This window comes from Perca fluviatilis, chromosome 16 (genome assembly GCF_010015445.1).
Source record: "Perca fluviatilis chromosome 16, GENO_Pfluv_1.0, whole genome shotgun sequence".
NCBI lineage: Eukaryota > Metazoa > Chordata > Actinopteri > Perciformes > Percidae > Perca > Perca fluviatilis.
The window spans coordinates 3,227,406-3,282,563 of NC_053127.1; the positions used below are offsets into that span (position 1 = coordinate 3,227,406).

Sequence of the window (55,158 nt, forward strand, 5' to 3'; positions counted from 1 at the left end):
GGGGAGACCCCACCTATCTACAGCTAGAGGAGACCCCACCTATCTACAGCTAGGGGAGACCCCACCTATCTACAGGTAGAGGAGACCCCACCTATCTACAGGTAGGGGAGACACCACCTATCTACAGCTAGAGGAGACCCCATCTATCTACAGCTAGGGGAGACCTCACCTATCTACAGCTAGAGGAGACCTCACCTATCTACAGCTAGAGGAGACCCCACCTATCTACAGCTAGGGGAGACCCCACCTATCTACAGCTAGAGGAGACCGTGATAAGCCCTATTTCAACACACGGTGGCGTATCCCTTTAACGCCTGATGGACGCCGCACAGACAGGAAGAACCCAAAAACAGACTCAGAGACAGGAAGATTCAGGGAAGACATTTTAATAGTGAAAAATAATCAGATCGTGACACTGTTGACACTTAATTTAGCTATTCATCTTTCTCCAGTGGTGACGGATGGCCAGGCCACAATTCATTAACAAGCTCCTCAGCTGTTGGGAATGTGGCACCATGTAGTCCAGGATATCCTTCACTGCAGAACTTGAGGTTCTCTCTCAGTCGGCCGGCATCAAAGTGCAGCACCTAAAAAAAAACAACAGAAAAACAACAGAAGAAGATGAGGCGCAGAACAAGTGCAGGGTCTCTGAATGAAAGGGTTAAAAAGGTGGTGAGGATATACGTAGTATCCAGTGGTGTAGTCTATGTGATACGCAGGTATATGCAGTATACCCACTAAGAAAGCACCAGGATAGGATAAATAAAGGGATTTCCACCAAATGTGTCAGAATGCATTAAATGAAATATTTGATGCTCAATTTTCTTGGGGGAGGACACCCAGACCCCCAAACTATGATATATACAGTACAGTATACCCACTACAATACACTAGACTACACTGGTGGTATGCATTTTATAAACATATAAACACAAGTGTGGGCTGGGTAGGGCTGGCAGCAGGAATAAAAAGACTGTCCTCTCCTAAAAAGTACTCCCATAGGTACTATATCTTCATATGGTTTGGAGGACTTGTTGGTAATAAAATACTGAAGTTCAGATGGACTTTTTACTTAACAGCAACACTTTAGAGACGTGGTTCACCTGAGAGACAGCTCTAATGTATCTGAGTTGTCCTAAATATCTGAACCTGCCCAGAACCTGCAGATCCACTTTGGATCCTCCTGACCTCTTTATCTCTAGAATATGGACAGAAAAGACTAAAAAACAAGACTGAAAGGAAACAGGGGTGTCTGTAGAGAGTGAGAAGAACGAGCAGTAAAGGTACCTGTTTATTCGGCACATGCAGGGCGATGGAGACATTATCCCAAACATATAACTCCGTTTGGCTACGACTCAGCTCCTTCACTTCCATCTGATCAGGTCCCACGATCAACTCATATCTGAGAAATAACAGAGACAAAGATAACGTTGAATGCTTTCACTCATTACTATTACTAAAGAAATGGCAGCTACAGAGAGACAACTGGAAACTACAAGTTCTAGGTCAGTTCAGTGTCTGTAATAACAGCAGGATAGATGAGTGTCTGTGGTCAGTTCAGTGTCTGTAAAAACAGCAGGATAGATGAGTGTCTTTGGTGAGTTCAGTGTCTGTAATAACAGCAGGATAGATGAGTGTCTGTGGTGAGTTCAGTGTCTGTAATAACAGCAGAACAGATGATTGTCTGTGGTCAGTTCAGTGTCTGTAATAACAGCAGGACAGATGAGTGTCTGTGGTGAGTTCAGTGTCTGTAATAACAGCAGGATAGATGAGTGTCTGTGGTGAGTTCAGTGTCTGTAATAACAGCAGGACAGATGAGTGTCTGTGGTCAGTTCACTGTCTGTAATAACAGCAGGACAGATGAGTGTCTGTGGTCAGTTCACTGTCTGTAATAACAGCAGGACAGATGAGTGTCTGTGGTCAGTTCAGTGTCTGTAATGGCATCAGGATATATGAGTGTCTGTGGTCAGTTCAGTGTCTGTAATGACATCAGGATAGATGAGTGTCTGTGGTGAGTTCAGTGTCTGTAATAACAGCAGGACAGATGAGTGTCTGTGGTTAGTTCAGTGTCTGTAATAACAGCAGGACAGATGAGTGTCTGTGGTCAGTTCAGTGTCTGTAATAACAGCAGGACATATGAGTGTCTGTGGTCAGTTCAGTGTCTGTGATAACAGCAGGACAGATGAGTGTCTGTGGTCAGTTCAGTGTCTGTAATAATAGCAGGATAGATGAGTGTCTGTGGTCAGTTCAGTGTCTGTAATAACAGCAGGATAGATGAGTGTCTGTGGTCAGTTCAGTGTCTGTAATGACATCAGGATAGATGAGTGTCTGTGGTCAGTTCAGTGTCTGTAATAACAGCAGGACATATGAGTGTCTGTGGTCAGTTCAGTGTCTGTAATAACAGCAGGACAGATGAGTGTCTGTGGTCAGTTCAGTGTCTGTAATGACATCAGGATAGATGAGTGTCTGTGGTCAGTTCAGTGTCTGTAAAAACAGCAGGACAGATGAGCGTCTGTGGTCAGTTCAGTGTCTGTAATAACAGCAGGATAGATGAGTGTCTGTGGTCAGTTCAGTGTCTGTAAAAACAGCAGGACAGATGAGCGTCTGTAGTTAGTTCAGTGTCTGTAATAACAGCAGGACAGATGAGTGTCTGTGGTTCTTACCTGTGTGTCTCACTCATGGCCTCAGGCCTCCAGATGAAGCAGCCGTCTCTGTAAGTGCAGACAGTGTCTGGCTGGTCTTTCAGCAAAGGATAGTCAGAGAACTGGTCCTGGTCTGGACTGTGGACCAGCACAACGTAATTCACTTCCTGTATATACAGGCTTGTCTTAAACACCTTCATGACGGGCTTATCGCCGGAGCAAAACTAGAAAAAAAAGAAGAGGTTTTAATGGACGACTGTACAATACATGAACATTACTTCTGGTTTGAGGCACATCCAGCTGGGAGGAGGTCTCGAGGAAGACCCAGGACTAGGTGTAGGGACATCCAGCTGGGAGGAGGTCTCGAGGAAGACCCAGGACTAGGTGGAGGGACGTCCAGCTGGGAGGAGGCCTCGGGGAAGACCCAGGACTAGGTGTAGGGACATCCAGCTGGGAGGAGGCCTGGAGGAAGACCCAGGACTAGGTGGAGGGATGTCCAGCTGGGAGGAGGCCTTGGGGAAGACCCAGGACTAGGTGTAGGGACATCCAGCTGGGAGGAGGCCTGGAGGAAGACCCAGGACTAGGTGGAGGGACGTCCAGCTGGGAGGAGGCCTTGGGGAAGACCCAGGACTAGGTGTAGGGATGTCCAGCTGGGAGGAGGCCATGGGAAGACCCAGTGGACTAGGGGGGACGTCCAGCTGGGAGGAGGCCTGGAGGAAGAACCAGGACTAGGTGTAGGGACGTCCAGCTGGGAGGAGGCCTCGGGGAAGACCCAGGACTAGGTGTAGGGACATCCAGCTGGGAGGAGGCCTGGAGGAAGACCCAGGACTAGGTGGAGGGACGTCCAGCTGGGAGGAGGCCTCGGGGAAGACCCAGGACTAGGTGTAGGGATGTCCAGCTGGGAGGAGGCCTCGGGGAAGACCCAGGACTAGGTGTAGGGACATCCAGCTGGGAGGAGGCCTCGGGGAAGACCCAGGACTAGGTGTAGGGACATCCAGCTGGGAGGAGGCATCGGGGAAGACCCAGGACTAGGTGGAGGGATTATATCTCCAACCTGGCCTGGGATCGCCTCGGGGAAGACCCAGGAGTAGGTGGAGGCATGTCCAGCTGGGAGGAGGCCTCAGGGAAGACCCAGGACTAGGTGGAGGGACGTCCAGCTGGGAGGAGGCCTCGGGGAAGACACAGGACTAGGTGGAGGGATTATATCTCCAACCTGGCCTGGGATCGCCTCGGGGAAGACCCAGGACTAGGTGGAGGGACGTCCAGCTGGAAGGAGGCCTCCAGGAAGACCCAGGACTAGGTGGAGGGACGTCCAGCTGGGAGGAGGCCTCCAGGAAGACCCAGGACTAGGTGGAGGCACGTCCAGCTGGGAGGAGGCCTCAGGGAAGACCCAGGACTAGGTGGAGGGATTATATCTCCACCCTGGCCTGGGATCGCCTCAGGATCCCCCAGTCGGAGCTGATTAATCTGGTTCGGGAAAGGGAAGTTTGGGGTCCCCTGCAGGAGCTGCTGACCCCGCGAACTGACCCCGGATAAGTGGACGAAGATGGATGGAATAATAATAATAATTAAAGCTGCAAGCAGCAATAGACGTGCCCTTGCATCTTTCCTGCTAAGAGTTCAGAGTTGCGGGAACAAGAACGACCTGACGTCTATCCCTCTATTGACTGTTTTTACTTCTGCCAACACAACGTACAAACTGACGGAGCTTAACTCTAACCCTGTACCTGTTTGCTGTAGGCCTCCAGCAGTTCCTCCAGGGGGAAGGTGAAGCGGTACGAGCCCAGCCTGGAGGTCTTCAGGAAGGCTGGAGAGGTGGTGAACTTCTCCAGGAATCCCTGCTGCATCTGGAGCTGCTCCTCCATCTGATCTGGGTAGGTTTTCTCCAGGAGTCTCCTCTCAGCTGACTTTATCTCATCAGGTCCCACAGACAGACTCCACCACAGCAGACCCAACCCAGAGGACCAGTCCTCGAAGCCATGGGAGATGTACAACAAAATCTCATATCACGATATTGTTGACCAAATACCTCAATGTCAATATTGCGATGATAATTGGTGGTTTAACAAAATCGCTGCACAATTTTTGATACATAATCATCAATGATTGTGAATACTAGAGGTGTGACAAGTGTCTTGCGATATCAATATAGTGTGCAGAGCAGCAGCCTTGAATTATGCATAGAAAAATTATATGGTGTGTGTATCTGTATCTATCCTCCCATTTTCTCCTCCTCCATCCTGCATCTGCCGTTTTTGACCATCCTTTATGATATTGATAACAAAAGAGAAATGTTCTACTTTGTCCTATAATGGTCATAAATCGAAACTAGAGCAGCCTACTTCCTTGTTCAGTGCTGCAATTAATGAAATACAGAGGAGAAAAGAGCATCTGTTGAGTTTTTGATGCTAATCAATTTGTTATTTAGAACGTAATCACTGTGAAACAATAGTAAAATACGTTTTATTTCCCTTGGTCTAGTGTACAATGACAAATTAAAGAACAAAACATTTGGTCTCAACCACTGCCAGAAAACGCTTGGTTATGTTGTAACCTTGGTTCTCTGAGTGAAGAGACTCTCTCTCCTCCGTACATAAGGAATAAGTAATGGTGTAACTGTTAATTATTCAGGAGAGAAGACAGTTATCTGAGTTTATGGCAAAACCTTTCAGTGTTCAGTTTTCATTTTGTGACTTTTGATGGAATAAAATTCTTATTTCTTCATTGAAGTTTTCTGTAAGATAGTGTTAAAATCTCGTCTCATCTCGTGAGCTGGGTGTCTCGTCACACCCCCAGTGAATACTATGACTCAGTGGTTAAAGACAAATAATAGAACAGCTACAACTGTCTGGTAAGTTCAGAAAATCATACCACTTTACTGTAAAGCAGCCTTTTAAACCAGGAAGATACACCATTTAAAACGTATCATGATATCCAAAATCTAAGACATTTTTTAGTCTCATATATCACAGTATTGATATAATAGTGACATATCGCCCAGTCCTACCTTAAAGCCATTATACTTCCTGATGCCACACAATCCCTCTCCATCTGTGTCGTGTCTCACATGAGATACGACAAACTCTGGGTGAGGAGATTTAGGGATGTTGTCTTTGAAGAGATATTTATTTTTCAAACCATGAGCTTCAGCTTCCTCTTTTAAATCATTCAGCCTTAAGTGCCGACTTATCCAAAAATGTTCTTTATATCCTCTCCTGTTTCTTACCATCTTCATGTTTAGATGAGGAATGATGTAGATTAAAAAGACAAAATAAAAGTCTCTCTCTCTGAGTCTGTATCTGAGGAGTGAAGAGATCTCAGAAGTAATATAGCCTTCTTATAAACCACTCCTGTGTTTTATTTACATACCTCACATACCCAGAGGAGGGTGAAGTAATGTCCTGCCCTACCCTTTCTGATTGTCACGATTTGCCTAGTGCTGGAACCGAAAAACAGACCAGGACAAGGTAAGTTGGAATAACAAGGTGAGTATTTATTTGGAATAAGAATATTGAAGTGGGTAAATCCAGATGGTTGGCAGTGGGTGAAGCAGGAAGGCTGGGGTGTATGTGCAGATTCAAGAATGCAACTGTGAAGTTGACAGACAGGCAGGTGTGAGTGACAATCCAGGTGATTAATGGTTTCCTAAAAACTTCCTTGACCAGGATGTTGGCAGTCTCGGTGGCAGACGGGAGCTTGGGGAGGGGCAGAAAGTGAGGAATTTGCTGAATCTGTCCACGACCGTCAACACAACAGTGTTCCCCTCAGACAATGGCAACCCAGACACGAAATCTAGAGCCAGATGCGACCAAGGTCGCAGAGGAATGGGCAGCAAATGCAGTAGTCCAGCACTGGGTCGATTGGTTCCCTTATTCTGAGCGCACACTGGAAGTGCAGTGACGAAACTCAGAGTGTGTTCTCGCATGGCAGGCCACCAAAACCGTCTGCACAGTAAAGCCATAGTTTGAGCCACACCCGGGTGACAAGCCATCTTGCTGGCGTGGGCCCACTGAAGCACTGCAGAACGGACTGAGTCGGGCACAAACAGAAGACCTGGCGGACCAGTACCAGGACCGGTTGAGTCCCAAGGGCTGTTAAACCTTCTTCCTCGATCCTCCAGGTGACAGCTCCCACGACTGTGTTCTGTGGCAGAATAGTCTCTGGTTTATTGTCATTTCAACCATATACACAAAACAGTGTTTCACAATGGCTCAAGTGGTGTTACACATTTAAAATATATAAAAACGACATACGAAACAGGCTACATTTAGTGCACACACATTATAGGCTCCATAAAGTTCAGCTAACTCATACTAGCATTAGCACTTGGTGGGCTGTAAACACAGAGTATAAACACAGCCGTAAATGTGCGTGTAATGTAGCTAATGGTCGGCATTTAACAGTCACAAACTCCACCAGCAGTTAATAATTAATAATAATTCATTACATTTATACAGCGCTTTATCATAGACACTCAAAGCACTTCAGGGGGGGGGGGGGGGTGGACTCTCTAACACCACCAATGTGTAGCACCCACCTGGGTGATGCACGGCAGCGGTAGTTTAAATGCAGTTTTCTGCTAAAAAGCTACGTTTGTTTAGCGTAGCTTCAAGATGGCAGATGCTCATTTTGCTTCAGCGATGTTCAGATAAAGACGTCAGTCCAACCCCCTATGGGCGGGTTGGAAACATGCGGAAGTAGCTCCTACTACTGACTGTAGTCCATTGCCTCTGGCCAGAAAGTAGCCTTGGTAAACCCTGACGAACTTCCGGCAAATTTGAGATTTGCTCTGCAAGTCAGTCTGGCGAAGAGCCTATTCAAACCCATTTCCAATTCCAATTTCCAAACCCCAAAATCGAGGCACCAATCACAACCATTGAGCGGCGTCTGAACCTTTCCCAGACCCTTCTCAGTTACACCTGAGAAGGGTCTGGGGTCACCCAGGCTAGGCAGAAATGCCTCCGATGACGGAAAACGAAAATTTTTGCGTCATCAGAGGTCTTTTTCCAGACCCACAATACAGAGATCTCTGGTCTCAGGGGGACATGAGGGAGGGAAGCACGGTCATTCAAAAATACTACCGGGTTTCTGCTGATACAAAGCTCAATGCTAAATCGGTGAAGTATCCCTTTTATCTCTGAGTGAACCTACTCTGAGTTGATTGAACCAACTCAGCTGTTCTGGAACCGAAAACTCAGAGTTTACCATGTCAGGGTAAATCAACTCAGAGATCAGGGTTAGACTCAGAGTTTGTTAAACCTTCTTTCCTGAAACGGAGCCCAGCCAGACAGGCTTATGTCAAATGATAAAGTAACACACTAAAAAAATAACCTACAACATTACAGTATCCAATACAGAAAACAAGTAAGTAAGTAAGTAAGTAAAATTTATTTGTATAGCACATTTCACAGATAAAAATCACAAAGTGCTTCACAACGAAATGCAATTCAACACAAGAAGTCACAATACGAGCACATTGAAATACAAACAGAAAATATAACAAACAACCATAGAAAACCCATCAACTAAGCAAAAGCCTGCTTGAACAGCAGAGTCTTCAGCTGCCCCTTAAAAGATTCGACAGAATCCAACAATAACGTAAGCGAGAGGCAAGTCATTCCACAGCCTAGGAGCCACTGCTTGGAATGACCGATCACCTCTAGTTTTAAAATTAGTGCGGGGAACCATTAATAGCATCTGACCTAATGATCTCAGACTACGGGTGGGGGTATGTAGCTGTATCAAATCAGAGATGTATGAAGGAACCTGACCGTGCAAGGCTCTGAAAGTAATGACCAGGATTTTAAATTGAATTCTATACTGGACTGGTAACCAGTGAAGAGCTGCTAAAACAGGCGTGATGTGTGCTCTTTTGTTAATGTGCATTAAAAGCCTTGCAGCAGAGTTCTGAACAGTCTGGAGATGATAAAGCTGATTCTTACTCAGACAAGTAAAAAGACTGTTGCAGTAATCTAAGCGTTGAAGAAATAAAAGGCATGAATGATCATCTCTAATTCATCCTTAGTGACAAGTGGTCTTAACTTAGAGATATTTCTCAGGTGGAAGAAACAGTTCCTAACTAATAGTTTAGAGTGGTGATCCAACGACATAGCGCGAGTCAAACCAAAACCTAAGCTCCTGAGACTCGCCGCTGGACAGACAAGCCTAAGTCCCCCAATATGATGCTTTATCTCAGGGATACGACTTTCAGGGGCAATAATTAGAGTTTCTGTTTTTCTGAGTTCAAAAGCAGAAAGTTGTCACATAACCACTGTTTGATACTAGACAAACAGCTTATTAAAGATGACAGTTTGGAGAACTCAGTTTCCTTAAAAGAACAGTAAAGTTGGATATCATCCGCATAGAGATGGTACGATATGTCTCCAAATTGACTAATTATCTGTCCTAAAGGAAAAATATACAAGAGGAACAGAATAGGTCCCAAGACAGACCCCTGAGGTACCCTACACGACAACTCTGCAGTTTCAGACAATATCTGATTAACCTGAACACTAAAACTTCTACCAGAAGTGTAGGATGAGAACCATTTAAAAACTGATCCAGACATACCAACCAAATCACGAAGTCTATTTATCATAATGGTATGATCTATAGTGTCAAACGCAGAAGAAAGGTCCAATAGGACCAAAACTGTAAAATCCTTTGAATCAGCTGACATCATAATATCACTAGAGATTTTTAAAAGTGCAGTTTCCGTAGAATGCCTTTTACGGAAACCAGACTGGAATTTATCAAACAGCTCGTGCTTCTCTAAGAAAAGGGTGAGTTGCTCTGCTACAACTTTTTCAAAAAGTTTTGACATGAAAGGTAGTTTTGATATTGGCCTGTAGTTCTTAGGTTGAAGTGGGTCCAATGTGGGCTTTTTAAGTACAGGCTTAACAACAGCATGTTTAAAAAAACTAGGAACGACACCAGTTAAAAGTGAAGTATTTAGCATCTCAACAATGCAGGGGCCAATGGAGTCAAAAGCTTGAACAAATAGCACAGTAGGGACAACATCCATAGGACAAGATGAGGGTTTCAAAGTCTGTAGCAGAGAAATGATGTCATTCAGTGTCACAGGTTTAAAAGTGGACCAAAAATGAGCGGGAGGCAAGTGACATGCAGAGTTTTGAGGAAGTGATGGTAAGATGTTGGTCCTAACATCTCTGATCTTATTCACAAAGAAGTGGAGGAATTCATCACAGTCCGATTTAGAAGACACACTTGCTTGTGGGCCAGAAGGAGACACTAAAGCATTAATGGTGTCAAATAAAATTCTGGGGTTATGCTTATTTGAGGATATAAGCTGAGAAAAGAAACAAGTTCTGGCCTTTCTCAGCATCTCGTTTAAAGTAACCCTTAGTTCCTTAAGGTGAATCCTATGAACCACAAGTTTAGTAGTTTTCCAGAGACGTTCAACTTTTCTACAATTTCTCCTAAAACTTTGGATTGTTTCATCAATCCAAGGACAGGATTTTTTATGAGGGATAATGCTTGATTTAACAGGTGCTATTTTATCTAAAATTGTTAAACACTGAGTATGAAAAGACTGGATAAAAACATCTGCATCACTGCATCCCATCAGAGAACATGGGTCGAACAAGGCAGAGAACTTCTCAGCAGCATCATGATTCATAATCCGCCTTTGGGCCCTAATTCTCAGGGGCGGAGGATCCAGAGGAAAGTTAATCTCAAAAAACACACAACTATGATCACTCACAAGAACATCTTCCACACGTGCATTTGCTATATCTAGACCAAGAGAGAAGACAAGGTCCAGGGTGTGACCCTTAATGTGTGTAGGTCCAGTAACGTGTTGAGTAAAATTAAAAGAGTCTGTGATAGAAAGGAGATCAGCAGCTGTGTTACATGTATCCATCCATCCATCCATCTTCGTCCGCTTATCCGGTGTCGGGTCGCGGGGGGAGCAGCTCCAGCAGGGGACCCCAAACTTCCCTTTCCCGAGCAACAATAACCAGCTCCGACTGGGGGATCCCGAGGCGTTCCCAGGCCAAGTTGGAAATATAATCCCTCCACCTAGTCCTGGGTCTTCCCCGAGGCCTCCTCCCAGCTGGACGTGCCTGGAACACCTCCCTAGGGAGGCGCCCAGGGGGCATCCTCACCAGATGCCCGAACCACCTCAATTGGCTCCTTTCGACGCAAAGGAGCAGTGGCTCTACTCCGAGCTCCTCACGGATGACTGAGTTTCTCACCCTATCTCTAAGGGAGATGCCAGCCACCCTCCTGAGGAAACCCATTTCGGCCGCTTGCACCCTGGATCTCGTTCTTTCGGTCATGACCCAGCCTTCATGACCATAGGTGAGGGTAGGAACGAAAACTGACCGGTAGATCGAGAGCTTTGCCTTCTGGCTCAGCTCTCTTTTCGTCACAACGGTGCGATAGATGGAATGTAATACCGCACCCGCTGCGCCGATTCTCCGACCAATCTCCCGCTCCATTGTCCCCTCACTTCGCGAACAAAACCCCCAAGGTACTTGAACCGGCTTCACTTGGGGTAAGGACTCATTCCCTACCTGGAGAAGGCATTCCATCGGTTTCCTGCTGAGAACCATGGCCTCCGATTTAGAGATGCTGATCCTCATCCCAACCGCTTCACACTCGGCTGCGAACCGATCCAGTGAGTGCTGAAGGTCGCAGGCCGATGATGCCATCAGGACCACATCATCTGCAAAAGCAGCGATGAGATCCCCAGCCCGCGAACTGCAACACCTCCCCACCCGCTTCGCCTCGATATCCTGTCTATAAATATCACAAACAGGATTGGTGACAAAGCGCGCAGCCCTGGCGGGGCCAACCCTCACCTGAAACGAGTCCGACTTACTGCGAGAACCCGGACACAGCTCTCACTTTGGTCGTACAGAGATTGGATGGCCCTGAGTAGAGCCCCTCACCCCATACTCCCGCAGCACCTCCCACAGTATCTCCCGGGGGACCCAGTCATACGCCTTCTCCAAATCCACAAAACACATGTAGACCGGTTGGGCATACTCCCAGGCCCCCTCCAGGATCCTTGCGAGTGAAGAGCTGGTCCGTTGTTCCCACGACCAGGGACGGAATCTGCATTGTTCCTCCTCAACCTGAGGTTCGACTATCGGCCGAACCCTCCTTTCCAGCACCTTGGAGTAGACTTTACCAGGGAGGCTGAGAAGTATGATACCCCTGTAATTGGCACACACCCTCTGGTCCCCCTTTTTAAAAAGGGGAACCACCACCACTCCTCTGCCACTCCTTTGGCACTGTTCCAGACTTCCACGCAATGTTGAAGAGACGTGTCAACCAAGACAGCCCCTCCACACCCAGAGCCTTGAGCATTTCTGGACGGATCTCATCAATCCCCGGGGCTTTGCCACTGTGGAGTTGTTTGACTACATCAGTGACTTCCGCCCGGAAATCAACGCCAATCCCCGTCATCCTCCAGCTCTGCCTCTAACATAGAGGCGTGTAGTCGGATTCAGGAGTTCCTCAAAATGCTCCTTCCACCGCCCTATTACCTCCTCAGTTGAGGTCAACAGTGTCCCATCCTTACTGTACACAGCTTGGATGGTTCCCGCTTCCCCCTCCTGAGGTGGCGAACAGTTTTCCGGAAGCACTTTGGTGCCGACCGAAGTCCCTTCTCCATGTCTTCTCCAAACTTCTCCCACACCCGCTGCTTTGCCTCTTTCACGGCAGAGGCTGCAGCCCTTCGGGGCCCTCCGTTACCCTGCAACTGCCTCCGAGTCCTCTGGGATAACATATCCCGGAAAGACTCCTTCTTCAGTCGGACGGCTTCCCTGACCACCGGTGTGTCCCCACCCGGTGTTCGTGGGTTACCGCCCTTGAGGCACCTAAGACCCTAAGACCACAGCTCCTGCGCCGCAGCTTCAGCAATGGAAACTTTGAACATTGTCCACTCTGGTTCAATGCCCCCAGCCTCCACAGGGATGCACGAAAAGCTCCGCCCGGAGGTGCGAGTTGAAAGTCCGTTGGACAGGGGCCTCCTCCAGACGTTCCCAATTTACCCGCACTACACGTTTGGCGCTTACCAGGTCTGTCCAGAGTCTTCCCCCACCCCTGACCCAACTCACCACCAGATGGTGATCGGTTGACAGCTCTGCCCCTCTCTTCACCCGAGTGTTCCAAAACATACGGCCTCAGATCAGATGAAACGATTATAAAATCGATCATTGACCCTTCTGGCCTAGGGTGCTCTGGTACCAGGTACACTTATGAGCATCCCTATGTTCGAACATGGTGTGTCGTTTATAGACAATCCATGACTAGCACAGAAGTCCAACAACAAACAACCACTCTGGTTTAGATCAGGGAGGCCGTTCCTCCCAATCCGCCTCCAGGTGTCTCCATCATTGCCCGCGTGCGTTGAAGTCCCCAGCAGAACAATGGAGTCCCCACTGCGCCCCATGCAGGACTCCACTCAAGGTCTCCAAGAAGGCCGGATAACCGAACTCCTGTTTGGTGCATATGCACAAACAACAGTCAGATTTTTCCCCCACAACCCGCGGCGTAGGGAGGCGACCCTCTCGTCCACCGGGGTAAACTCCAACGTAGCGCGCTAGCCGGGGGCTTGTTAGTATCCCCACACCCGCCCGGCGCCCGCACACCCTGAGCAACTCCGGAGAAGAAAAGAGTCCAACCCCTATCCAGGAGTACGGTTCCAGAACCGAGACCGTGCGTAGAGGTAAGCCCCACCAGATCCAACCGGTAGCGCCACCTCCCGCCCAGTTCCGCCTCCTTCCCCACAGAGAGGTGACGTTCCACGTCCCCAGAGCCAGCGTCTGCTGCCCGGGTCTGGTCCGTCGGGGCCCCTGACCTTCACTGCCACCCATGTGGGCGCGCCGCGCACCCCAGCGGTTCCTCCCACAGGTGGTGGGCCCATGGGCTGGAGAGATGGGAGCCACGTAGCTTGTTCGGGCTGTGCCCGGCCGGGCTCCGTGGCAAACCCGGCAACAGGCTGCGCCGACGAGCCCGCCCGTCTGGGCCTGGCTCCAGACGGGGGCCCGGGCTTCCTCTCCCGGGCAGGGTCACTCCATTTCTACCTTGTTTTTCCATTGGGGTTTTTGAACCATTCTTTGTCTGGCCCCTCACCTGAGACCACTTTGCCTTGGGAGACCCTACCAGGAGCACAAAGCTCCAGACAACACAGCCCTCAGGTTCACAGAGACACACAAACCTCTCCACCACGATAAGGTGATGGTTCACGGAGAAGAAGTTACATGTAGAATCATCAATATGCAGGTTAAAGTCTCCAAAAAAAAAAGTCTCTTGTGCTGCCGATTGTATAATATTTTCTCCAGTGTGACCTTATGTGTCTTATTGTCCTCCTTACTGTGGCCTGGGCTTTCTTGTACTGTATCATATGTTCAACATTACCAGTTATTTTGACTATTTTTACTGTGTGGGTCTGTCTGTGTGTATGTGTTTGTGTGTGTGTGTGTGTGATTATGTGTCTGTGTGTGTGTGTGTGTGTGTGTGTGTCCTTTTCCATAAAGAACCAGTTGGTTCAGTGTTTTCGTGCGACAGCATCACCTGATATGTTCCTCATATCAATCATATCAAGTTTAATTGTATAGAAACAAATTCCACAATTATTCTCCCACTCTTCTCAGATTCCGGCTGCTGCCACTCAGCAGTTAGGTGACTTTTCTAAGAGTTTGATCTCGGCCCAGTGGGGGCGAGAGAAGCTGCAAAGTCACATTCAGTTCTTCACCTGCTTTGTCTGACAGAAGGGTGTAACTTACATTGAGATCTCCAACTATGTAGAGAGGTCCTGGAACATGTCAGCCCAATTAGACAGTTTCACATTCATCCGCTGATGGGTCTGACATTCTGTTACCTTATACTTCTGCCTCTGTGCCAGCTTCCTCTTAGAGACACTTAATCACATGTTGTTATGTGTTTTGATGTTTAGAAAAGTCAACTTGTGATGAAACTATGCTTTGTGTAGTCTACTTTATTCGCTCTAAACCAGTTGATCGAAACACTTCTAATTCACATTTTCTATTTTTTTTATTATGCGACATTTTCAAAGTTCGCTTAAAATTCACTTGACAATTAGATGGAAACATGACTAATATCATAATCAAACAGGACTCTGCCGCTTTCTTCTGACTTCTGGTACTGCCATGACGCCAGGCAAGGGGCACGGACTGTGTACAACATTGAATGTCTGAATTTCTGACTTCCCAGTAGGAAACTATATGTATATACTGTATATATATTTTATTTTAGTTAGTTTTGCAAACAGACATTACAGTTTTACTTACTGTAGTTATCAGTTTTTTGTAATGCCTCGTTTTTATTTTTATTTCAGTTAACGTTTTTTTCCTCCTAGTTTTTGTTATTTTGTTAGTTTTCGTTAACGTTATAACCTTGGTCAACATACAAACACATGGGAAGATAAGGCCAAGTTTAAAGGTACCCTTTAACAATGTAACCATAGATCATCAATGTGTTCATCTTCTCTAGGAAATCTTCTGTGATACGGGGAAGAAGTGGTTACATCCTTCTTCCTCAAAGTGATGTTGACACATCATGTGAAATATGATTGATTTGTGTTTTGGGGAATGAGGAAAAAAGAACAATTCAACAGCTGTGACCTCCTTTTTACTGTAAGCTTCTATATAAAGCTCACACAGGTTTACAGACAGCACTGTTCTATATATCTCAGACTCCGGCTACTCAGCAGTTATTTTCTTTCAGAGAGAGAGAGAGAGAGACACCACCTTATCCTCGTGCAGCTGCAGTTTCCTCACACACAAACGATCCATCAATCAGCGGAGCAAGACAGCAGAGACAGAAATTAATGTTTTGACATTTTAAAGTTCGTCATACAACTGAAGGTAAGTTCAGATTCTGAACCAGACTTCACTGAATACAACAAAGCATTTAAGAAGTAGTCGAGACTTTTAGGAATCAATGTTTCGTGGGACATTGTTTAATAACTTATTTATATTATTTTACGTTTTTGCTTAATTTAGTAACAGCTGTTTCACGTAAAGTCCACATTTCTTTGAATCGGTATCAGTGCAGCTGTTAATGTTTAAACCCGTACGTTAGATGACATCAGGGAAAACTTCTAAAGGTGTAAATATCTTTAAAATCCACACGGTCTGGTGAATTTTATGTTAGCCAAATGAAAGAGTGGAAACTTTGTCTTTTTAAAATATAATGAATCTTATTTTTCTTCGGTGGTAATTCTTACTGGTGTGCCTGAAAACACTAAAATGAGAGATTCATAGACAGAGTCTGGCATTGAGCTGCGAACTCAACTCTGTAGAAGAGTTGACTAATATTTCTGTATTGTAAATAGTTTCTAATGGTTTAGTTTATAATAACTTTTAATAATAATGTCCTGTAGCACCAGTTACCCCCTTAAATACTTATTTTTTTCAGTTTCAAAGTTAAACTTTAAAACAGTAAATTAATACATTCATTTATTTACACACACACAGGAGGAGGGTACGATAGGAAGAGGAGAAGAAAATGAGAGGAGAAGAGGATAGGAAAAAAGGAGGTCACTCAAAGTGACTTTAAAGTGAGGCCATGACAGTAATGCCTTCAATTTAAGGATGTACATATATTCCAGGATGTGGTGCATGCCTGAGAACAATAACTTCGGATCTGAAATAAATTGTTTCAGAAATATAGCTTTGGGAAAAAAGTGGTCTTGTGGCACAACTTGCTCCTGATGCGGGGTAAGTTGTGCCTTTGGGGAATATGTTGGTGTAAATTGTGCCACAAATTGTGTCATTTCTGAAATAAAACAGAACATTTTAATGTTATGAACTGTAATGCTATATGAAATCAAGACAAATTCAATACAAATTACTAATTTTAGGTTTATTTAGATATTGTCGCCCTATTAAACTGTTGGAATAACTTATATTTTGTAGTTTTTGGGAAAACACAAAAAACTTAAATACACAATATATATTTGTGAATCATTTCAGGCAAAAAGGGTTCAGCAATAGATACCTTCTGACATACATAGAACACTGTCTGTCAATTATGTAACATATAAGAATAAATATATATATATACATTTCCAAGATGGCCAACACAGCAGCAGTGCTTGAGTGAAGCTCCTCAAATCTCAGTCTGCTAAATGCGCTAATTAACTAACCTTCGTGCATCTCTATCCCACGTCAAGTTCGAGTGTTACTAGAGCCACTTTTGACTTTTTGTGACTTGTTGGACGGACACTGCTACAACTTGTTCACTTGATCATCTCACCTGTGCTCCGCCATGGAACAAAACGTGACCAACGCATTTATTCTGAGTGCTCTCCAATTTAAGCAAGAGATGTTCACGTATTTTGACCCGAAACTTGACAACCTGCAAACAGCTGCCATTGAGTTGCAGTCTTCTCTTAAATCTCTTGGGGATCAAGTAGGCGAGCTCGAATTTAGAGTCAGTTCAAACCAGGATAACATAAATGATCTAGAGCAACGTTGAGATGCTGGAGAAGCTAAATGCTGTCCTGCTACAGAAAACTGAAGACGCAGAAAATCGGAGCAGAGCCCTAAATCTTCGATTCATTCACGTTCCTGAGCGAGCTGAAGGTACAGATACAATCGGCTATTGTACGTCTACTCACCACTCTCCTCGGCGAAGCCAGCTTTTCCACTCCACCGGTGATCGAGCGCGCTCATCGCACTCCTGGATATAACAGGCGATATATAACTTTATAACTTCATAATTTTAAATAGTCGAAGTGTAGGGTCTTTTGGAGCTAAAAGCTAACAGTTGCCCCTTTCTGCTGGTGTTTCCTTTGTCTTCTTCGCCCTTACCCTTAAGGTTTTGCATCCAGCCTAGAAGTCCAGAGTTTTTCGGGTCTTTGTGAAATTAATCCATACTGTTACATCCAAGATTGATACACTGCGGGTAAGAAATGTTAAGTTTGTCCATTATGAGTTATAATATTCAATATGTTTATATTTGCCCTGGATGACTCAAAATATATAGAACTGTAGATGTGTTGCTCGTTGGGCATGCCGCTCTGAGGATTTGTACCAAATTTGGCAAAGATCAGCCATTAGTGGGCGCTATAATCAACATAAAAGTGTTTTGCCCTGTTAATCAATGTTAATGGAATATTTGCAATGGGAATGTATCAAAGAGCTTGCAGCTCACACTTCTCAATATTTACTGATGTTTACCTCCTAACCGTTACGTTTTGTTACGCGTGCTCCCCTGGTGTTCTACAATAAACAAACTTCTTAACCCACCTGACAAAGTTTCTACAACCTTCAGAGTGGATAAATGTAACTCTTTTCTCCCACTTTTTCAACCCAAAATCAACACCATTCAAAGGCGCCAATACCGTGCAATTAAACATTGCAGTTGGTGCTAAGTGGAGAGTCTGTCATAGTGTGATTGGTTATGTCGGTGGCATTGATTCTTAATTTCCCACGAAGCTGATCACGGTTACATGCCAGTTAATCTTTTCATCTCCAATCCTATCTGTATTTGTGAGAAGTGGATCTGTCCTGAGTTGAAAGCCTACTTTACTGCTTTATTATCGAGTTCATAGGCGCGTGTCTTCGTGTCGGCCGCTGTACATTTCCTAAGGTTCCGAAATGCAAACAACTTTTGACTACTTCTTTTTTTTTAAACGACGTGTGCCGTTGAGCACCCTCGGAGGAAACCATAAATCGGCGCCTATGACACCATTTACAACAACCTGACCACCTCCCCTGCTCTTTCAACCACCACACCTGCCGGTACCTCCCCCCTCTAAGATACTCTCTCATTTCTCTCTGCTGTCCCCTGTGGTCAGGGGGGTTAAGAAGTTTGTTTATAGTAGAGAATTGTTAAAGGTAGTCTGTACATGCATGGAGATGAACTGTTAACCACTACATTTGCAACGGCAGAGTAACCCAGACCTTGTGCATCAAACCTCTTGATATTCACCAACGTTTGCCCCCCTACATAATGCTTCAGGTCCTGCATTGGTGCAGCTTCCTGGGTCATCGGGGACGACTGGCATCGGAAGCTTGTCCCCGTCATAACTGCTTGCAGTTCTTGTCATGTTATTGCTTTACCTGTCTGTTTTTTTTAGAGTGTTTGTGTGTATATGGTTTTGTGTGTGTGATAACTCCCATGGCACTCACCCACCTTCTTTTTTATTTTTATTATTTTATGTACTCACATAGATCTGTTCACTAGTCACTGTATTTTAATTTATTTTTTTCTGTGATAAATATGGGTAAAGGTCTTTACATTATGCACCTGAATATTAGAAGTCTACTCCCCAAAATTGACCAACTACGAGCGTGGCTTGTTAGGTGTAGCAGGGAGGAGTAGGGAATGGTGGACCCAAAATGCAGAGACAAGGAAGGTAAGCAGGCAGCAGGTTAGTGGTGGAGGATTTATTTAAACCATGAGTCCAAACAACAAAAAGGAGTCCAAAAATCCAGCAGGCAAAAACAAAAGACCGAAGTGAGCAACAAAAAACAAAAAAAAAAAAAAAAAAAAAAAAAACCCCCCCAGAGAACTGAATAACGGTTGGGTAAACATACAAACACACAAAATGATCAGAGGCCTGTACTACGAAGCAAGATCAACATGTCCTGGATTTCTTTCAGTAATCCAGCTTCACCTAACCTAACAACCACGGTCCCGCATAACCTGAACTACGACGCTGGTTATCAACTAGTTCAGTCAACTCAGGGTTTCCCAATCCAGCGGCGCGCGCGTTCACATAAAAGAGGCGGTGTTTGAACACCACGACCAATCGCTAACATCTACCAGAGCAGCATATTTTAAACAAGAAGAGCAAATTATAATTCTACATAAATATGAAGAACACAGACACGGTTTTACAGGGAAAACGCAATACAGTCGCTGCTTCCTAAAACAGGAAGGAAAGCTGGCAAAAAAATAAATAAATAGCCGACGCTGTAGATGTTTAAATCACAACGCTTATTAATATCACTTCCTCATCAGTCAGGACCAAGATCTGACCATAATTACACTTGTGCTTTCCATAAACTGTCGTTGCTTTAGCCTATTATTTCAGTTGAAACCCTGGCAGTGGGAAGCGACCGTGAGAGCAAATAAAAAATATAAAAACATAATTAAAACCGATGTGTACACTGGCGACACACGGCTCAAGACGCAAATATGTAGGCTAATTCCCTCCCATTAAAATATATAGGCTATATTTCATAAAAATACCCATGTTAACGGGGTTGTTGGTCTCTCAATGTTTTAACTTTTATGAGCTCCTCTCTCTCTCTCTCTCTCTCTCTCTCTCTCTCTCTCTCTCTCTCTCTCTCTCTGCACCGAGCTCCGCCTGATCTTCTTTAACAACGGTGACGCCGTTATCAATCGAGTATTGATTGGTCAGTAGGCGGTGCTTTAACACCGGTTGATCTCTGATCTCCAACTTAACCTGCTCCCGACCAGGTTAGGTGTTCAGCATGAGTTACCACGGTGATTGAACCTGATAACAACTAATCCACCTTCGTAGTACAGAAAATCCTGGGTTGAGCCTGAAGTTAGCTCGTTAACGCCAAATCCTGCTTCGTAGTACAGGCCTCTGACAAAGGACAAGGGAAACACAAAGACTAAATACAGAGGGTAATGAGATAACACAAGACAGGTGACACAAGGTCTGGGAAACAGGTGAATCACATTAGGCTGGGCAGAGTAATCAAAAAAGGAGGGAAAACACAAGACCGGAAGTAAAATAAACAAGACAAGACAGAAAACCAGAGACTTCAAAATTAAACAGGAAACCGAACAAAACACAGAAAACAGACCACCAAAATAAGACAAAACCCCAAAACCATAACATGGTTGGCCTATAATAATCCAAATATTATTACGTTATCCGAAACTTGGCTTACCAGCAACATCTCTGACGCCGATATTAGTATAGACAACTATAAACTGTTTAGATCGGACAGAAGCACAAGGGGAGGCAGAGTAGCCACTTATGTATTATCAAATGTAAATTCTCAACTTATGGTTCCTAATGAGACTCCTGTACATTTTGAAGGACTATTCATTGAAATCACTCTTCATGAAAACAAGCAGTTAATTATTGGAAATATTTATAGACCGTCTAACTCTCGTAAACTCGAATCAATTAAAAATATTTTTCTACTGCATCTTCCTTAGTTTATAATAAGGAAATGATACTTATGGGTGACTTTAAAATCAATTGGCTTCATTCATCAGTACTTACTGAAGGAAATATGATTAAATAGCTTAAACTTGACTCAACTTATAACTGAGCCCACAAGACTTACTCTTAACTCTAAATCTCTTTTGGATTGGGCCCTAGTTTCTCACCCTGAACGGATAATTAAATCTGGGGTTTTACCAGACTGTTTTAGTGATCACCACATGATTTATTGTATTTGGAAAATTATGAAGCCACGTCTCCCTCCTAAATTTATTAAGATAAGGCAAACCAAATTCTTCAATAGTGACCAATTTATTGATGATTTGCAAAAAATTAATTGGTACAGGCTCAATCTAATTCCATTTATTGATAAAGCATGGAATTTACTGAGCTTCAGAATGTTTTAAACAAGCATTCTCCTTGGACCACAGTTAAAGTTAAAGGTAGTCACTTACCGTGGGTAAATGGAGACCTTATTAATCTCTTTAAACAGAGGCATAGGGCTTGGTAAAAAAAATTCCTAGCATCACAAGTACAGACTTCTAATTTTCAACCTGATCTGGTCCCTTGTTTCCAGCCCAGCTGATGTGCAAAGGGCCTTAAGTGAACTGTCCTCTATCAGTGGTGCTGGTCCAGATGGCATCGAGAATAAGTTTATTAAAATATGTTCTAATGTACTAGCAGTGCCATTGGCCTCACTTTTCAACTTGTCGTTCTCTTCTTGTAAATTTCCTTTAGCCTGGAAATGTGCCAAAGTTATCCCACTTCACAAGGGTGGCGATCATAAAAATATTAATAACTACAGACCTATCTCAATCATCAATAGTGTTGTAAATGTTTTTCAGAAAATAATCTTTTTCCAATTATCAAATTATTTATCTGACAATAACCTATTATCTCAATGCCAATATGGATTCAGAACACATTTTTCTACTACTACAGCACTTCTAAAATTTACCAATGATGTGTTTTCAAGTTTTGATAATCGTATGTGTACAGTTGCATTATTTTTAGATCTCACTAAAGCATTTGACTTAGTTGATCATTATCAACTCAAAGACAAACTGTACTCTGTTGGTCTGTCTACTTCTTCTTTGCTTTGGTTCAATTCTTATTTACACAATCGTTGTCAGTGTGTTTCCTTTGGGGGCAGCTTTTCTAATTTCAATGGCACTGACAGAGGAATTCCTCAAGGTTCCTCTCTCGGGCCTTTACTTTTGTCAATATTTATCAAAGATCTTCCGCGTAGCTGCACTGAATGCAATATCCAACTTTATGCTGATGACATGGTCATTTATTGTTCCAAACCTAATATTTATGACATCAGCACTACATTACAAAATGGTTTTGATTCCGTCCAGCGTGGCTATTGTCCAACAAGCTTCTACTTAATAAATCAAAATCGTATTTAATGTTTTTTCAAAAAAAGCTGAATCTTTCATTTGAAAATTCACAAAAAATTACATTTCTTGATCAAACTCCCATAAAACCTACTAGGCAGGTCAAGTATCTTGGCCTTTGGCTTGACTCTGATCTTTCTTTTAGCACTCATGTACATAATATCACTAATAAGCTCAACTGTTCACTTAGAAGTTTATACCAATCAATTAACTGTTTTAATTTTCCTGTCAGAATAAGAATTGTTTCTCAACTTTTATTGCCAATTCTGGATTTCGTCGATATCGTATATCAAAATACTACAGCTTCCTGTCTTCAGTCTCTTAACACTGCCTACAATAGCCTGTGTAGATTTATTCTCCGCTGCCCCTAAAGAACACACCATTGTGAAATGTACCATCAACTGTCCTGGCGAACACTACCAGATAGAAGGCGTTTTCATTGGTTACAATTTATTTTTAAATGTATTTATATGGACTAGCCTTCTTATTTAAAACAATATCTAATCTTATTTAGCTCATTGCATAACTTGCAACACAATAACCAAATTTATTTTTTCATTCCTTAAATCCAGGGCCGGTTCTAGCCCTTTGGTTGCCCTAGGCGAGATTGAGTTTTGCGCCCCCCCCCCTCCCCACTAGTCTTGCATTGCCAGATCTCCACAGCACTGTGTCAGCGATAGAGTAGCAATGTATGTTCATTTTAGTTTCTAGCTTCCATGTAAGTTAGATGGCACCAACATTTGGTCTAATCATAACTGGTCTGGCAACCCAAAGGCCAGTGTTTTGTTTCCAGATTTTGTGCATGGTGACTTATGTGACAACCTAACCCAGGCCCTTTGGCACAAATCACCCCAGACCCACAAGTTTGAAAAACTAGCATGATTCAGCAGTTAAGAGCTAACATCATGCTAACTCTATAGACTCATTGTATAGCCTGCTAAAGCACTAAAACATGTGTGAAATGTTTTCAAACTTATAATTGTTCAGACACTAGAATAAAAAAACAGTTTTTTTGGCTAAAATGTGCTTACCTCTCATGCCATGTGTCTCTTCTCTTTGGAGGATGAGTAAAATGGATGGCTTTTCAAAATGATGTTGTCACATGACCAATTTCTTCTTGGTTTTCGAGAAACAAGGGGTAGATCTACTTCCTCCCTGGCACAAATCACCCCACTCTCCCCTATTGCAAGGTAAAGAGAATTTTTGCTAAACATCCTGCCTCTTTCCACTCTGTCAGTTGGGCCGTGCCCTCTGAGTCCTAACAGTCCATCCCATACACACCAATGTAAACATTTTTTTCACACAGGGTTTCACATCTATATTCTTCTGCACTTAATATTTTATACAAAGCCTGATGGACTGAATGTTCAAAGTTGACACATTTTCATACATTTTCAACTGCTCGACTCGAGGGGAGGACCTCAGCTGAAGAGCCACATATTCAAAAGAAGCAAAGTTTCCATAAGATATTTGAGTGCATTGGAATGAGTCATTAAACAAAATGGCGACACCACCTCCTTTCTTATTCACTCTATTCTCAATCATAAACTGAAGTTAGGGGGAGCTGACTCTATAAGAACAGCATCACTGTTATTATGGAAAAATCATACATAAGATTGTGCTTGATAATAAAATCATTGATTAAAAATGATTTTCCTGCCAAAGACCGGACATTTAGTAAGGCCAGTGTTAGTGTGTTTTAATTTTTTGGGACAGGCTGTGGCTGACGAGGAATGGATGCTAAATTTGCTAAGTTGGCAGTTAAGTGCTTCTTTTTCTTACTTAGCAGATTCACCATTCTTTTTCTATTACCAATCACAACATAGATTAAGGAAGAATTGAATACACAGGGCCCAGGCTTGTCATGGAAAGAGTCCTGAGTGCCACTTGGCGTGCAGCCTGGACCCAGCACATATTGGTTCAAGCTTGTTGCATTTTGTACACAAGCATACTTATCAGTCTGGGGAGAAGGAGTTAGCTGCTGTCCTTGAGGAGGCAGAGGTGCCTGGCGTTTTACTTTCAGTGGTTGAGTCAAAACAGAGTCAGTTTGATGCTGGGGGTGAATGTTGGGAGAAGGAAGTGGGGCAAACTTGATTCCAGCATCTACCAGCTGCTCCATCCGGTCAGTGAACCCCAACATGTGGCAGGGGGAAATAGGGGAAAGGGTGAGTGGGGAGAGCGATGGATCCTCAAAGGCATCAGGGTTGGTAAGGGGGTTTGAGGAGTGTTGGATGGATGAAAAAGGGGGTTGAGATTTCTCGTCTCTGCTCTGTGGTCTCCCATGGTCAAATCTTTGCTCAGGTGGGGGCTGTGGTGGATCACTGCCGTGCTTTGTTGTGTCTTCCTCTTGTTTTGATTCATCTTGTCTCGTGTACTTGGCCGAGGGAGCAGATGTGTGGCGCAGAAAGTAAAGTAGGCTAGAGGTGAACAGCTTTACTCCTGGCTTGTTAAGGAATAATCCATCTGCTTTAAAAAGATGTCTGCAGTCACAGAAAATTTTAAAATTGTCAATGAACTGCAGAGAATGGACGGTACATGCAGATGAAAGCCATTTGTTCAGTGGCAACAGTCTGCTGAATCTCTCAGCTCCTCTTCTGACTGGCGGTATAGGGCCACTGATAAACACCTTTGCGTTTAGGGTCCATAAAGTTACGATTCAGCACTTCAGACAGTTTTTCACAGTTGGGTGTGCTGCTACGAGATCCAGGATTCTTTGGGCTAAGTCAGACACCATGTCTTTCGGAAAAAAACAGAGTATTTTGGTGTTTTTACTGCTTGTTACATCTTTTACAACCGAGTCACACACAATCAGAGTTTGAGGCCCAGTCGTTAGCTTTCCCTGTAGCTTTTTACTTTTTAGATTGCTCTCAGTCCTTACTGTGCTGTGTGATGATGAGACACAACCCAGGTCATCAGATGGAGGTCCAGGGTCCTGCAGCAGAGGAGCAAGTTATCCACCTGCACACTGTTGGGGAGGCATTTTGTAGCTAATTCTCCCTTTTGCAGCTGTCCACGGCTGTGTCCTACTAAGCATAGGGGTTAAAGAGGTGCTCTGCCTGGATGATAATGCAGCCCAGCCATTCCTATCACAAATCTCAGGGCACTATGCCCTGCCCGTTAGTCGTCCTCCCATTTCCCAAGAAAATGATTTACTCTTGGGCTTTGCACCAATAATGTTCCAGGGAGGACTACCCTTGTTGATTTATTACCGTTCCATAGCCCTCCTGTTTCTTTGCAGTGTTGTTGGTGCTAATTAGCCATGTGTTAGCATGCTTTTGTCCATTGTTTTGGGGCCATGGTAAAGTGGTGTCATTCCCACATGATCTGTTCACTTCCACGTTTACTTCTAACCGGTAAATTTTGGTTTCCAGAACTGCAATCTTCTGAAGGAGTTTGTAGTAGACATCCACGGAGAAGGGAGGCATCTTGCTGCTAATTAGCTTTAGCTACAGTCACTGTAGGACAGGCTTGAGCTATTGGTAGGCCACGCTCACGCAGACAAATGTTGAAAAATGGCAATAGCCTACTATGTCTACAAAAGATTTATAGTCCAGTGATTTATAAGTATGCAAGAGCCGCTGCTCATAGTTTCTCTCAGTGGAAAAGCAAGATTATCAGCAGAAATATGCAAGCAGAGGCAGGAGCAAGCAGCAAAGAGTCTGCACAGTAAGAAGCAGGAAGCGGTAGAGCAACAAAATAGAAAATATTAAGCTATTTAATACAAACGTTTGCTTGCAACCGAAGCCGCAGTGGTAAGACAAGGCGAAGATGTGTGCTCAGAGTATTTATTTCCCCGATCACCTGATGCGGCGTTCAAAGTCTGCTGTCCAATGGGGATTCAGAGTGTTCTTGAAGGTGTGTGAACTACACGCCTGTAGTTTGTAGACTTCCGATTATTTTGGGGACTTTTTCATACGGGAGTGTGAAATCTCCAGGCTGTCAAAATTACATGTATGCCTCGATCTCTTTGTCTGTGGCCACATGTTTCCTTTGTTGGGGACCAAGAAGCTGGTTTAACAGTGATTTGGCTCAGATTGAGTTGACTGCAGAGACACAGGGGAGGCAAGACAAAGGATCTTGGCCTACATGTGAATTCCAAAGCCAGTTTCACCAAACTCCTACAAGCCTCCACTTCACAACATGGAGAATCTCCCTTCACCACATGTTAGGCAAGGCAGACTGGTGGTGAGACAAAGAACTGCTTCACACCTGTGAGAAGGTTCAGTTTTCTCATTGGTCGTCGGGTCTTTGAATGCACCACCCCGCCACTAGGAGGCGGAGGGAGGATAAAAGCTGTCGGCACAGTGTGTTTCTTCGCTTTCACGGTAACCCCGGTTGCTGAAAGGAGGCACTAGTCCGGACTAGCTAACCAGCATCACCTCGCTGGTCGAGTTTTGAGCTGGGATAACTGTATATCGGTCTGATATACAAAGGGGATCCGAGGAAATACTGTCCGAGTATTCCTTCATCTGCAGCAGGCTTAATCAGCCTGGATTCAAGAAAAGGACGGTGTTCTGTTCTTGTTTGGTCGATCGTTAAGCTCTGGCGAGAGACTTAACTGACAAACAACGCATGTACAGTAAGAAGGCTTTTACACAGTTCTGGGCAGATATTAGAACTAGTGCGTTTTGTTTTGTTATTAATGAGCAAAGGGTTCGCTACCACTTGTTGCCATTAATGTGATCTGATTTAATCATGTACATGGTCCATATGTGATTATTAATCTGTACTGTGAATGTATAACTGATCCCTATACTGTTTGATTTATGTCGTGTTAAAGTAGCTGGGTTAAAACCGTAATTGCTATCTGCTACTCACTCCTTTCAGGAGTTTTAATTACTGTCCGCGATAGAATCGCGAAAATCAGCTGTTAGCTACTGGAGTGACGTTTTCCTCAGCAAAACCAAAAGTCTCAGTCTGTCCCAAACTACACGTTAGCCCAGACCTGAGCGGCTGAGGGGAACTGGGTCATTATCGATAACTGAGATCAGAGTGTGTCTTTTCTTTCCTTCCTTTATTCTGTTCCTTTTACTAACACACACACACACACACACACACACACACACACACACACACACACACACACACACACACACACACACACACACACACACAAGCTAGCTTTAGCTCCCGAGCTAAAGCTGCTAGTTTCACACGTGGAATCTGCTTACGGTCGTACAAGAGCTAAAACAGGAACTAGCTACTATACTGGCTAAGCGTGCACATTGCCTAGCAACCACCGGCTTCTTCAGCTCCTGCCCTACCCAGCACCACTACCGCCCTCTTGAGGCTAAATAGTTTTGTGCAGCTCACAGGAGTAGCCATCTTTGGAGTTGTTTTGGTGTTTAGAACTACACTCCGACACCGCCCCCTCCTCTTTCACTCACTCCTCACACACACACACACACACACACACACACACACACACACACACACACACACACACACACACACACACACACCCACAGACGTGTCCATGACACATGCTGCTTTGTTTTGCTTTGTTTTTGGTAGTGATATTGTAAAAAGGTATATGAGTTTATTATTGAAGGATTATTGTTTAGCTACTGATAATTGTGAAGTTAATAAATCTTATTATACTTAATTAGCAGTTGCTTGTGATTATTTGTGTACTAGTTGTAACAATTGCTGGTCGATCAGGTCCGTTGCTCGGATTCACCCCTTCCTTTATTTCCTTTTTAAAGGATATTCACAGAAATGAGACTGATCCACAGTTTGATTATTGGTCCCTGACTTGCAGGGTGGTGCCCCGTTTTGATTGTTTGTCGATTTGATAAAGTTATTAATAACCATATTCATAACTTTATTAATATTGATAAAACATCTTTGATAATTTGCCAATGATCAAATCTGTACCCTAAGGGAATCCTACACCTTTGTCTCAGAAAGCAGTCAGGCTGTGGAGTTGCCTGTAGGCCTTAGTTGTCTCACGCCCATGTTTACCCCATGTATCCTTGTCTAAAATCAGTTCTTTGTTTAAAATCAAGTTTAACACTGGTTTAAGTGGTCCCAACAATGTTACGTTCAATTTGTCATTGAATATCCAAATTTCTGGGTTCCCAGTCAGAAACTACATATGTGTCTATGGCACAGACTGCATAAAACAGGCCTATGGTCAGAAATGTCAACTCTGAAATATATAACATTATTTGCTCTATGAAAGACATCGACAAAGATGAAAACTAAGGACATTTACTTGATCATTTTTATTTTAGTTAGTTTTGCAAACAGACATCACAGTTTTAGTTAGTTATCGATTTTTTGTAATGCCTCGTTTTTATTTTTATTTCAGTTAACGACAAAGGGCCTCATTCACCAACCGTTCTTACGAATAAATGTGTTCTTAAACCCTTCTTACGCACTTTTTTACGAAGATTCTGGCATTCACTAATGTTTTCTTAACTTGGATTTGTTCTTAGCTAAGAACAAAATCTACGAACACTGAAAAGCACTCTTACGCACATTTGAGTGATGACAATTTGCTCCAAATGATTGCTTACTGCATTTTATTTAATTCTACAGTCGTTTACAATGATAGTATTGTACTGTAATGTATTTCTGATCATTTGTTGATACACAATCATATTATTCAAAAAAGACACTAACACTGCAATTTACATCAGCAATTAAACGGATTAAATCCTGCGTTATTTGGTGATTGATCACTATTTATAGGGCCGAAATGCAGTGGTAGAAAGTAACAAAGTACAAATTCTTCGTAACTGTACTTAAGTATATTTTTCATGTATCTGTACTTTACTTAAGTAGACTCAATAGTGCATAGCCTACTTTGGACTTTTACTTTATTACATTTTGCAGCAATTATCTATACTTTCTACTCCACTACATTTCTACAATGTTCCGTTACATTTTCTGATCAGTTTCCCCCTCTGCCAAAACATCCCTGACCGTCATACGTTTGTCTCACCAGTGAAGTTGGTTGCCGTAGATACTGTATATATGGGTTTCCGTAGATAGGCTACTGTATATATGGGTTGCGGTAGATAGGCTACTGTATATATGGGTTGCGGTAGATAGGCTACTGTATATATGGGTTGCCGTAGATAGGCTACTGTATATATGGGTTGCCGTAGATAGGCTACTGTATATATGGGTTGCCGTAGATAGGCTACTGTATATATGGGTTGCCGTAGATAGGCTACTGTATATATGGGTTGCCGTAGATAGGCTACTGTATATATGGGTTGCCGTAGATAGGCTACTGTATATATGGGTTGCGGTAGATAGGCTACTGTATATATGGGTTGCGGTAGTTAGGCTACTGTATATATGGGTTGCCGTAGATAGGCTACTGTATATATGGGTTGCGGTAGATACTGTATATATGGGTTGCGGTAGATACTGTATATATGGGTTGCGGTAGATACTGTATATATGGGTTGCCATAGATACTGTATATATGGGGCACCGCTGATCCAAGCCGGCTCCGGTGCTCCAGAGCCCGGGCGCAGCGTCGCTGACCCTCGGTAATACAGCCCCGGTAAAAGTGAAAATGAAAACGTTTTTATTTTTTATTATTCCCGTTTTTAAATCAAAGTTGCCATCTATTTCTCTCCACAGCGTCGTTTACTCCTCCGCCAGGCTGCGTAAGACGCGTTCATATCTTATTTATTTGGCTGGACCTCTTCACATCTCCCTATGCCCGCTGCTTCACACACTTTATTTGCTTACTTACATGGTTAAAGAAAATAAAATACATCCATGAATAAACCAACCGCATTCTGATTCTAACAACATATTTCCGTTTCATGGTTAGGATAGGAACTTTTCTTAAAAGCCAGGCCTTGTTTGTGGTTGTGGACACCTTCTACTTTTACTAAAGTAAATATGTCTCTGGTTATTTGTACTTTTATTTAAGTACTGAGATTCAGTACTTCCTCCACCGCGGATCCGACAATCTCCGACAACCTGTCTCCAAGGAGGAGCACAGGAAGCATCATGTCCTTATATGGGAATTTTTGGGGCGTTTTCTTATGCTAATTAGGAACAACTGGCACACGCTTTCAGTTAGGAAGACATGAGATTCATCAATCCTAAGAACACAGGTGCGAACAAATCTGCTGTTTAAGAACACGTCATGAATCCGACGTAAACTTTTCTTAGAAACCTTCTTAAGAACATATTTAAGAGAAAACTTAGGAAGATATTGGTGAATGAGGCCCAATGCTTTTTTCCTCCTAGTTTTCATTATTTTGTTCGTTTTCGTTAATGATTATAACCTTGGTCAACATAAAAACATGGGAAGATAAGGCCAAGTTTAAAGGTACCCTTTAACAATGTAACCATAGATCATCAATGTGTTTCTCTTCTCTGGAAAATGTTCTGTGATATAGGGAAGAAGTGCTTACACTCTTGTTAATCAAACTGACATTGACATATCATGTGTCACAATGTAAATTAACATTCAACATCTGTAACGTCCTTTTTGTTGTTGTTTTTGCTGTAGGCTTCTATATAAAGCTCACACAGGTTTACAGACGACACAGTTCAACAGTAAGCTGCCAGAACGAGAATGAAGATCTCTGTGAGTTTCACGCTGTTGCTGCTGCTCGGCTCAGTCCCCGCAAGTGAAAGTGTTGAATGCCAGCGGACTTCTCCTCCAGACATCTACGCTGCGCTGAGAGAGATCACCGCCTCGTTGGTTCAGCTGAAGGCGAACATGGCGCTGCAGACTACAGGTACAGTAATGAAATGTTTTACATCGTGTCATAGCAGTTCAGAAATATGCAAAAGGATAGAAATAAGTATTTTTCTGTGTAGTGGAGCAAAGTAGGGCTGAAACTACTGAATATTTTCATTGTGGATTAATGTGTGATTTTGTTCTAGATGAATGGATTATTTGTTGGGTCTCTAAAATGTTGATCAGCGTTTACCAAAAAGCCCAAGATGACATCCTCAAATATCTTGTTTTGTCCAAAACTCAACGATATTCAGTTTCCTGTCCCAGAGGAGAGAAGAAATTAGAATATATTCACATTTAACAAGCTGACGTCACACAACTTTCAGTTTGTTCATAAAAGATTACTCAAACAGATTCATTGATTATCAAAATAGTTGGAGATTCATGCAGCTCTACAGCAATGTCCAAAGAAACTGAAGGAGCAGTAAAATGAAGCTGACAAAGAACCTCTCTCTGATTTTGCAGGTCAAGCACAGCTGAAGACTGAAGTGGAAAAGCTGAATCAACAACAGCGAGGTATTGTTCTCTGATCGCTGTCAGCTGCTTCTGCTGCTGAGAGATGTAAAGAGAAACATTTCATTATTACTAAATTAAATCATGGTGGCCAAACACTTCCAAAGTCTGGTAAATTTGGAAGAAATCTACACAGAAATAGACAAAGTTTAATAAAGTAAATGTTTTCTTTCCACGCATCTAACCTTAACCCTGAATGAACGGTGGCACTGAAGGACAAAACACAACATTTCACAAATGTTGTGTTTGGTCCTTAAGGAAGACAACATTTTAGGGAAGATAAACAGTAGAAAAACTATTAACTGAAAAATGTTTCTGCCTGTAGTGTCTCCTCTTAATTTAAATGTTTACAACTCCTGCTGTTTTTCTCGATTTCTTTGTCTGTGGCCACATGTTTCATAACGTTGCTCTCTCTCCCTCTCTCTCTCTCTCTCTCTCTCTCTCTGTCTGTCGCTGTCTCACTCTCTCTCTGTCTTTCTCTGTCTCTCTGTCTGTCTGTCTCTTTCTCTCTGCCTGTCTCTCTCTTTTTCTCTGTGTCTCTCTCTCTGCCTGTCTCTCTCTCTCTCTCTCTCTCTCTGTCTCTCTCTCTCTCTCTGTCTCTGTCTCTCTGTCTCTCTCTCTCTCTGCCTGTCTCTCTCTGTCTCTCTCAGTACGACAGGTTGCGTTCTCAGCCGCTCTGTTGCCTCAAGACCAACAACCAACTATTGGACCCTTGCCCACGGACACTACCCTGATCTACACATACGTTATCACCAACATTGGAAATGCCTACAACTCAAAAACAGGTAGCTCTGATATTCCAACAATACATTTTAGGGATGCACAGATATGAACATTTCATATCACATATCATATTTAGCAATGCCCGTATTTATCTTTATAAAACAAGTTTCTATGATAATTATATTTTCTGTTTACTGAGAAACACGTGTAAACACTGTATTTGTAAAAGTAATGTATTTCTTTTTTGCAAAACATTTGAAAAAGCCAATTCATTATAGATTATTTTTCTCAGTGTCTGACAACATTATGGAAAGGATCATCACCATCACAAACCAACCAGACTCCATGAATATAATCAGGACTTTTATCATCGTAAAACACACTTCATTCAAAGTGGAAAGAAACTAAATAAAACTATCAAAAGCCGTCTTGGTTCATCTTTCCACTGTTCCAACAATCACCACTCTGGTTTGGTTGAAATAAACCCTTAATTCACCCATTTACATTTGGAGATATGCTGGCTCTATACACGCTAAAAGTCCTGATTATTTACATGGAGTCTGGTGGAGATATGCTGGCTCTATACAGGCTAAAAGTCCTGATTATTTACATGGAGTCTGGTGGAGATATGCTGGCCCTATACACCGCTAAAAGTCCTGATTATTTATATGGAGTCTGGTGGAGATATGCTGGCTCTATACACGCTAAAAGTCCTGATTATTTATATGGAGTCTGGTGGAAATATGCTGGCTCTATACACGCTAAAAGTCCTGATTATTTACATGGAGTCTGGTGGAGATATGCTGGCTCTATACAGGCTAAAAGTCCTGATTATTTACATGGAGTCTGGTGGAGATATGCTGGCTCTATACACGCTAAAAGTCCTGATTATTTACATGGAGTCTGGTGGAGATATGCTGGCTCTATACACGCTAAAAGTCCTGATTATTTACATGGAGTCTGGTGGAGATATGCTGGCTCTATACACGCTAAAAGTCCTGATTATTTACATGGAGTCTGGTGGAGATATGCTGGCTCTATACACGCTAAAAGTCCTGATTATTTACATGGAGTCTGGTGGAGATATGCTGGCCCTATACACGATAAAAGTCCTGATTATCTATATGGAGTCTGGTGGAAATATGCTGGCTCTATACACACTAAAAGTCCTGATTATTTACATGGAGTCTGGTGTAGTTGTAGTTTAGGTGATGGTGATTTCGGGGCTATTTCATGTTAAACTAAAAGGATCTTACTAATTAACTAAAAGGTCTATCTCTGTAGGGATCCATCCCATAATGTTGTCAGACGCTTAGAATAATAATCTGAGTCTGTCAGAAGCAACAACAGAACTTTTAGTGACTCTAACTGCTGCTGAACATTAGTCCTGTAGGGTTACATTACAGCTTGGTTCTGGTTTAATACTGGACCAGTTTCAGAGATGTGATGGTTGATATATTGTGCATCTCTAATACATTTCACTTGCATGTTGATGTTGATGTTGAAACACTTTTTCAATTTCTATTTGTAAAATGACAATAACGTACGTCCAACAGGTGCGTTCACTGCCCCGATGAGAGGAGCGTACAACTTTGAGTGGACATTCGGTGCATTTGGAGACAACAGCCACGGTTCAGGGGGTTGGTTGGTCAAGAACTCAGAGTATGTTTTCATGGCATTTGAGCAACAGGCGACCGGTTTTATGACTACTTCTAAAGGCGCTACACTTTTGCTAGAGGTGGGAGACGTTGTGTTTGTGCGTCTGATGGCTAACACTTTGGCGTATGCCGATGGAAGTCACCACAACACCTTCAGTGGTTTTCTGCTGTTCCCCATGTAAGACAGAAACAGCAGCTCTGTGATAGTCACGCAGGTTTTTGTTGTCTTAAAGGGGTGATAGAATGCAAAACTGATTTTACCCTGTCATAGTTGAATAGCGACAGTTCGGTGGGTAAATAAGACCTACATAGAAACTGAAAATCCCATTGATACCCCTTTACTATAAAAATCTCATATTTTGAACTGCCGCTGAAAACGGACGAATCTCAACAAAGCTAGATGCTGACATACAGTAAGCATCCCAGGACCGGAACCTTTGTCAGCCCATGGGTGTATTAAGAGAACAGTCACGCCTCAACATTTACATAGGCTACACAACTGACCTGAGATCAGGTAGAACATTTACATAGGCTACACAACTGACCTGAGATCAGGTAGGCAAGGCAAGGCAAGGCAGCTTTATTTGTATAGCACATTTCAGCAACAGGGCAATTCAAAGTGCTTTACATAAAACATAACAAATTAAAAACATTAAAAGACAAGAATAAAACTGACAGTTACAGTGCAGTATAAGAAATTAAAGTTAATAAAATAGATTATTTAAAGAAAAGCAACATCAAAAGATAGGTCTTTAGCTTAGATTTAAAAGAACAGGTAGTCTTTTAAATCTAGGTCACGCGCGAATCTCTGCTATTCCATTACAAAATTCACTTCTGAAAATTTTTTTGCGCGAAATCAACTATGTAAAGCTCAAATATGGGCCGTTTTACGAAAATGGATGGCTAATTGCAAATTTTGTCCGTATGTGTGCCGGGTGCTACCTGGGTTGCTACATCTCCGCCCTGCCTGTCCTCCGTCACAGACCCCGGCCTGCTGTGGGGCTCGATTGAGCTCCGTTACGCGGCAGCTCAATACCCGCGCAAACTCACCCTTTCCTGGGTGACTGGAACTACCACACCCCCCCCCCCCCACAAAACCCCCACCCCCCCCCCCCCCCCCCCCCCCTTTTTCCTCCCCCCGACGGGCCGTGTGTGAAAAAAAAAAAAGCAGCCCTTTTTTTCCCCCCCTTTCCTTTTCTTTCTTTTTTTTTTTTTTTTTTTTTTTTTTTTTTTTTTTTTTTTTTTTTATTAAAAAAAAACTCTACTTTTTTTTTTTTTTTTTTTTTTTATTTATATAGAGTGAACTAGTTTTATTTCCAAAAAAAAAAAACAACCCTAACCATTTCCTTCCCAAACCTTTTCCCTCCCTTTTTTTTTTTCTCCTTTTTTTTCTTCCCCCCCGCCGCTGTTTTTTTTTTGTGTTTTTTTTTTTTTTTTTTTTTTTCTTTTTTTTTTTTTTTTTTTTTTTTTTTTTTTTTTATTTTTTTTTTTTTTTTTTTTATTAAATTATTTTATAATATATTTTTTTTTTTTTTTTTTTTTTTTTTTTATATTTTTTAATTTAAAGTATTAATTAACCTCCTAACTCTGACATTCACAAAAATGCATTCTTACCCGGTAGTGCAGTATCCACAAATGGTAACTTTGCCCTGGGTATGGAGCCCAGCAGGCTGCCGCTTTCTCTTCAGACTGTGTGGAGCCCCTAAAGTCTGACACGTCTTACCAAATTTGCAATTAGCCATACATTTTCGTAAACGTCCCATATTTGAGCTTTATATAGTGGATTTCCGCATAAAAAGTCTCAGAAGTGAATTTGGTAATGAAACATTGCAGTATCTGGAATATGAGATTCTGTCCGTCTCTAATGTGTGTGTATTGGGGATTCACTCAACCAATCAGCACGTGTCTCTATAGTTTGTGTATGGCGAGTTGCTCAACGAATCAGTGCGCAGCTCATCTAAATATTCATGACCATACCATATTTGGAAGAAAAGCTCCTGTTACAAATAGGGCCAAAACACAGGGATGCATAAGGGCCAATAAAATATCAACCAGGCCATTTTCAGCCCAACCAATGTTACATACCCCATTAGGAGACCATAAGGAACAGTGTGAAATACCCTATATAATCATTCTATCACCCCTTTAAACAAGCCTTCATATATAGCACTTCATAGATTTGATCTGATTTCATCTACATCTAAATAATAATAATCAACACTTGTCGACAGGAACCTTTTTTTCCTTCAAATATAAAGTAATTAATGTTTCTGATTCTCTTTTGTTTCTGTCATTTTAATCAAATAATAAACATATATCATTGAAATTACATCTGTGAGTGTTTCTTTATTGTTTGTTTCAACTTTAACTTATTAAAAGCAGATAATCAAATTCAACATCATAGCAGTATGAAGAAACAATGAATGGTAAGCTGTTTTCACATATGAGCTCTAGGGCTGGGACAATATGCTTTTGCCCCGGTTTGATTCTTTCACCATTCATGGGTGCCGAGTGGACATGTTTTCCGGTTTTAATTTATTGCAAAAAACATGGACTTTTGAGCCCCAGACCAACATGTACATACCAGCCCATAATACTGCCACTAAGCTGAGTGGTAAGTAATGGCGTTTTTCCATTACATGGTACCTGCTCGACTCTGCTCGCCTCTACTCACCTTTTTCGGTTTTCCATTACAAAAAAAAGTCCCTGGTACCTGCTAACAGGTACTTTTTTTAGTACCACCTCAGTCGAGGTTCCCAGCGAGCTGAGGCGATACCAAAAGGTGACGTGAAAGTGACAGAGGGGGGTGTGTCCTGAAGAAACTCGCCATTTTTAAATAGTTTAGCCAGCTGTGTTTTCTTTAGAAACTAAGTGTGTCTTCTGGCTGTGGCAACAACACACCTTCCACGTTCTGTGTGTGTGTCGTGTTAGGTCACAGCAGTTTACTGCAGCGTCGCTATGACAACCAGCCAAGCTCGCCTCACGCATGAGGCGGTACTAAATCTGCAATGGAAAAAGAAGGACGGGGCACCGCAGCCGACTCGAGTCGAGCCGAGTAGAGCTGGTACTAGCAGTGGAAAAACACCATTAGATAGTATGATAATGTCTCACTGAGTCTAAAAGGCTGCCTGGCTCTCGATGGCAGGATGGATAAAGGTTGAGGGTACAGCATGGCTGTCATTAAGATGTCTTGTACAGTAAACAAGTGACAAGTCTGTAAGTTAAGCTAAGCTGCATTTTGTACACAGTATGCAGCTTGTGTTATAGTGGATCAATCAGAAAGCTATAGTAGCCTACTATGTTTGCAAGTGCCTTAGCTTGCTAATACATAACTAACATTAGCTTAACAGCTAACTTGTCCTCTCTGGTAGACAAAAATAATCACGCTTAAACCTCATGTTTTTAGCTAGCTACAGGCACTTTGTTGGCGTTTCAGGCAAGTTAACTGTTAGTAAGCTAATGTTAGCTATGTGAACGTTATTAGCAAACTGAGACACTTGCAAACAAAATACTACAGCTTTCATATAGTTAGCTACAACTGACATTTGAATATTTGACTTGGTAACAAAAATGCTTGCTGCAAACATAACACACACACACACACACACACACACACACACACACACAAACACAAACACAAACACACATACAAACACAGAGAGATGCACGCACTCCCATTTTTATGAGTTTGTGAGGACCAGTGACTGGCAGCAACCTTTCTAGGGGTCTAGAGACATGATTTTAACTGCTAAACTTATTATATTATGAACACAAAAATTATTAAAATAAATTCAAATCACACACACACACACACACACACACACACACACACACACACACACACACACACACACACAGAAACACACAGAGACACACACACACACACACACACATAGAGACACACACACACACACACACACACACACACAGAAACACAGAGATGCACGCACTCCCATTTTTATGACTTGTGAGGGACCAGTGACTGGCAGCACCCTTTCTGAAGGGTCTAGAGACATGATGATGACACTCACACACACACACACAGAAACACACAGAGACACACACACACACAAACACAAAGAGACATACAAACTCCCATTTGTATCACTTCGTGAGGACCAGTGACTGGCAGCACCCTTTCTGAAGGGAAGGGGAAGTTATTTTAACTGCTAAAATTATAAAATTATGAACACAAGAATTATTAAATTAATTTAAAACACATACACGCACACACACAGAGACACACACCCCAATCAACATATTTGTCTTTTTGACTTTTTTGTCACTTTTCAACAACAAAAATAGTTTTTTCCAAAATGTTGTTGCTTGTATGAGTTAAAAAAAAATTCAACAGTTTTGTTAACCGAAAACTTAACTGTTGCAGTTTAAAACGTTGTTAACCCTGTGAAACCCACACACTTGGTTTGATTTAGGCACCAAAACTACTTATTTAAGTTAATAAATCTCCTGTTGTGTGCTTCATGTTAGAAAGTAAGACTGAACCGTCCAATGTCCAGAGAATCTCATGTGGACATCGTTACAGAGTTGATATGTTACAGCAGCTTAACATTCTCTGTTTCTTTATACTGCTATGATGTTGAATTAGATTATCTGCTCTCAATAAGTGACTGACCTATCTCGGGTGCGTTTGGAGATGCCTGATGAAGTCTGACGTTGTTGATCTGGCATCATTTATCTTGGGGCCACACACCTTGCATGTAGTGTTTACTGCCACTGTACTGGTAGATCAAAAAGACGAATTAAAAGTCTGAGTCTGTGCTCACTCTCACTCTCCTCTGCCTGTAAGTGAAGTTATCTACTTCCTCTTTTATGGACTTTGCCCGACACAGCGCAGCTTGTTTAAACACAATGTTTAGACACATAACAATGTGTACTAGACACAGAACAATGTGTACTAGACAGAACAATGTGTACTAGACACAGAACAATGTGTACTAGACACATAACAATGTGCACTAGACACAGAACAATGTGCACTAGACACAGAACAATGTGTACTAGACACAGAACAATGTGCACTAGACACACAACAATGTGCACTAGACACAACAATGTGCACTAGACACACAACAATGTGCACTAGACACACAACAATGTGCACTAGACATAACAATGTGTACTAGACACAGAACAATGTGCACTAGACACAGAACAATGTGCACTAGACACACAACAATGTGTACTAGACACACAACAATGTGCACTAGACAGAACAATGTGCACTAGACACAGAACAATGTGCACTAGACACAACAATGTGCACTAGACACACAACAATGTGCACTAGACACAACAATGTGCACTAGACACAGAACAATGTGCACTAGACACAGAACAATGTGCACTAGACATAACAATGTGTACTAGACACAGAACAATGTGCACTAGACACAGAACAATGTGCACTAGACGCCTAACAATTTGCACTAGACACAGAACAATGTGCACTAGACATAACAATGTGCACTAGACACAGAACAATTTGCACTAGACACACAACAATGTGCACTAGACATAACAATGGTACATTAGATAGAACAATGTGCACTAGACATAACAATATGTACTAGACATAACAATGTGTACTAGACACAGAAAGAGGTTTTCCACACAGTCTGTCTTTTTCCTGAACACAGCATAAAGCATTAACAGACTCTTTAACAGACTTTTGGGTTAGCTCCTCTCCCTCTGTAACACGGTTACAGTCAGTCCTGTGTCCCAGTCAGGGTGGCTCGATTATAGAAAAACTAATTATAACACATTTATTTTGATCAATCTTAAAATTGGGATTAGTTAACATGATTACTTGTTGACTTTTGGAAAGATGTTGCATTTATTGAAGTTTGAATCAATAAAACAGTAAAACAAATCACCAGTGAAAACACCTTGAACTTTGACATTTCCCTTCATAATTTCCCTCTTTGAACTATTTAATTTCCCCTTCAGAACACGAGACAGAATAAGAGTTTACTTGCAAAAGGTAATGTGCAAAATAATTGTTTTCATGGTGATCGTTACTTATGAGCCGAAATCGAGGATGATCATATACCGACCAGAGACAGTTTATGTCTCATTTGCACCACATCCTGTTAACAGGTTGTGCAATATAAATATACAGTAGGTAAAGAATCTCATGTGGACATCGTTACAGAGTTGATATGTTACAGCAGCTTAACATTCTCTGTTTCTTTATACTGCTATGATGTTGAATTAGATTATCTGCTCTCAATAAGGTGACTGACCTATCTGGGTGCGTTTGGAGATGCCTGATGAAGTCTGACGTTGTTGATCTGGCATCATTTATCTTGGGGCCACACACCTTGCATGTAGTGTTTACTGCCACTGTACTGGTAGATCAAAAAGACGAATTAAAAGTCTGAGTCTGTGCTCACTCTCACTCTCCTCTGCCTGTAAGTGAAGTTATCTACTTCCTCTTTTATGGACTTTGCCCGACACAGCGCAGCTTGTTTAAACACAATGTTTAGACACATAACAATGTGTACTAGACACAGAACAATGTGTACTAGACAGAACAATGTGTACTAGACACAGAACAATGTGTACTAGACACATAACAATGTGTACTAGACACAGAACAATGTGTACTAGACACAGAACAATGTGTACTAGACACAGAACAATGTGCACTAGACACATAACAATGTGCACTAGACAAAACAATGTGTACTAGACACATAACAATGTGCACTAGACAAAACAATGTGTACTAGACACAGAACAATGTGCACTAGACACACAACAATGTGCACTAGACATAACAATGTGCACTAGACACAGAACAATGTGCACTAGACACAGAACAATGTGCACTAGACACACAACAATGTGTACTAGACACAAAACAATGTGCACTAGACACAACAATGTGCACTAGACACAACAATGTGCACTAGACACAGAACAATGTGTACTAGACACACAACAATGTGCACTAGACAGAACAATGTTTACTAGACACAAACAATGTGTACTAGACACATAACAATGTTTACTAGACACAGGACAATGTGCACTAGACACACAACAATGTGTACTAGACACAGAACAATTTGTACTAGACACAGAACAATGTGCACTAGACACACAACAATGTGCACTAGACACACAACAATGTGCACTAGACATAACAATGTGCACTAGACAGAACAATGTGCACTAGACACAGAACAATGTGCACTAGACACACAACAATGTGCACTAGACACACAACAATGTGTACTAGACACACAACAATGTGCACTAGACACAACAATGTGCACTAGACACAGAACAATGTGCACTAGACACACAACAATGTGTACTAGACACACAACAATGTGCACTAGACATAACAATGTGCACTAGACACAGAACAATGTGCACTAGACACAGAACAATGTGCACTAGACACAACAATGTGCACTAGACACATAACAATGTGCACTAGACACAGAACAATGTGCACTAGACACAGAACAATGTGCACTAGACACATAACAATGTGCACTAGACACATAACAATGTGCACTAGACAAAACAATGTGTACTAGACACAGAACAATGTGCACTAGACACACAACAATGTGCACTAGACATAACAATGTGCACTAGACACAGAACAATGTGCACTAGACACACAACAATCTGTACTAGTCACACAACAATCTGTACTAGATACAGAAACAGGTTTTCCCCACAGTCTGTCTTTCTCCTGAACACAGCATAAAGCATTAACAGACTCTTTAACAGACTTTTTGGGTTAGCTCCTCTCCCTCTGTAACACGGTTACAGTCAGTCCTGTGTCCCAGTCAGGGTGGCTCGATTATAGAAAAACTAATTATAACACATTTATTTTGATCAATCTTAAAATTGGGATTAGTTAACATGATTACTTGTTGACTTTTGGAAAGATGTTGCATTTATTGAAGTTTGAATCAATAAAACAGTAAAACAAATCACCAGTGAAAACACCTTGAACTTTGACATTTCCCTTCATAATTTCCCTCTTTTAACTATTTAATTTCCCCTTCAGAACATGAGACAGAATTAGAGTTTACTTGCAAAAGGTAATGTGCAAAATAATTGTTTTCATGGTTGTTGTGATCGTTACTTATGAGCCGAAATCGAGGATGATCATATACCGACCAGAGACAGTTTATGTCTCATTTGCACCACATCCTGTTAACAGGTTGTGCAATATAACTAGACAGTAGGTAAAGAATCTCATGTGGACATCATTACAGAGTTGATATGTTACAGCAACTTAACATTCTCTTTTTTTATAAATTAATACTTATATTTAATTAAAGTCTTTACTGTCACTGTATACTGGTAGATCAAAAAGACAAATTAAAAGTCTGAGACTGTGCTCACTCTCACTCTCCTCTGCCTGGTAAGTGAAGTTATCTAGTTCCTCTTTTATGGACTTTGCCCGACACAGGAAAGCTTGTTTTGCACACAATGTTTAGACACATAACAATGTGTACTAGATACAGAACAATGTGTACTAGACACAGAACAATGTGTACTAGACACAGAACAATGTGCACTAGACACAGAACAATGTGCACTAGACATAACAATGTGTACTAGACACACAACAATGTAAATTCTAACAAACAATGTGTACTAGACACAGAACAATGTGTACTAGACACAAAATGTGCACTAGACACAACAATGTGCACTAGACACAGAACAATGTGACTAGACAAACAAAAAAAGACACAGAACAATTTGCACTAGACACAGAACAATGTGCACTAGACACACAACAATGTGTACTAGACCAGAACAATGTGTACTAGACACAACAATGTGCACTAGACACAACAATGTGCACTAGACACAGAACAATGTGTACTAGACACAGAACAATGTGCACTAGACATAACAATGTTTACTAGACACATAACAATGTGTACTAGACACATAACAATGTGTACTAGACACAGAACAATGTGCACTAGACACACAACAATGTGCACTAGACACAGAACAATGTGTACTAGACACAGAACAATGTGCACTAGACACAACAATGTGCACTAGACACACAACAATGTGCACTAGACACAACAATGTGCACTAGACACAACAATGTGCACTAGACACAGAACAATGTGCACTAGACACACAACAATGTGCACTAGACACACAACAATGTGCACTAGACACACAACAATGTGCACTAGACAGAACAATGTGCACTAGACACAGAACAATGTGCACTAGACACACAACAATGTGCACTAGACACACAACAATGTGCACTAGACATAACAATGTGCACTAGACACAGAACAATGTGCACTAGACACAAAACAATGTGCACTAGACATAACAATGTGCACTAGACACATAACAATGTGCACTAGACACAGAACAATGTGCACTAGACACAGAACAATGTGCACTAGACACAAAACAATGTGCACTAGACACAGAACAATGTGCACTAGACAGAACAATGTGCACTAGACACAGAACAATGTGCACTAGACACACAACAATGTGCACTAGACATAACAATGTGCACTAGACAGAACAATGTGCACTAGACACAGAACAATGTGCACTAGACAGAACAATGTGCACTAGACAGAACAATGTGCACTAGACACACAACAATGTGCACTAGACACACAACAATGTGCACTAGACACACAACAATGTGCACTAGACACAACAATGTGCACTAGACACACAACAATGTGCACTAGACACACAACAATGTGCACTAGACACACAACAATGTGCACTAGACATAACAATGTGCACTAGACACAGAACAATGTGCACTAGACACAGAACAATGTGCACTAGACATAACAATGTGCACTAGACACATAACAATGTGCACTAGACACAGAGCAATTTGCACTAGACACAGAACAATGTGCACTAGACATAACAATTTGCACTAGACACAGAACAATGTGCACTAGACATAACAATGTGCACTAGACACAGAACAATTTGCACTAGACACACAACAATGTGCACTAGACATAACAATGTGCACTAGACAGAACAATGTGCACTAGACACACAACAATCTGTACTAGTCACACAACAATCTGTACTAGATACAGAAACAGGTTTTCCCCACAGTCTGTCTTTCTCCTGAACACAGCATAAAGCATTAACAGACTCTTTAACAGACTTTTTGGGTTAGCTCCTCTCCCTCTGTAACACGGTTACAGTCAGTCCTGTGTCCCAGTCAGGGTGGCTCGATTATAGAAAAACTAATTATAACACATTTATTTTGATCAATCTTAAAATTGGGATTAGTTAACATGATTACTTGTTGACTTTTGGAAAGATGTTGCATTTATTGAAGTTTGAATCAATAAAACAGTAAAACAAATCACCAGTGAAAACACCTTGAACTTTGACATTTCCCTTCATAATTTCCCTCTTTGAACTATTTAATTTCCCCTTCAGAACACGAGACAGAATAAGAGTTTACTTGCAAAAGGTAATGTGCAAAATAATTGTTTTCATGGTGATCGTTACTTATGAGCGAAATCGAGGATGATCATATACCGACCAGAGACAGTTTATGTCTCATTTGCACCACATCCTGTTAACAGGTTGTGCAATATAAATATACAGTAGGTAAAGAATCTCATGTGGACATCGTACAGAGTTGATATGTTACAGCAGCTTAACATTCTCTGTTTCTTTATACTGCTATGATGTTGAATTAGATTATCTGCTCTCAATAAGTGACTGACCTATCTGGGTGCGTTTGGAGATGCCTGATGAAGTCTGACGTTGTTGATCTGGCATCATTTATCTTGGGGCCACACACCTTGCATGTAGTGTTTACTGCCACTGTACTGGTAGATCAAAAGACAAATTAAAAGTCTGAGACTGTGCTCACTCTCACTCTCCTCTGCCTGTAAGTGAAGTTATCTAGTTCCTCTTTTATGGACTTTGCCCGACAGGCGGTTAGCACTTGTTTAACACATAATAACTAATGAAACAGTGTATACAGAACAGTATGTATTTAGACACAGAACAATGTGCACTAGACACAGAACAATGTGCACTGGACATAACAATGTGTACTAGACACACACAACAATGTGCACTAGACATAACAATGTGTACTAGACACAGAACAATGTGCACTAGACACACAACAATGTGCACTAGACACAACAATGTGCACTAGACACACAACAATGTGCACTAGACACAGAACAATGTGCACTAGACACAGAACAATGTGTACTAGACACAGAACAATGTGCACTACACACACAACAATGTGCACTAGACACAACAATGTGCACTAGACACAGAACAATGTGCACTAGACACACAACAATCTGTACTAGTCACACAACAATCTGTACTAGATACAGAAACAGGTTTTCCCCACAGTCTGTCTTTCTCCTGAACACAGCATAAAGCATTAACAGACTCTTTAACAGACTTTTTGGGTTAGCTCCTCTCCCTCTGTAACACGGTTACAGTCAGTCCTGTGTCCCAGTCAGGGTGGCTCGATTATAGAAAAACTAATTATAACACATTTATTTTGATCAATCTTAAAATTGGGATTAGTTAACATGATTACTTGTTGACTTTTGGAAAGATGTTGCATTTATTGAAGTTTGAATCAATAAAACAGTAAAACAAATCACCAGTGAAAACACCTTGAACTTTGACATTTCCCTTCATAATTTCCCTCTTTTAACTATTTAATTTCCCCTTCAGAACCGAGACAGAATAAGAGTTTACTGCGCAAAGGTAATGTGCAAAATAATTGTTTTCATGGTGATCGTTACTTATGAGCCGAAATCGAGGATGATCATATACCGACCAGAGACAGTTTATGTCTCATTTGCGCCACATCCTGTTAACAGGTTGTGCAATATAAATATACAGTAGGTAAAGAATCTCATGTGGACATCGTACAGAGTTGATATGTTACAGCAGCTTAACATTCTCTGTTTCTTTATACTGCTATGATGTTGAATTAGATTATCTGCTCTCAATAAGTAAGACTGACCTATCCGGGTGCGTTTGGAGATGCCTGATGAAGTCTGACGTTGTTGATCTGGCATCATTTATCTTGGGGCCACCACACCTTGCATGTAGTGTTTACTGCCACTGTACTGGTAGATCAAAAAGACAAATTAAAAGTCTGAGACTGTGCTCACTCTCACTCTCCTCTGCCTGTAAGTGAAGTTATCTAGTTCCTTTTTTATGGACTTTGCCCGACACAGGGAAGCTTGTTTGCAACACAATGTTTGGACACATAACAATGTGTACTAGATACAGAACAATGTGTACTAGACACAGAACAATGTTACTAGATACAGAACAATGTGCACTAGACACATAACAATGTGTACTAGATACAGAACAATGTGTACTAGACACAGAACAATGTGTACTAGACACAGAACAATGTGCACTAGACACAGAACAATGTGCACTAGACATAACAATGTGTACTAGACACACAACAATGTGCGCTAGACATAACAATATGTACTAGACACAGAACAATGTGCACTAGACATAACAATGTGCACTAGACAAATACTAGAACAATTTGCACTAGACACAGAACAATGTGCACTAGACACACAACAATGTGTACTAGACACAGAACAATGTGTACTAGACACAACAATGTGCACTAGACACAACAATGTGCACTAGACACAGAACAATGTGTACTAGACACAGAACAATGTGCACTAGACATAACAATGTTTACTAGACACATAACAATGTGTACTAGACACAACAATGTTTACTAGACACAGGACAATGTGCACTAGACACACAACAATGTGTACTAGACACAGAACAATTTGTACTAGACACAGAACAATGTGCACTAGACACAACAATGTGCACTAGACACACAACAATGTGCACTAGACATAACAATGTGCACTAGACATAACAATGTGCACTAGACACAAAACAATGTGCACTAGACACACAACAATGTGCACTAGACACAAAACAATGTGCACTAGACACAAAACAATGTACACTAGACAGAACAATGTGTACTAGACACAGAACAATGTGCACTAGACACACAACAATGTGTACTAGACACACAACAATGTGCACTAGACATAACAATGTGGCCTAGACACAGAACAATTTGCACTAGACACAGAACAATGTGCACCTAGACATAACAATGTGCACTAGACACATAACAATGTGCACTAGACACAGAACAATTTGCACTAGACACAGAACAATGTGCACTAGACATAACAATTTGCACTAGACACAGAACAATGTGCACTAGACATAACAATGTGCACTAGACACAGAACAATTTGCACTAGACACACAACAATGTGCACTAGACATAACAATGTGCACTAGACAGAACAATGTGCACTAGACATAACAATGTGTACTAGACATAACAATGTGTACTAGACACAGAAAGAGGTTTTTTCCACAACCACACAGTCTGTCTTCTTTCTTTTCCTGAACACAGCATAAAGCATTAACAGACTCTTTAACAGACTTTTGGGTTAGCTCCTCTCCCCGGTGTAACACGGTTACAGTCAGTCCTGTGACCTAGTCAAGGCGGCTCGATTATAGAAAAACTAATTATAATCACATTTATTTTGATCAATCTTGAAATTGGGATTAGTTAACATGATTACTTGTTGACTTTTGGAAAGATGTTGCATTTATTGAAGTTTGAATCAATAAAACAGTAAAACAAATCACCAGTGAAAACACCTTGAACTTTGACATTTCCCTTCATAATTTCCCTCTTTGAACTATTTAATTTCCCCTTCAGAACACGAGACAGAATAAGAGTTTACTTGCAAAAGGTAATGTGCAAAATAATTGTTTTCATGGTGATCGTTACTTATGAGCCGAATCGAGGATGATCATATACCGACCAGAGACAGTTTATGTCTCATTTGCACCACATCCTGTTAACAGGTTGTGCAATATAAATATACAGTAGGTAAAGAATCTCATGTGGACATCTTACAGAGTTGATATGTTACAGCAGCTTAACATTCTCTGTTTCTTTATACTGCTATGATGTTGAATTAGATTATCTGCTCTCAATAAGTGACTGACCTATCTGGGTGCGTTTGGAGATGCCTGATGAAGTCTGACGTTGTTGATCTGGCATCATTTATCTTGGGGCCACACACCTTGCATGTAGTGTTTACTGCCACTGTACTGGTAAAACCAAAAGACAAATTAAAAGTCTGAGACTGTGCTCACTCTCACTCTCCTCTGCCTGTAAGTGAAGTTATCTACTTCCTCTTTTATGGACTTTGCCCGACACAGCGCAGCTTGTTTAAACACAATGTTTAGACACATAACAATGTGTACTAGACAGAACAATGTGTACTAGACAGAACAATGTGTACTAGACACAGAACAATGTGTACTAGACACAGAACAATGTGTACTAGACAGAACAATGTGTACTAGACACAAACGAAAAATGTGTACTAGACACATAACAATGTGTACTAGACACAGAACAATGTGCACTAGACACACAACAATGTGCACTAGACACAACAATGTGCACTAGACACACAACAATGTGCACTAGACACAGAACAATGTGCACTAGACACACAACAATGTGTACTAGACACAGAACAATGTGTACTAGACACAACAATGTGCACTAGACACAACAATGTGCACTAGACACAAAACAATGTGCACTAGACACAGAACAATGTGCACTAGACATAACAATGTTTACTAGACACATAACAATGTGTACTAGACACATAACAATGTTTACTAGACACGGGACAATGTGCACTAGACACACAACAATGTGTACTAGACACAGAACAATTTGTACTAGACACAGAACAATGTGCACTAGACACAACAATGTGCACTAGACATAACAATGTGCACTAGACATAACAATGTGCACTAGACATAACAATGTGCACTAGACACAGAACAATTTGCACTAGACACAGAACAATGTGCACTAGACATAACAATGTGCACTAGACACATAACAATGTGCACTAGACACAGAACAATTTGCACTAGACACAGAACAATGTGCACTAGACATAACAATTTGCACTAGACACAGAACATGGCACTAGACATAACAATGTGCACTAGACACAGAACAATTTGCACTAGACACACAACAATGTGCACTAGACATAACAATGTGCACTAGACAGAACAATGTGCACTAGACATAACAATGTGCACTAGACATAACAATGTGCACTAGACAGAACAATGTGCAGCACACACAAACAATGTGCACTAGACACACAACAATGTATAGTATTAGACACACAACAATGTGCACTAGACATAACAATGTGCACTGGACACAGAACAATGTGCACTAGACACACAACAATGTGTACTAGACACACAACAATGTGCACTAGACATAACAATGTTGCGACTAGACACTGAACAATTTGCACTAGACACAGAACAATGTGCACTAGACATAACAATGTGCACTAGACACATAACAATGTGCACTAGACACAGAACAATTTGCACTAGACACAGAACAATGTGCACTAGACATAACAATTTGCACTAGACACAGAACAATGTGCACTAGACATAACAATGTGCACTAGACACAGAACAATTTGCACTAGACACACAACAATGTGCACTAGACATAACAATGTGCACTAGACAGAACAATGTGCACTAGACATAACAATGTGTACTAGACATAACAATGTGTACTAGACACAGAAAGAGGTTTTCCACACAGTCTGTCTTTTTCCTGAACACAGCATAAAGCATTAACAGACTCTTTAACAGACTTTTGGGTTCGCTCCTCTCCCTCTGTAACACGGTTACAGTCAGTCCTGTGACCTAGTCAAGGCGGCTCGATTATAGAAAAACTAATTATAATCACATTTATTTTGATCAATCTTGAAATTGGGATTAGTTAACATGATTACTTGTTGACTTTTGGAAAGATGTTGAATTTATTGAAGTTTGAATCAATAAAACAGTAAAACAAATCACAGCGGAAAACACCTTGAACTTTGACATTTCCCTTCATAATTTCCCTCTTTGAACTATTTAATTTCCCCTTCAGAACACGAGACAGAATAAGAGTTTACTTGCAAAAGGTAATGTGCAAAATAATTGTTTTCATGGTGATCGTTACTTATGACCGAAATCGAGGATGATCATATACCCGACCAGAGACAGTTTATGTCTCATTTGCACCCCATCCTGTTAACAGGTTGTGCAATATAAATATACAGTAGGTAAAGAATCTCATGTGGACATCGTTACAGAGTTGATATGTTACAGCAGCTTAACATTCTCTGTTTCTTTATACTGCTATGATGTTGAATTAGATTATCTGCTCTCAATAAGTGACTGACCTATCTGGGTGCGTTTGGAGATGCCTGATGAAGTCTGACGTTGTTGATCTGGCATCATTTATCTTGGGGCCACACACCTTGCATGTAGTGTTTACTGCCACTGTACTGGTAGATCAAAAGACAAATTAAAAAAGTCTGAGACTGTGCTCACTCTCACTCTCCTCTGCCTGTAAGTGAAGTTATCTAGTTTTTTTCTCTTTACCTAGACACAACAATGTGCACTAGACATAACAATGTGCACTAGACACAGAACAATGTGCACTAGACACACAACAATGTGTACTAGCACACACAACAATGTGCACTAGACATAACAATGTGCACTAGACACAGAACAATTTGCACTAGACACAGAACAATGTGCACTAGACATAACAATGTGCACTAGACACATAACAATGTGCACTAGACACAGAACAATTTGCACTAGACACAGAACAATGTGCACTAGACATAACAATTTGCACTAGACACAGAACAATGTGCACTAGACATAACAATGTGCACTAGACACAGAACAATTTGCACTAGACACACAACAATGTGCACTAGACATAACAAATGTGCACTAGACAGAACAATGTGCACTAGACATAACAATGTGCACTAGACATAACAATGTGCACTAGACAGAACAATGTGCACTAGACATAACAATGTGTACTAGACATAACAATCTGTACTAGACACAGAAAGAGGTTTTCCACACAGTTTGTCTTTTTCCGAACACAGCATAAAAGCATTAACAGACTCTTTAACAGACTTTTGGGTTAGCTCCTCTCCCTCTGTAACACGGTTACAGTCAGTCCGTGTGACCTAGTCAAAGTGGCTCGATTAGAAAAACTAATTATAATCACATTTATTTTGATCAATCTTGAAATTGGGATTAGTTAACATGATTACTTGTTGACTTTTGGAAAGATGTTGCATTTATTGAAGTTTGAATCAATAAAACAGTAAAACAAATCACCAGTGAAAACACCTTGAACTTTGACATTTCCCTTCATAATTTCCCTCTTTGAACTATTTAATTTCCCCTTCAGAACATGAGACAGAATAAGAGTTTACTTGCAAAAGGTAATGTGCAAAATAATTGTTTTCATGGTGCTGTACTGCGTATGAGCGAAATCGAGGATGATCATATACCGACCAGAGACAGTTTATGTCTCATTTGCACCACATCCTGTTAACAGGTTGTGCAATATAAATATACAGTAGGTAAAGAATCTCATGTGGACATCATACAGAGTTGATATGTTACAGCAGCTTAACATTCTCTGTTTCTTTATACTGCTATGATGTTGAATTAGATTATCTGCTCTCAATAAGTGACTGACCTATCTGGGTGCGGTGTTTGGAGATGCCTGATGAAGTCTGACGTTGTTGATCTGGCATCATTTATCTTGGGGCCACACACCTTGCATGTAGTGTTTACTGCCACTGTACTGGTAGTTTAAAAAGACAAATTAAAAGTCTGAGACTGTGCTCACTCTCACTCCTCTGCCTGTAAGTGAAGTTATCTAGTTCCTCTTTTATGGACTTTGCCCCGACACAGGACAGCTTGTTTAAACACAATGTTTAGACACATAACAATGTGTACTAGACACAGAACAATGTGCACTAGACACAGAACAATGTGCACTAGACACAAAACAATGTGCACTAGACACAGAACAATGTGCACTAGACAGAACAATGTGTACTAGACACAGAACAATGTGCACTGGAGACACAACAATGTGTACTAGACACAGAACAATGTGCACTAGACACACAACAATGTGCACTAGACACACAACAATGTGCACTAGACATAACAATGTGCACTAGACACAGAACAATGTGCACTAGACACAGAACAATGTGCACTAGACACACAACAATGTGTACTAGACACAGAACAATGTGCACTAGACACACAACAATGTGCACTAGACACAACAATGTGCACTAGACACAGAACAATGTGCACTAGACAGAACAATGTGTACTAGACACAGAACAATGTGTACTACACACACAACAATGTGCACTAGACACACAACAATGTGTACTAGACACAGAACAATGTGCACTAGACACAACAATGTGCACTAGACACACAACAATGTGTACTAGACACACAACAATGTGCACTAGACAACAATGTGCACTAGACACACAACAATGTGCACTAGACACACAACAATGTGCACTAGACAGAACAATGTGCACTAGACACAGAACAATGTGCACTAGACACACAACAATGTGCACTAGACACATAACAATGTGCACTAGACACATAACAATGTGCACTAGACAAAACAATGTGTACTAGACACAGAACAATGTGCACTGGAGACACAACAATGTGCACTAGACATAACAATGTGTACTAGACACAGAACAATGTGCACTAGACATAACAATGTGCACTAGACACAGAACAATGTGCACTAGACACACAACAATGTGCACTAGACACACAACAATGTGCACTAGACATAACAATGTGCACTAGACACACAACAATGTGCACTAGACACATAACAATGTGCACTAGACATAACAATGTGCACTAGACACATGTCTCTGGCTCTCTCTGTGTGTGTCTGTGTGTGTGTGTGTGTGTGTGTGTGTGTGTGGTCTGTGTGTGTGTGTCTGTGTGTGTGTGTGTGTGTGTGTGACACAACTAGACTACTACTACTACTAGACACAACAATGTGTACTAGACATAACAATGTGTACTAGACATAACAATGTGCACTAGACAGAACAATGTGTACTAGACATAACAATGTGCACTAGACAGAACAATGTGCACTAGACATAACAATGTGTACTAGACATAACAATGTGCACTAGACAGAACAATGTGCACTAGACATAACAATGTGTACTAGACATAACAATCTGTACTAGATACAGAAACAGGTTTTCCCCACAGTCTGTCTTTCTCCTGAACACAGCATAAAGCATTAACAGACTCTTTAACAGACTTTTTGGGTTAGCTCCTCTCCCTCTGTAACACGGTTACAGTCAGTCCTGTGTCCCAGTCAGGGTGGCTCGATTATAGAAAAACTAATTATAACACATTTATTTTGATCAATCTTAAAATTGGGATTAGTTAACATGATTACTTGTTGACTTTTGGAAAGATGTTGCATTTATTGAAGTTTGAATCAATAAAACAGTAAAACAAATCACCAGTGAAAACACCTTGAACTTTGACATTTCCTCTTCATCATTTCCCTCTTTTAACTATTTAATTTCCCCTTCAGAACATGAGACAGAATTAGAGTTTACTTGCAAAAGGTAATGTGCAAAATAATTGTTTTCATGGTTGTTGTGATCGTTACTTATGAGCCGAAATCGAGGATGATCATATACCGACCAGAGACAGTTTATGTCTCATTTGCACCACATCCTGTTAACAGGTTGTGCAATATAACTAGACAGTAGGTAATATAAATATACAGTAGGTAATATAACTAGACAGTAGGTAATATAACTATACAGTAGGTAATATAAATATACAGTAGGTAATATAAATATACAGTAGGTAATATAACTATACAGTAGGTAATATAAATATACAGTAGGTAATATAACTATACAGTAGGTAATATAAATATACAGTAGGTAATATAAATATACAGTAGGTAATATAACTATACAGTAGGTAATATAACTAGACAGTAGGTAATATAACTATACAGTAGGTAATATAAATATACAGTAGGTAATATAAATATACAGTAGGTAGATCATTAACCCTTGTGTAGTCTTCCCTGTCGAACATGCAACTTTTTGTTTTTCTGGGTCAAAATGTTTCAACATTTTGGTCGTCGTTTTCGACACTTTTCGAAGTTTCTGTCAATATTTTTCTGACATTTTTTTAAGCTTTTCCCACTTTGGCTGACCTTTTTGAAGATTATCCTAGCGTTTTTTGTCACTTTTTTTTTACAAGTTGTTTGTCACTTTTTCCCACGTCTTTGTCACTTTTTGTCACAGTTTTTGAATTTTTTGCCAACTTTTTGAAAAAAAAAATCCAAGTTTTTGAAAAAAAAATTCCAAGTTTTTTTGTCACTTTTCCGACGTTTCTGAAATTTTTTTACTACGTTTTTCAACATTCTATTATCAATTTTTCTTCAAATGCTATAAAATTGAATAAACACCCAAATTCAATGAAAGTAGTGAACTGATCGTTTATTTAACATGTGAAGAGCGTTGTAGGGAACCATCCACGTTATTTTGTTTTAAAATTTTGGTGATTTTTGATATAGAAACTTTAAGAAAGTGGGTCAAATAAGACCTGAGGACATCAGGAAGGTTAACTGCTGTATATCATTTTATAAGGTATTCAGTCATAATAACGCTACTTACAGCTGCAATATATCTTGTTGAGCTAACATAGTTACCTCCAGTATTCTCTTATTATCTCACTGAATAGAAGCTGCTGTAACTAGGAGTCAGATTCCTCGTACACAAAGCACACTTAGCCACAGGGCTGATAGTGGCATCATAAAACCATCATGGTATTTAGAGAAGGAGAGAAACAGGACAACGGTTTCTGTTATGAACATTTGTCCTTCACTTTCATTTCTTCTTATTGCCTTTCCTGTCTTATTGGGAATCCACATTTTTATATTCACTATATAAAAACACAAGAACACAGAGACAGAAAGATGGAGAGAAAGGAAGAGACAGATAAAACGAAATAGAAAGGAAAAAGAAAGACAAATGTGTAAGTTTTGTCTGAGGGTTGTCTGATGGTTTTCTGATGGTTGTCTGAGGGTTGTCTTGTAGTGGAAGTTTTCTCGTCTGCAGCAGGGTTGTGCATCAAAAACACACACGATGAGATGAATAAAGATGTTTTTAGAAATAAACCAAAGTTTGGTCTTTGAGTATTTAATATATATTTGCAAATATAGAGAAACACAATTTCACAG

At 41.3% G+C, this 55,158-nt stretch overlaps 2 protein-coding genes across 2 annotated transcripts in view; one reads left to right on the forward strand and one right to left on the reverse strand.

The window, feature by feature from the left end:
• LOC120544249 (probable dolichyl pyrophosphate Glc1Man9GlcNAc2 alpha-1,3-glucosyltransferase) overlaps positions 1-5,877 on the reverse strand; it is a 24,309-nt gene extending 18,432 nt beyond the window's left edge. Inside the window, 5 exon segments of the mRNA XM_039777882.1 lie at positions 515-587; positions 1,288-1,402; positions 2,664-2,866; positions 4,370-4,612; positions 5,869-5,877. Of these exon segments, the coding sequence (XP_039633816.1) occupies positions 515-587; positions 1,288-1,402; positions 2,664-2,866; positions 4,370-4,612; positions 5,869-5,877 (643 nt within the window).
• Positions 5,878-24,259: 18,382 nt separating this feature from the next.
• On the forward strand, positions 24,260-34,038 carry LOC120544408 (complement C1q-like protein 4). Its single transcript, XM_039778114.1, has 5 exons — positions 24,260-24,318; positions 30,685-30,916; positions 31,384-31,434; positions 32,082-32,216; positions 33,711-34,038. The coding sequence occupies exons 2-5, from the start codon at positions 30,751-30,753 to the stop codon at positions 33,992-33,994; spliced, it is 636 nt and encodes a 211-aa protein (XP_039634048.1). The 5' UTR covers positions 24,260-24,318; positions 30,685-30,750; the 3' UTR covers positions 33,995-34,038.
• Positions 34,039-55,158: the final 21,120 nt, after the last annotated feature.

Excerpts from the sequence above, each read along its gene's own strand:
- LOC120544408 (XM_039778114.1), top strand. The coding sequence starts at position 30,751 with ATGAAGATCTCTGTGAGTTTCACGCTGTTGCTGCTGCTCGGCTCAGTC. Across the intron at positions 31,435-32,081 it reads GCTGAATCAACAACAGCGAG|TACGACAGGTTGCGTTCTCA; the intron begins GTATTGTTCTCT and ends TGTCTCTCTCAG. Across the intron at positions 32,217-33,710 it reads TGCCTACAACTCAAAAACAG|GTGCGTTCACTGCCCCGATG; the intron begins GTAGCTCTGATA and ends TACGTCCAACAG.